Below are 72089 nucleotides of genomic sequence, written 5' to 3' on the forward strand. Positions count from 1 at the left end.
ACTCAGAACTGCTCAACATTGAGCAGTTTTTTTATTATTTTTCTTAGCCTATCTTCACCTATTTGATTCTCCCTTCTTCCCACAGCGTTTTGATACATTGCAGGCAGCAACCTCTCTCCTCTGTCACTTTCTGTAACACACAAATCCATTTACTTGGTGTAAACTGTATTCATTTTAGATAATTTGGCACCTACTTTGTAAATAACCCTTCTGAAGTTCTTTCTTGTCCATAATTCATTTGCTAGAGATGATTCTGAGCAGAACCAAGGGAGAAGAAAAACGGTCAGCACTTACCCTGCCTTATGCATGACTTGTGTTGTTCAGATGGCTGGACTTCTATCAATTGTGTACAGGCAAACTATATAGAGCGGTTCAGCTCTACAACTGTGATTTATTATTTCCTTATTCCCACCCTGAACACTCAACGTGGGCTGCAGAAACTATAAACTTCAGTGATCATGTTTCAATTTATGAAAAATAATTATTGATGCAGCAACTCTTTTCCCTTCTCTCCCTGCTTTCGTTGTGGGTATAGCAAACTATGTAGCTGCTTTGTGTAAATAACCATTCTCTTTCTCACTGGGAATTGGTTGATTCTCTAGGTTGTCAATGGCCCTCTGGCTTTTATAAGAAGTGAAGGACAACAATGTGACTAATATTATTTTAGCCTTCAGGATTGCCAGTTTATTGTGAAGAGCTGCTTATCTTAAAATACTCTGGCAGAACTTCTGATGTAATAGGTAACAATAAACAAAGATGGAACTACTAACTGCTGGCATCATGAAATATATTGCAGCTTCAGCAATTGCCTTCTGAAATATAGATGTTGAATTGTTTCTGGCAGAACTCTTCAAATTAGTTAATTACTAGAGTTCAGAACATGGGCTTTGGTGAGGAAAACAGAGTGAGCTGGAGTGCTAACACTTAACTCTGACCTGTGTTTACACAATCTAAACCACTGCTGATTGGAGAACTCCCAGATTGCAACACATGGGCTGCAATCACACCAGCACTGACAAACTCCTATGGGATTAGTATTTCACCAGGGGCTTTGGTTTGGCTACATGTGACATTTGTAGCAAAATACACCTTTAATGTGTAGCTAACTATAAGCAAGAATTGCCTTATGCAGGCCCAAACAGTATTTTGTGAACATCTAACTGTGCATGCCATTTGCTACCTAACCTAACACTGTGCCTATGTTGTGACATTTGTCTGCTTGTCTTCAAGGGCTATACTTGACTTTCTGCAATGCTTCTGGGTTTACCATCTAAACCTGCTCCAGTTTAATACAGCTGCACAGTCTTCTTCTATTAGGTGACAAAAATGCAATTGAGAGGGCTCTTGAAATAGCCAAACTTTGTGTTAAGGAATTTGATATACGCAAATTTAGCTGCACAAGTTTTTGCAACTCAAAACAGACTCAAAAATAACAGGGAGCATTTGCAATGGATATCAAATACACATAATCTAACCCCAGTGAGCACAACAGTTTAGTATGTAAAAGTCAAGCTCCCTTCTCACACATTAAAATACCTGCCTATACATAGAAAGAACAAAATCTGTATCTAGAACTGTACTAAGAACAAAAAGTATTGTTTGCACAGTTCTTGATCAAATAAATGAAAAACTTGGTAACATGACACACAATTTACTTTCACAGAGGGAGGGGGAGGAGCTTCAACATCTTCATTTTTATCCCATGACTTGTCAAGGGAGCCGCTGCCTCAAAGCATCAACTCTTCTCTCAACACTTTTGAATTTTCAATTTTCTGCAGGTGAAATATGCCTTGATGATATGTATGTATAGACATTTATATATAAAAAACCTCTCTTGAAGGTCAAAGATTTTTTTTTCCTTTTAAATCATTCTTTTCTTACTGAAACCTCCTAAACTTTGTTCTTTTGTTTTGAAAAACAAAGCAAAATATTCCAGGTTTGCTCTGTGAGAAGACTGTATTCCTCAAAGAAAGAGAAAGCTGATTGTGGCATTTGAAGCTAAGAAAACTGACATGTAAATAATGATCTTGAAAGACTGCAACAGCAACACAGTATTTCATCCAAGAGGTGGCTTAAAAGAAATTCCTTCACATACAGGCTGAATTAAAAAAATATTTTTATTTACAAGAGTAAATAATGTAGTGCAAGGCAAGTGGATTTAACCCTCAATAATGCATAGATTGATGCAATTTATAGACTGAGATCTACATCATTTTGCAGAGGTGACTGCACACCTGCTGTAAAGGTTAGACCCTTCCTACAGCTGCTTTACAGAGAACTTTAAATCAGAAGGTATTTGCACTCCATACATGTTATCTGTATGTCCCATCCAACATTTATCAAATACACTGTCACTTAAATGTGTCTTTTAGAGTCATTACAGAACACGAAATAAATCCTTGCCAGTGTTATCTACAGAAGAATACAAAAATAATTTTTGTTCACTTTGTGTCACCTGATCACACTTGAATATTCTTTTATTTATTCATTGGGGAGCTCCTTTCTCTAATCAGTGGCTCTTGGCAGGAAGAGAAACATTTTTGTTGTGTCCACCAGAAAATGTGGATACTTGTAAAACTTTGACTAAAAGTTAGCCATAACTAATATGTTATGAAGATGTTGCAAATATTCCTGGTGTTTTTTCTTTCAAAACAAAACACTTTTCACATTGAAAAATCAGCATGGAATATAAAATGCCAAAAACCACATTTTTACTATTGCACATACTGGAGTCCTGACAGGTTTCCATGGAACTTGGAAAGTATTGGTGACTGGGTTTTGCTTTTATGTAATTTCAGTGATTCAGACTTGGAAAACTTTGCTAATTTCACCAATAAATAAGCTCAAATGCAGTAAAAGCAATTTAATAAGAGATTAGACATGTAAGTAAAACCTCATTAAAACCTGTGGGATGCTTGCTTATGTTTCAATTAGGCACAGACTTTGCAGGCTTCCTTCCAGGTCCTTCCATGACATACAGTATGATCATGTGTTGGGTATAGTGAGATAATCTGCATCATCTGTTTGGAGTTAAATAAATTATAGGGATGGTTTTCCTCTGTAGTGGAGAAGTCAGATCAGTGAACTTCCCTACAACTTCAGCTGTTGGACTGCATTATTAATGCCAGGTACAGGGTTGGTTGCCAGTTCTTAGATTCGTAGTTGTTCATATCCTGTCTTCCCAATGGATGTCAACCTTAAGACAACTGCACTTCAGCTGGTGACTAGAGGACTCTGAGGGTTTGACTCCTGCTGTGATAAATCATTTGAAAGAGTAGGTTCATCTTGCTGTACTGCTCTGGTAGCATCCTCACTGTCATTCCCTAAGGAGGAAGGGACATCATGTGAGAATGGTTCTGATCTTCTTCCAGGAGAATTAAAAGCTTCAGAAGAATTTCAAAAGAAATTATTTAAGAAAACCCCACTGTGTCTAGGAAGTCTATTAGTTAATATTTAAATATTACATGGATGTAAAATTACATATAAAGATAATATTCAAAGTTTTGGAAATACTGAAAGAAGATCTATAACTATATACTTCATAAATTTATTGCATGATTCTAAATTAATAACTAGTAGGAAAAGAAAGCAGGATTTCCCAATTATTATGACAGGTTCTGTAACTCCTGACTGAATGCATTTTCTGATTCTGTTACTGGTGTTAAGAGTCTGAACTGACTCTTACTAAGTTACTCAGATGTACCAGCTCTTGGAACCCCATTTTTTCTCCCACCTTGCGTCTGAAGAGATCCAATCCTATGAAACAGGAAACACACTTTGACTGCATATTGCAGAGACTAGACAGGGAATCAAAGTCATATCATTACTGTAACAGTATTGCATGTTGAGAGATGGGGAATAATCACATGCAGTTAGGGCTTTTATTAAGAATCTCCTTTAGCAAGAGAAGTTCCTTAGTAACCAACAGGGTTTTTTTGCTTTGCTTCATCTACTACTTTTTAATGATCAAAAAAATGACTTATATGCTAAAGAAGTTCAGAGGTACTTCTATAAAATCAAGACTTCTGGTTTCATTTTTGAAGGTTTTTACTGACCTAAAAAGATCACTCCTCTTTCATCAGTTTTAATATGGCACATACTTACCAGACAAGGACTGAAAAGACTGCACTGCAAATGCAACAAGAATTGATAAGAGAAAGGTTCCCATGAAGTAGATCTGTGACAATAATTTAAAAAATATAGTTAGAGCAGTGCAAAGCCAAGCTAAAGTTCCAAATGAGCTGTGCACGTAATAAAGGGGCAATACATACCAGAGTAGAGTGTAAAACATTGTTCCAGAGAACTCTCATGTAAAAATAAAGCAATGCTAATGAACATGGGCTAATTGTTTCTTGGTTACTATTATTCCAGCACCTACAACAAGAAGATAAAAACAACTCATTAGTCCTCCCCCACAGTTTTGTGGCATCAATCATCTGGGCCTCTCAAATGGGTTTGCAGAACCAGTAAATCAGAAAAACAAATGAATATCATCATCACTATCTCACAGATGGTGAAGCAAAAATTCAGAAAGATACCAGCTTAAACCTATTAAGCACAGAATACCTCACCCTAGAAATGTGTCTTTTTATTTTCTTACTAGTCAACAATGGGTCTAAGCATCCAGGCTACACTTTCAAAGCAGTCACAGAACAAGCTCTGAGTAATGTGACTCAACAGCAGAAGGACTTGATTTAAAATTAGATGTACAAAATTTAGTTGCCTACACAGAACACTGGTGCCAAAAGTCCTTTAGAGACAATGCTGTCTAATAGAATGAAGTCAGAGCTTGAAGAGTGTTTTAGGTGACTAGCACAAGGTACCCACCTCCTGTGGGGTGAGCTGAGCAGCTTTCTTATTTCTATCAAGTAGGACTTCACCTACCAGGGGAGTTTAGACAGCTAAATCACAGACATCTATTTTAAGCTTCAATTGATTCTTTTCTACAAAGCTAAGGAAAGAGTGATGATGTGTGTATATATATATATATATATATATATATATATATATATATATATACACATACACCTTTTCTACGTAAATTTTGTTGTAAATATACATATAATTTAAAGTCATAGACTGTGTATATGTATATATATAAAAATATAGAAAAGTATGTGCCCTTTTGGACAAAATTGTATGATGATGGGAAAACCCTTCAGCACTGTCAACTCTGGAATTACTCTCACAGCAAAGCAGGTGATTCAGCCCAAGTGAAGGCAGAATTCAGACTCAAGCTCACAACCCCAGATGGTCCAGAACTCCAATGTATCTCACTAACAGTTTCATGTCTACTGGAAGCAATTTAGGGTACAAGTTCAGTCTAACTGCAGTGAAGAACAATTTCAGCAGATTGTTGGTGAAGAGACAAATGAGCTTTCAACGTTGGTGTCATCTCCACCTTTCTGGGTTCATTGAGTGGCAAAACAGATGATAAAGCACACATTCATCATTCACAGCCTCATGTATTGAGCATTAGCTCCCGCTTCTTCAAATATTTGAAAGGCAATTCCACAAATTCACCAAATATTGTGTAAGCTTCACATTCCCACTGTGCCTTCCAACACCTGTTGCTTTACCTGGGTAAAGGAAACCCAAGTTCTGTACTGGAAGCAGAGGACACTAGGTGGTTTGTCCATGAATAGTGCTGGCACAGGTCATTCAGGCAGCAGACCTGTAACATTCTCAGATATCCAATATTCTGTGCCACCATATTTGGACATATTTGCAGAATCAATAGGGAGGATTGCTGTTATCCCAGTGACATATTTTTAAGTTCTGTATTAAATTATGCTACATTTAAAATTCAGCTATTGGTTTGGACTGCATACAAATCACCAGTGTCTAACTTAGGAAATGAAATATATTGAACTGGAAAAGACCTCCTGGATTATTGAATCCAGTCCCTACTATTTCAGGTAACCACATATAATCAGGTAAAAACTGAAATATAATTAGGGAATTTAAGAATTTTAAGTATGTTGACCGTAACCTGCCTTAAATCACAAAAGTGAACAAAGTTAATAATTACAGGAGGTGCTGTCCTCCAGAGTAAATGTTACTCACGTGGAAAACCAGAAGATGCTGATTAAGGGTAAAAAAGACTCACCTGTAATAGAGCTCCTGAAGAAGTGATGTATTACTAGAATGCAGTGCTTGATCAATTTCCAAGTGATCCAGAATGTAGGAAGGTATGGAGTTGCCCTCTTCCATGACAAGGGCCAAATTGAAGAAACCCTAACAGGGAAAAAATGCACACCTTTGAAACATTAAATTTTCATATCTGTATTTAAGCACCAAGTATCTAAATAATTATAACTATCTTCCCTAAATTTGTTAGTATAATGTGATATTCACTGAATAATTATGAGAGCCTTTTCTCCTAACCATACACTCAGGTAAGTACTGAAAATGCCAAAGAAACATTCAGATGTTGTGACACTCTTTTCTTAGCTCTTATCTTTTTCCAGATGGTTTCTTTCTCATTTTGAATTGCTCTTTAAGTCCATTCACCATACCAAACTGACATTTTTTTCTCCTAGGGAAATACAGAGTGAAGCAGAAATGGATTTCTATTCTGTTACTGTTCCATTCCCCTTCACATAGCTCCACAGATCAACAGAATCTGAGTAGTGAAATTGAGAGCAGAAATTTCCTCAGACAATTGAAGTCCTTAATCTTATGGTTTTGCTTATTTGGGCAAGTCTTAGGCAACCCCGTGTCTCTTCAGAGTCATGAAGATGAACACACATGACACATTTTACAGGATTCCCTATCACTTTGATTTTCATACTTTAAAGTAACTATTTATGCATCTCTTCTTTCCTTTGCTAGTTTAGCAGTAATGTTTTATCCTAATAACCTCAAAACAAAACCCACCCATACCTTTGACAAGTTCATATACAATACCCCATCTGGGGATATTGCCATAGGGACAGGGAGAACAGAATATTGCACCCAGCAGACTCCTGTTCTCTCCTGAGAACAGGAAACTCAGTGGTGAAACACTGCATGTCTTTGGTAATGTGACATGGTGTATTCTTTAATTATAAAGCATTTTAAGATGAAACCTTTATTAGGGAACAAAATTCACCCTTGGATTCACTTGGTATAATATACCAAGGGAAATGGGCTAGTCTTCTTTTTTTATCATAAAATGGGAGATGATAGGACTGGAATACACCTTAGTCTATTCATTCTTCCTCTTGCAATAGCAAAAATACTGAGGTCACAACTAAAACAATTGCATCAAGGTAAGGTAGCACCAAATTAGGCCATTTACCTTTAGCTTACAAAGCAGCCTAATTCTAAGACCATTAATCTATGCTAAGTTTATCTTCTATTATGAAACAGCAACTACTGACTCACGAGGTATTTTGAAATAATTGTAATCTATTCTAGCAGGTTTCTTTGGTGCAGATGAGGCCAAGCAGAAGAACCAGTCCCAGCTCAATTCTCTGATTGTTCCACACTCTGGTGTTCTGCCATGAGTGCAGACCCACCTGTGAATCCCCCTCCAAGGCAGCCTGGGCGTACATCCGCATGGACAGCTCCAGGTCTCTAGACTGGTTCTGGTAGCCATAGTAGTAAAAATCTCCCATCTTCAAATAAGCTGTGGAAGAAATCAGCAGAAGATAATTTAGATTATTTGCAGCAATAGAATTACCCAACTATTAATGTGATGGAGAAATTAACAGTAATTCTGTTTAAAGCACAATACTAAAAGACAAATGTACAATTTCTCTCTGGTTGTCTCTGTGGCCACTTTATATCAGCCTCCCACTGAAAATAATTATTCTTGATGAAATCTCTCTTGTTTCTCTATAAGGAATTTAATAAATGACATTGCTTTTACAAAATCTGAGGCTTGAGAGTCTTTACATTTCATTCCTTCTTCACTTGCTGAATCTGTCTTTGGACAACCTGAAGCCTTATTTAGTCAGATTAGCCCTACTAAACTGATGAAACTTAAAATCATGTCATCTATGTGTTTGGTCTGTACCTGACACTATGGTGGCTGAACCGTTCCCAAAAGTTAGAAAATGTTGCTGCTGATAATTTCATTAGTTTCAAATCCAACTCAACCCAGGACAACAGTAGGGATACAATTCTCCTGATCTAGAAGGGAGCAATGCCTAGCAAACATTTTACAAGCATCTTTCTGTGACATTGCACCATAATGAAATGCATCAAAAGAGAGGGCACTGAGCCAGACAGGAGCAAGCATGATGATCTGTGCTACTGAATTTAAAAACTCCTATGACTGCCTACACTTACCTGACCTAAGCTTTTCTCAAATAATTTGAAACTCTTCTACACTTAGGCTTGTGTGTCTACACAAGAAAATCCCACATGTTTTTACAGCGGGCTGAAATGGAATGACAGTTTTCTCCTATGAGTCTGACCTTCAGAAGTTTTTCTCATGTGAGCTTGTACCAGTGGATCTACCAAAGGGTCAACCAAACTACACCTTGCTAAGGTGTCTACAAACTCCTCAGGAAAGCTAACAGTGTTTGTCAGCTCCTCTGGCTTCAGGCTATATCCACGTGGTATTCAGTTTCCACACTCTTAAATTTCCCACACTGTGTATTTAAATGAATAGCACAAATTGTTTTTACACTCCACTTTTCCACATGCTTGTTACAAATGACTGTAAGACATTCAGATGTGAGACCGTCAGATCAATGTTTTCAAATATTCAGTAAAGTTTTCAGAGACACCAAAATGACTTAGCTATTGAAGCCCTAGATGTAGTAAAATTTAAGGCCTGAGGAATGTAACTGATTTGCAAATAGACCTTAGAGAATCCTTTAGCTCTCCAAGGTAAGCTCTACTGATGTTGATAAACTCTGTACCCTAAGAGGAAAACTAATAATAAATTAGATAAGGACTCCCTTAGCCTTTATTAGCTTCTCATGACTCAATTATGATATGGAAGTATATTTGCTTTTGGATTTTCTCTTTGATAAACCAAACAGCATGAGCTCCTAAAGTCACCTGCTTTTTTTTCTTAAACTTTGAGTCAACTGCTCAGACTCCTAAACATCTAGCCCTTCCTCAGGGCTTATTTTTTTTATTTGATTAAAATTTTACCCATTTAATGTAATAAAAAGGAAATTTTCAAAAAACCTGTGCTGAAATAAACCACTTTAATTACCTTTAATTACCCTGATATTCCTATCAAAACATGAATGATTAGCAGGAATTTATCTTCCCTCCCTCAACCTGCTTACTCACATAGAAGTTGTGACAAATGCAGCCCTTGAAATTTAAAAAAAAAGTAACCTTAAAATTTAGAAAAAATTCCTTATACATACCAAATGATGGAGCATTGACTTGAGAAACTGAGAAATTGTAGTACCTCCAGACACAATCAGTTGCTATGTATTTTCTTGCTAGGTCCTATAAAGAAAATAATTGATTCATTCATATCCCAGGTAAGAGACTAATGGCACACATTATCATTAACAAAGGGTCCTTTCAGGATAATGAGTTGTGCATTCATTTACTCACTGGTCTTTCTTCACAGATGTGTGCTAAATTTGACTGTGACACTTCAATCCCAGTTTCAGCTGCTAAAACGTAATGCAGCAGAGCTTCATGCCTAATATTAGATAAAATAAATTAATGAAAAACCTTACAAAAATAACATGTATTTTACTTACAGTTAAAAAAAACCCAAAAACACTAACCAAATGCATAAAATTGACTACGAGCAAAATGCTGGTACAAAGTTTCAGAGCAAGAGGCTGGGAAACCCATGCAACAGCGACATACACAGGCAATGCTTGGTGTAACCAGCCAGGCTGCATCTCAAAAATTTGCAGCCCTTTTTCCCCTTCATTGAAGCCACTGGCTCCAGTGTGTGTTTACTCTAAGTGCCAGACGGATGGGAAAGAAGAATTGACACTAAGCCCAATTCTATATTTAAATTTTTCAGATAAAACATTCTTAAAAGACTCTACTCAAAGAAAATCTGTAATTAACTTAGCCATGTATATATCTGTCTGTGTATATATGTTAGATATCTTAACTTAGCTGCCTATATATATCTGTATATATACCTGTGTATATATCTGTCTAACATTCACCTGTGTATTTCTTTGGTATGCTTGACCTTTCATTTATGTGACTTGTTTTTGTCTTGTCTTTTAAGACAGAGCTTTTTGAAAAAGAATTTCTCTCTTCATATTTTTGAATGTATGAATAGAAAACAGTCTCTGTCCCTCTAAGGACTTTATGTATCTCACTGACTGTAAAGCAAGTAGTAAAACTTAATATTGTATTTGCAGGATAGCAATTCAGTATTCTGATATAGATGAGAGCATCTCTCACATTCTCTGCCACTCATCTACTCTATACTATGTAGACTATGCATTAAAAATTAAGAAGTCTTTAAAATCATGTGTGTTAGTTTTAAAATCCCAAAACAATAAAAAACCACACTTGGTGTACTTTTTTCCTTCTGAAATTTCCTATTAAAGAGCAGTGCTGCTAATGATTTTATCCAAAACACAAAGGTAAAAACCATGGCAAGTTTCAGGGTTCAATGGCTTGTTTAACTGGAAGATACAGTCAAAATCCACATTTGACTTCAAGAGTAGCTGCTTAAGCCAAACCACTTCAAACCAAATTGTGAAAGCAGTTGCCCGTACAGACCTAGCAGGTGTGACCTCCTGTTATCCAGATACTTCTGCATGATTACAAATTATTCCTTGTACTTGCCCTGTAATAACATCTAGAACAAGAGAGACCTGGGACAACAGAAGGAATTCAAGGGAAAGCTGGGAAATTGAATGATCCTTAAGTGTCCAAGGGCAACTAAGAGAAGAAATTACATTTACAGCCTTTGCCTCAGTCTTTGAAGATCAACCTACCATAACAGACAGATGTGTAAAACATGTGTCTGCAAACAATGACTGAAGAACACAATACTTGGATGGATTGGCAGTGGAACAATTTATACCTATGCAATTTACACCCTGGCATCTCAAGTAGGACTCCAGGACATTTTCCCTCCTAGCTGTTGAGCCCAGACTTTCTGGAATCTTTATGCTCTACCTGTCATCTACTTGTGGACTGCAAATTGAGCTGGGCAGAGTCACAGGCTTGCACAACAGAACATGCTACAAAAATATCAACAGATTTTTCAGTGTTCAGAAGTGAGTTCAAGTCTAAGAAGAAATGTCTATGATGGACTGAGTGAAAAGACACTTCTAGGAATGGGTTATTCCAGAACAGTCCACTGACAGTTTCTTGTAGATCTCCCTAGCCTGAAGCACTAATTCAGTACTTACAGGGGGAAGCTGCAGGACTAAATGAGCCATTGTTTTGATCACATATGACAGTCTGATGTTTGCACACACAATATCTGATGGTCATGCCTACAGAGGCTGCTAAGATGGAGCATTAACCTGGACACTATTTTGAAACCTCTTGACTGGCTCATTGGATATTACAGCCCCCTATTATACTTATACAAAAGACAATACTAACCATACACAGAAAACCCAACAAATCTAATCCAGCAGCTGGACTTCTCATGACACAGAAATATACAGAAGAGAGAAGGTAAAATACAAGATTTGTAATAGAGAGAATAGTAAAAGTGAAAGGTGTTCCTCTGGTTAATCCAGTGCACATTACACAAATATTATGGAATGAGAACCACAGCTGACACAACTATTTCACACTACAAACCCCTTGTTTTTCACTTAATTCTGTCAGAACTGTTGACTTACATTTTGGGTCAACTCCTCCTTCCCTTTATGTCAATGGAGGTTTTGCAACTGATTTTTGTAGTGCTACTGCTTTTTTTTTCTTTGCAGTGATGGCCCATTATTAATTATTTTATCTTGCTATAAAGTAAGTGAAAATAGAAAATATACAGAACAGAAGAAACATACCATGAAAGCTCCAGATAAGCATTGAGAGCTTTTCTGATTACATGACCCAAGTAGCCATTTTTCTCTGCAATGTGTTTTGCCCAGCTGTGGAATAGAACAAACAAAAACTGAATGTTCATGGCTCCAGTAATGTTATCCCAACACATGTAGATTCAAACAACACAAAAGGGTATGAGATCACCATCTAACTTCTTCTGTAAGACAAACTCTGGGATTAAACAGTAATCACTGCATCAATCCTGTGACAATTGACTGAGTACATGTCGGAGTTTCATTTTTCTCTTCTGTTTTATGGTTGATTTATGTTTGCTGGTTGTCGGTTTCTCTTCCCGGCTGTTTTATGTCCGGAGATAGCTCAGGGATGCCACTTGCTCGGTTTCTCGGTTGTTTCAAAGAGTTGGAAAGGCCCAGAGTGGCCTTGGACAGCCCAGCGCTTCAAAGGACGAGGAGAGACTTCTGATCTTGTTTCGGTCTCAGTGTTTATTAATTGTTTATCTAAAAGATTTTCTTTCAGCCCGACAGAGGTCTGCACAGCAGTCAGCCATGGGCACACTCCCCAGCCTCCGGGGCGGTCACCTATCTTTATACTCGAAGTTACGTGTACAATATTTATGATTTTTCTCCAATACCTTCTACTCTTATTAACCGGTGCACTTTTAGTAAAGACCAATCCCAAAGTGCCACCATCACCACAGAAGATGGAGGCCAAGAAGAAGAAGAAGAAGGACAGGACACGCCCCAATTCCTCCATCTTACTTCTCTAGACCCCCCTGTACAGAAATCCTAAACCCTGTGTATTATACTCTAACTAACTTATCCCTTCACCATTCACCCAGTGAAATCCTCCCAGTCCTCATACAGGTGTCATCTCCTGTGTAGGATCAAAGTCCTGTCACCAGACACTTCTGGCAACATTCCAGGACTCCTGAGCCCCCCAAGGGTGGTCTTGGTCGCTCTGCACCCTCATCCTGAGGTGCTGAGATCCCACATCTCCCCCTTCTGTTTGCACCAGGAAAGCTTCTTTTGCTATCCGATTCATAGCGTGTTTTAAACATGCAAATATGCATGGGATAACAAGTATGAGGACTAGTAGAATTATTAAAACATAGAACTCTATTCTTAAAATTCCTCTCCAAATGGGAGAGATGTCAAAGAATTCTACCCTTAAAATTCCTCTCCAAATGGGAGAGATATCAAAGAATTCTACCATACATTTTGCTTTTGCTGACTAATAGGTATATTACCCCCATTGCTTACTGCAATGAATGAAAGAATGATGCAGATAAGCATCATGAAACCCATAATTCCGCTTCTGCGTGAAATCATTTCGCTTTTCATTCAGGACCTTAATAGAGAATTCCCCCAAAGTCCTTAGTTTCTTTTTATTTCTCTTCCAAGTCGTCTTGTGCAGTCTGAGTCTCGACTCCTGTCTGAGTACTCGTCTCTTTGTTACTTGAATCATTGTTTCTCGGATCCGCGTTTTCATGTTCTCGCACTCGAAATAGTTTCACGTGTCGCACCGACACCCACGTCAGACCTCACTCTGTGGAAACACAAGCGAAAGCCTTGCCCCCCTCTAGGTGGCGCTGTCACCGGCCTCCCCAGGTCGGACAACAGCATGAGCTGGACTGCCCCTCGTCCTGTCAACTGCCGTGTTCGTGATCTCGTTTGAGACCGTGTCTGTCTGGCTTTTAATTCAGCTGAAAATGGAGCTTGAACACCAGAACGTCTCCCTTGAAGGGAAGGGACTGGGACTCCGAGGGTTTTCATCCAGAGGTACCAAGTCTGAAGAGGGTGTGGAGCCGCTGGGACATAGGAACCCGAGCACGGCCCCTCCTCGCCCGAGACGTCACGGGCCCGCCCCCGCCCGCGCTCTACTCTGCGCATGCGTGCTTTCCGAGCCTCCCCCCGTCTCTCCTGGGCTGACGTCACTCTCCCCCCCTTGTTCCACCTCCCAGGTCTCCTCCCTCGGTCTGCCCCTGACTCTGTCTCTGTGTCCATTCCTCCCGCCGGTGTGTACGGTCTGCCCCCCGCCGGCACCCGGGCCCGCCCCGCCCCGCCCCGCAATTCGAGCCGAATTTGTCCGCGGGTTTTTGCGAGTTCTGCCCGCCGCGCGCGTCTCCGCTATTCTGCCGGCCGGAGCGGCCGCCACCCCCCGGCGCCGCGCTGACAAAAGCTGCACTGGGACTCGTGTCTCCCGGTATCTCTTCTCCCGCGCTCCCCGTCTGCTCCGCCGCTACCGCGCCGTGCCCCCGCGAGGAAGCGCCCTCCCCCCGATCCCTTCTCTGTCCCCCTTCACCCCCCCCCTCCGATCCTGACTCCCCTGTACTCTCCGGAGTTTCAGGACGCTTTAGGAGTTTCCTGGGGTTTCTGGGTTTTGGGACCGGGGCTTTAATATTTTTTCCTGCTCTCTTTTCTCGAGAGCCCTTTCCCCCTGGCTTCTTAAGGCCAGAAATAATTTTTTTTTTTTTCCGGAGCTTTGCTCCCCCATCCTTCTGCTGAGGATGCAGAGCAACTTTTCGTTGCTCTCCAGTCTTTTCGACTGAACCGGTATGCTTTTCTTTTTTTTTTCTTTTTCCGGGAGCCTTGCTCCCCCACCCTTCTGTTGAGGATGCTCTCCCAGTCTTTTCGACTGAACCGGTATGCTTTTCCAGCAATACCCTTGCCGACGAGAGCAGCTTTAACGCTGTCTCGTCTTTTTTGTCGTTAAGAAATATCAGTGCCTATTGATTTCCTGCCAAAACCCCACTTCGAATAGCAGGCATGTTTCGGCCAGTGGGTAATTAAGCCTTGCCCACAACAATAGCTGTTTTAATACTTTCTTTGGGATCTCTTCTGTGTGTGTTTGAGCCACGCCTTGTAAGGCGGACAAAATTTCCCGTTGTTGTTGGGAGAGTGTGCAATTATGTTCTTATATTTTGACCTTCTCACCGAATCTGTCGTCAGAGCTGTCCGAAGCCTCCCGTCTCTGTCCAGCAGGTCACAGGAGAAGAATCCGGAGGCGCCTTCCGGTTCCGATCCGGGCTGCTCTGCTACGAACTGTCTTCGGTAGAAGCTGAGAGATGTAATTCTCAGTGACTGCTGTTTTTTGCAGACTCTTCTGGCTGTTTTTTTTTTCCTTCTTCTTTTTCTTTTTTCTTCATGCTTCTCTCCTCAGGAGCTATCAGTGCTCTCCTGAGAACTCGTCCTAGATTGGAGTTGCCCTCTTTGCTCTTCAGCTCTTGAGCTTCAGCTCTTCAGGGCTGATCCCCCCCCCGAAAGGGTTGGTGGGGAGTTGCCCAAGCAGGGAACGCCAGATGTCGGATTTTAATTTTTCTCTTCTGTTTTATGGTTGATTTATGTTTGCTGGTTGTCGGTTTCTCTTCCCGGCTGTTTTATGTCCGGAGATAGCTCAGGGATGCCACTTGCTCGGTTTCTCGGTTGTTTCAAAGAGTTGGAAAGGCCCAGAGTGGCCTTGGACAGCCCAGCGCTTCAAAGGACGAGGAGAGACTTCTGATCTTGTTTCGGTCTCAGTGTTTATTAATTGTTTATCTAAAAGATTTTCTTTCAGCCCGACAGAGGTCTGCACAGCAGTCAGCCATGGGCACACTCCCCAGCCTCCGGGGCGGTCACCTATCTTTATACTCGAAGTTACGTGTACAATATTTATGATTTTTCTCCAATACCTTCTACTCTTATTAACCGGTGCACTTTTAGTAAAGACCAATCCCAAAGTGCCACCATCACCACAGAAGATGGAGGCCAAGAAGAAGAAGAAGAAGGACAGGACACGCCCCAATTCCTCCATCTTACTTCTCTAGACCCCCCTGTACAGAAATCCTAAACCCTGTGTATTATACTCTAACTAACTTATCCCTTCACCATTCACCCAGTGAAATCCTCCCAGTCCTCATACAGGTGTCATCTCCTGTGTAGGATCAAAGTCCTGTCACCAGACACTTCTGGCAACATTCCAGGACTCCTGAGCCCCCCAAGGGTGGTCTTGGTCGCTCTGCACCCTCATCCTGAGGTGCTGAGATCCCACAAGTACATGAAGTCCATTCATCTTTAAAAGTGTATTAGAGACATCCTATGTTTTTTTCTCAGCAATGTTTTTTAAGAAAACAAACCAAAGTTAATAGGTGCTATCAAAAATTATCTGCCTATTTTCGATGCAAAATGCCAATTCTACCACATCACAAATATTTCTTGAAATAAAATAGCGAGGCTTTGTTAAATAAAACATTTCAGAATTGTTCAATACAATCTCTCTGAGCTGTTCTGGAAAAAAAAGTAGTAAAAGTACTCAATATCTCTTAAAATCTACTGGTCATCTAAATAATACACATACTCATGCAGATCAAATATTACTGCAGAAGAACCTTTTGCCACAGAGGTAAGCACTGTGAAGTACAAGGTATTCAGGCCATGGACTTAAAAATCACCAATAATCAAAATAATCACATCAGAAATATATTCTCCTTTTATAAATGGTTTCCTTACTTACATTACAGCTTTTTCTGGATCTCTAGGGAAGTCTTCCATATTTCCTGTGATGTAATACAGAGAGCATCGCAGAGTCCCTTCAATGTGTCCTCCTTGGGCAGCTTTATAGAAATAGCGTGCAGCAACTGTCTGTGAAGAAACAAAACACAATTAGCAACTCTGCATTATTAATCTTTATTGAGATTTCTTCCTCAGGACCCTTTTCATCAAAGGAATAAAAATAGGTAGCTAGCTAATGAGGGCAAGATAGTTCAACTACTGTTAGTGTACTTAGATTAACTGAATTCTTCTAAATTTTTAATAGTTTAGGCTAGAGAAAGTTTTGAAAAACATATAGTTAGGTAATATATGGAACATCAAACAGAAAAGTGTCTAAATGTTTAACTAACACTCACTAACACAAAAGTCTTGCATGCACTGACAAAAGTAAAATTGGTTGTTCACTAGTAAGAAGATTATTAAGGCATCCTGGAGAACAGAACTTGTGATGCCAAATAAGGCTGTGGAGCAGCAGCAACTCTCTGTATGTTCAGCAGACCACAACTACAGCGCTCAAATCTTTGAAACTGGTCTATAGAAGATAACACAGATGGAGTAAGCAGGACCAAAGCTACAGAAGTGGGAAGGCTGTGTGGCTCCACATTTTACCCTCAGGAATAGTAATTGGTAAATAAACCAAACCAGCATACAAACAGAAATAATTTATTTCAGGAAATTTTTAACCATCAATGTATGCTTGCTGTTAGTGAGCATGGACTACACATTCCCTCTTGCCACTGGCTTTGATGAACAAAAAAATCTGGGCACTTTAAGTGTACTCTTATAATCAGTCCACTCTGAGATGTGTTTTTTGGTCCCTGGGGAAGGAAAATGTGTTTGCCAGATGCACATGTGGGTGAGCACTGGCAGCTGAAATACCCATTTCTGCTGGCAGCAGAAATACTCATTGTCTGGAGTATATCCAGATCTCAGAACTCAAAGGCCACACTGGAAACATTTTTTAGCTTTAAGTATGAGGTCTGACAACATTTATTACAGTCTACCTCATTACATTTTTGCTGCTGTTCATACACTTATAAGTTAATTAAACCAAATATAAATAAAGTAGACCATTCCTATTAGGGGAAAATTTATTTTGCACATATGTTAATGGGTTCTGTCACAGAAAAATAAAATACTGCTGTCTACCAGGACTGTATCAAAGAGTCACATTTTCAAGTCTGGATTGGAGAGCTCTCACTGCAGCTCTGAGGCTCACAGAAGCTGTGTGAATGCAGCATAGCTGTTCATGGGTTCAGGGACAAGGTTGTGCCTCTTTCAGTTATTGTGGAATCCCCTCCCTAAAAATTTTCCAATCCAAAACTGAGAACCTCAAAGGTCACATGATGTGAGAGCACACACTATCCTTCCTGGCTGCTGTCACTGCAAGGGGTAAAACCTGCACCTGTTTTGTTTCTAAATTAAAAGAATAGAAACACATGCATATAATTTTGACTGAGATATTTGAGCAACATCTCTCTCCCTAAGTAATTTGACTGAATCCCCCAGTAAAATTCTTCCTTGTGATAAAAGGTATCAAAATCTAACTTAGGGTGAACAGAGCAATCTCAAGAATGAGACAAAAACATCTAAATTGGGCCCTAATGTAAGAAATAGTACCATTAAATAATTACTCACTTGATTTCTACCAGGTACTCCAGGGTAAATGCCATCCAAATACAGGACACCAAGGTTGTATGATGCATCTGGATTTCCCAATTCTTCAGCAATTAACCAGTGCTTGGCTGCTTTTTTGTAGTCTCTTTTAAAATTGTGGTAATACCATCCTAATCCATTCACTGCCTGGGGCAAGCCCTTAAGGGAAGGAGAAAAGCAGTCTCAGGTCACACATTTGATTCTGCTTTATGTCACTTATGGGCCTAGGGGTTACAAACCCTTTTTTTCCTCACTACTTTCCTCTGTGGCCTTGTATACAGAGTGAGGAATAAGACTCCAGTGTCATCTTATTCTACAGAGTCTCAGCCATGACTTTCACTTGTTGACAAGAACAAACTGTGACTATTTTCCCCCTGTCTCCTCTTCAAAGCCAAACAGGACACTTGTTCTTGTGAACTCCCAGAAACTGATTGACAAGATTAGCAATCAAAAACCCACTTCTTTTAAACTAGAACATTTCCTTGAGAATAAATAGAAAGCAATGTACACAGAACTTTGTAATGCTGCTTTCAAAATGCATTTCACCAACATCATACAGATCAGCTTAATATATTGCTATCTGCTATTACTAAGTTGCATCTTTGCATCTTGGCTCAAGAGAAAGTCTTCAGACAGTTTTTAATGTTGTTCCAATGAGTCTTCACCTCCTTGTATAAACTGATGATGGTGGATCATATGGGGCTGTAAGTATGCCAGCAGTGTTACGAACTTGCACATTAAAATGCAAGAGCTGTTAAACTTTTCAATAATTATGATGTTGTTTCTGTATAGAAAATGTGCATTGGAGCACAAGAACCCAAGTATTTGAGTTCAAGGAGAGTAAGGAATTGATGTCCCTAGGAGTCTTCCAGGAAGCTGCTCCTCAGATCCTGAATCAAAGGTATTTTGATCACATCATAAAAGCCTCTCAGTTTATTTAAGCCTTTCCCAAACAGGCAGTAGAACAGATAGTCTCTCCTGTTTCAAAGGAATCCCAGAACTGGCACAAATCTTTTCTGATAGTGGTCAGCAGTGAAGTCCTACTGTCATAATCAGTCATTTAACTAATTCTGGTTCTAAGAGCTAGGAATGTATTCAAAGTCTAGCCACTCTCATTTTTATTCTAAGGACCAGATCATGGCCTGGGTAACCTGGCTGTCCTACATCATTAAACGGAGTGAGGCTCCTCTGCTCTGTGGTGCTCAATGTTTCTCCCTGGTATGGAAATAAAACAGGAGACTTTGGGACATCCAGGTCTTCTCCCTTTATGCTTGGGAATATGAGGCAAAAGCATACTCCTGGATCAAATATTCAGTCTGTAAATCACTTAACTAACATCAAGTTCCACAATATGTAAGTAGAGAGAATTTTTTTTCTTTCACAGAAATTTTGGCTGATTTTGAATAGTCTAGTCTCCCAACTTGGCAAATAAGGCTTTCACCATTCATGGTGATAACACTGGAAGAAGCAAGCAGTATGACCCAGAATTATGGTAACAGGCATTTTATATAAATCCGAGTTCATAGCTATTAGCACCTAGTACAGAACTACCACAGTGAAATATTTATTGCATTTTACCTTGGCTGCTGCTTTCTTCATCAATTCCAATGCAAGTTTTATATTCTTTTTCACACCTTGACCCTAGGAAACGCGTATGTGAAACAATCATTGTTTACAAATGCAGGCTGATAAAAATTCACTTATGCACATCCAAACTGCCTTTTAATATTGATACTATTACCTACTAAGTGTCATTCAGCTTTAAACAGTTACAACAAAACAAGCAGCTTTGTGTTCATCCTTTCTTCACAGCTTTAGAAAATCTCAGTGATGCAATCTAGAAACAATTATTTCACCAGTACATTCAAGTGATTTTTATGGGTAAATAATATCACAGATCTTTAAGACTGAGCAACTAAGGAAGAATAAATAGCATTTAAATGGGCATAGGTTGTGCACAGTTTGGCAGTGAGTAAGAGCTCTCAGCTCTCCTGAAAAAGGATGTTAGAGTGTCTCTAGAGGAAATACACAGCTGTTACGCTTCTGATGTCCACATAAAATAATTTTAGACACAGGTGAAACAGATTATGTGCATTCAAAATTAACACAAGTAAAACTTAAGCAAACATTTTCCAGAGAAAATCCTCCACTGTCAAAGGAATGAGGTGAAGACCTAGCAGTTCCTTACCACCTAAGCTTTAGTGCTTGAATGTCTTAGGGGTGACATCACCTAGCTGATACACCTTATTTGATGCAGGTGAAGTCAGGCTTTAGTTTAGCATCTTCTGTCTACTGCGTCTAGCAGGGAAAAACTAACTGCATGCAGGGATAATTTAATTCCAACTGAGGAATTAATTCCAACTAAAAAAATATCCTAATAAAGGGCATTCTAAGAAAGGATCAAACTTTTACCTACACCTCTATACCAAAGCCTATGCCTACTAGCTGGTTGGATTCTTGAGGCGACAAAACATTAGGAAAAATTAGGATCCACAATTTGGGTGGTATTTAGATCCTGAATATGGAGAGCAATAAAGTAAGATTGTTTTTAACTTGCTCTTTTTAAAATTTTTGTGCCTCTTTTTGGTAAAAATCAACATTAGCTTCATACCTATTGATTGATTTTCAGAGTAAATGTAAAAGCACTTGTATACACTCTTACCATGTGTCACTGCAGATAGCTTAAAACATCATGTTAAAGGAATGACTATTTTGAAGTGAAAACATCAAATATAACTTACCTTAAACAACACAATGGCGTAATCATATATCAACACTGGATCTTCTGTTTCTATTGCACCCTTTGCATACCATTCTATTGCAGCTTCAGGATTTTTTGCCACTCCTTGTTGGCCCCAAAACAGCATCTGAGCCAGACGTTGCTAGAAGAAAATAACTTAAGTGGTAATGCTATAAATGCTGGTATTGAAACTGGAATTGCAGGAACAGACTTTTGCAGGCTTAGATGAATTTCAAATATGAGAAGAAACTAGTATACACCCTCAACAGTTTGAAAACAACTGGTTAACAGGAATGTTCAGACAGCTTTTCAGTGGTGGAATGTATTGATGCTAACTCTACAGCAGGCTTATTTTTACAGCTGTCAGCATCATAGAGTCTGGATTGATTGAAGTGCAGGGGTAAGTGACAGATTTGATGCAGGTAAATGGCTCAGTATTACAATATACTGCTACTGGTCTCAGATCAGCAGCAGAATTGCAATGTATCAAATACAAAGCCAGGGAAAAGGATCAGACAAGGAGGTTGCCAAGACTTGAAGACTCTTCCTTTGTGCCTTGCATCATTGTTACAGCTTTTGCATGGTTATTGGATATTATTGAACAGGAACATGAGAAGTAGTCAGGACTTGGAAAAAAGAAGCGATTCTGGGTGGAAGGAGGAAAGTCTGTCTGCTCTCCTCTGCAACTTTCCTACATGGTCTACAGATGGACATTCCTAAGAGTGTCTAAAACCAAGAACGGGAAAAATTATTGCTTTATACCTGTGCAGCTGCATTTCCTCTTGTTGCTTCATGTTTTAACCACATGAAGACATCACCATTTTCTTTTGTTTGAGCTTTTAGCAGTTCATCATCCATCAGTCTTATAGTTTCAACAAATGCCTGAAGAGTAGGTGAACAGAAAAAAAATTAACTTCCACATGAATTTCACAATGGATTTCTACATCTGCAACCAAAATGAAACTTTCGTCCATGTCCTGCTTATCCCTAAAAATCATTAGTTCTGGATTTTAAAATTCTCATCACTCCTCTGTTGGCTAGTGCATTAAGAACTATTCTTACATCCCCTGTAAAAAACATTTACTGCTTTACTGCTTCCAAAACTGTAAGTCCATTCTACACTGCAAAGATATGCCAAGACAGCAACAACTGAAAAAAAAACCCAACCATCTTTTGGTTTCAGAAATGACAAAGAAGTATATTTAAGTCTTTCAAAGCTTTAGTATTTCTACAGAAATTGCTTTCAAAAGATTAAAAAAAGACTGGCAGAAAGCTTGATGAAGACATGACACACAGCACTCTTATCTAGGTAAGTCTGTCAGCTTTTAGTTCTTCAGCAATTAGAATCTCTCTATTTCTGTACAATAATCAGGCTTTATGATAAGCCAGGATTCTAGCACTATTCTTGACTATTCTTTACAAATAAAGTTGTGTTACCTCCTGTTAGCAGCCTATTCTGAAATTATTTTATTGTAACTTTATCAGATAATTATTTAACAACCAAGTAATTACATTTGATTATAGAAAAGGTTAAAGTATGGAGAGGACAATTCATTTTTTGCAGGAACTTCATGATGTCTGTCTATTGAAACAGCAGATCAATTGCTTAATAAGCACATCCAATTATATTAATAATTAAAAGTCTGAGTGAGGACTCAGGGGCCAAGAATAAGGCTTGGACTTTAATAAAAGACAAGCTTGTGGACAATTCTGAGGATTTGAGTCTGATATTGATTTTGATAACCCCTTCTTAAGAAACACAGTAATGATACCTACATATAATTTGGGGAATTTTGTAACAATCATTGGATCACAGAATGATTTGGGCTGGAAGGGACTCTTAAAAACCATTTAGTCCAACACCCCTGCCACAGGCAGGGACACAAATCAGATGAGCCAATATTTGTAAATCAAGACAAAAATCTTCTGGCCACATAATACGAATATGAAAAATAACTTGCACAGAAAAAAATCAGATACACTTGTAATTCTTTTACCTGTTCCCCTTTTATATTGTGTTGATCCAGGGATGTCTTTATTGCAATATTGCTGTAATAAGCATAAGACAGCTCCAAATCAAGTGGATAGTTATTAATCCCTTGGTAATGTTTATAGCCAAGATTCATCACAGAGAGTCTCTCGTTCCCCTGAGCACCAACCAAACTATATAGCAGTCCCTGGCAAAAATCAACAGACATAAACAAGAGTGAATTCACTGCACATCTCACAAGTTAAGCACTTCCCAGGAAATTTCCAGGGAACAGAAGGTTCATTCTGGTAGCTGATATACTAGCTATATTATGTAAACACAGTTACAGAAACAAACACAGCCCATAAAGTAGTCAAAATGTCTTATGTTTGCACAGAAACACTGGAAAGGAAAACTAGGCTCTAAATACTTTTCAAGTATTGCATTTATTCTGTCATCACTAAATGTGCAGCAGTTTTTCAATGTCATTTTACTACAGTGCTGTTTATACTCTGACACTTCTTATACTCAGCAGTGACTTAACCAGTCCCACTGAGGCCAGCTGGAGTTTTCACACTGAATCCTGTGAAACATATGGAAGCTAACAAACAGCATTTCAGAATCTTACCCTAGGGACCTGACAGGACTAGAAGGATGGAATCTATGGCTGATAAGGTTTCAGCACAAATCTCCCTTGAGATACATGTTAATTGGTCTATGCACCACACTTGCCAAAAAAATTTTCAGCACTACTATTATTTTTCACCTGCACAGCAAGAAAACCAATGGTGTCCCATCTGTGCTGGATATTAAATTGTTTCCTACACTACCAGAAGCAGATCCAACGATGAAATTACTCAGCCTCCATAATAAGCACTGTATACTCTATAATTAGGGTATAAAAAGGGTTCCTGTTTAAGGTTTCTTGTTTCTGAAGAACTGCAGGTGAGCTTTGTTTCTGATTGGCCTGTAAGAGGTTCTTCTGGTTTAATGTCCTCTAACTGCAACAGACAGATCTGCTATTCTTTATATTTTACTATTATACCACAATTAAGTATCTGTTGGCAATTTTAGTGTTGCATTCTTCCCCTGACATATAAACACCTTCCCTTTATTTGACCTAGAACACATTGAAACATTTCAGTTATTTGCAAGCTGCCTAAGAGGTCAGGAGTTCTCAAACTCTGCAGTTGCTCAGTTTGAAGCACAGTCACTTTTTTACAAAAGAAAACTGCTCTACTTTGGTTACCCTTGCTCATTTGACCATAATATACTCAGTGTCACATTTTTGCACACTCTAAAATCAGAATTCTTCCCTGACTGTACTATGCAACCTTTCCAATTTAGATTTGCCTGATCTGGGACTTTTTTCCCACCTGTTTTCAAATCACTGCGGGTGACTCAAGGGATCTTACTCATCCTGGCTCCACAGTGACTGGGAAAAGCAGTACTTTCTGTGCTGTTCACTTTACTACCATTTTTAGATCTTTATTATATCACTGATGTCCTTGTTCTCCTTGAGCAGGACAAAGATTCCCACCACCAGGCCTTCATAAAGATATCACTGCTTTTATATTTAAAGATATAAATAAAGGGTATTTATTAGTAGCTTTATTGGAGAATCCCTTCAACCACTTGGATCTGAGGGCCATTTCACTTTTTTTAATTCAATGGCTCATCCCATTTCTTAACTGTCTTTAAAGGTAATTAATTTCACAGACATAACAGCACATGTTAAATATGGTACCTTTATACGATCCACAGGCACCCCAAGGCCTGTTTCAAATATAACTGCAAGGAAATAGGAAGCCTTATGGTATCCACAACAGCTGGAATCCACCAGGAGAGGGACAGAGGAGCCCAAATTGCTGAGGCCATTGGCACTGGACAGACCTTTCACAACCTTCTCAAATATCCTTCGGCCAACTTCTACAACTGTATCACTTCCATCTTCTAACACCAAAAATAAAATATAGAACACACAGTTGTTGTAAGAGTTCAAATTAGGAACCAATTCCCCAGAAACTAACAGACAGAATAATAGATTATGTTATTTCTCAAGCTGAATGGTATTCTCAATGCAGATTAAATTCCTAGAGAAATAAGGTATTACTGAATAAGAAGAGTGAAAAAAATCCAAAAGATCATCTCAAAGTGACCACTAAAAAATAAGGATATTTCTATAATTCTTTCTACCTAGTAAGCCATCCTTCCATCTGCAGCATATTGCAATGTATAACCCACTAAACACTCCTTTATTAAGTTAGCTAATATGAAAAACATGTATAACAAATTAAGCCAAATAATACTAAACTACACAACAAATATTGTTGAGATATTTAAGAACAATTAAAAAAAAGAAACATGATTACCATCTGGACTACTGAAATCCATCTCTTGTAACAGTTTGAACAAAGTGTGGTACTTTTCCCTGAGCTCTTTTCCCCACATGAAAGCATCACATTTGGATTTTTCTCCATATTTGTGAATCAACTCCAAATAATAGTTTTCATAGTAACCTAGAGAAAGCAACATATTTAAGATAGGAAAGCTGACTTTTTGGTCTTCAAAAGAAGTTTCTGACAGAAAAAAAATTTTCTCATAAACTCAAAATTCATGGACAAGATGAATACACCCTTAACACAAAGCTAAAAACTCACCCAGCTAGCACAGGCCACTTACAAATACATTTAGGTTTCTTTTTCCATAATCTAGTCACAACACATTCAATCTAATTCAAATTAGAAACATAAGCTAGTTTTCAGCACACATTTAAGCTATGTCATTCTCCTTTTACCAAAGTGGACACTTTGGTAGAAGCCTGTTGATTACTGAATGTTAGGCAACTGTGGCAGAAACAGTCTAGCAAAATCCACCCATTTTCCTTTAGGGTAATTTTGAAAATGAAATGGAAGAAAGGAAATAGCATAACACACATGAAAGCTTGAGAGTATTTTTTTGTCCCTTTAGGCACCTCTCTTATTAGAGAAGACATATCAAGATAATTGATTTAAGTTTTTATTCCATGACACAAAAGTATTTGCAAGGACAAAACCCCAGTTTTAGCTACCAGTAATAAGACTAAACTCTTCAAATTGTTATGGTGAATTTAATTTTACTTTTGATGATCAATATTCAGATTGTTAAAGGAAAGAAAACAGGTCTCCAAAGATGACAGTTTAAGATTCATGTCATAGATCAACACTTACAACTTCTGTGTGTTTTTTCGCCTTGTCTTACAATATATCTGTAATCATAAACTATTTCTTGAATGTCCATACATCTCTCGTAGTAAAGCTCAATTTGTTCCACTGTGTCTTTGTCATGAAGAGGATTAGAAATCTGTAAAAAGGTAAATGATGGATAAATGGCATCTCCAGCATCTGTTGTTGTGTATGCTCAGCTAGAAAGATGCACTGTACACAAATAACAAAAGGAGACAGATTGTTCACTACAATCAGCTTATCTGGCACACCCTATTAGTGTGTCAGACAGTCTGATGCTGACCCCAGTAGATCACTGCCTATTTAAATGGTCATCATAATCCAAAAATCACAGAAGATTCTGGTCAGTTTCCAAAACTGACCAGACCCATGCAACTTTTACCATCAGTTTCATCAAAACCACAGATTAATCAAATATATCCAACACTGTATCATCAGAAACTCTGGGAACAAAGCAATAGTGAAAATATTAAATATATTAAATATATATTATATTATTATAATTGTACCTATATTATTAAATATAGATCTACAAAAACTCCTTAAGTATTATCTTTTAGCATTTGAAATGGTAACTAATGTTGCTAGATTTGAAAAGAAAATTATCATGTATGACATATGTTCCCAGATGCTATTGTGCTTCATAGCTAGTTTATCACCAGATGAGCACTCCATCTGAAAAAATAAAATATACTCAGTCATAGTTGGCTGCTAATATTTCAGCATTTCCAAGTAGTGCCCTTGCTCACCTGTTCTGTTTCCAGCACATTGAGGCGATAGTATTTCACAGGTCCAAAGAAGGCTTCAATACCATTTACATACCCACTGCCCCCAAGAACAAAGTATCCAGCAGTGTCATCATAATAGAAATCTTCCCTAAAACTTGAGAACATGAAAGAGAAGTAAGCTGACTATCTAGAGGTACTGTGAAAGAAGAAAGAGAAATAAGTATTTCTCAGAATTTCTGCAACTGACGGTCTTAAGCTTATTCCAAGTATCTTCTTCTTTTGTAATTTGTTTATTCTCAAAATTGACTCTGCAATTTAGTGTGACAAATTATGGAGTAAATTTAACAAATTCCTTGTCTACAAACATATTAAACCAACAGGGGTGTTTTATTTTTCTGACCTGTAAGTATCTTTTGATATTTTAGGCATCATTATTTAAGCTCATTTTTTTCAGTTCCACCTTTCCCTTTCACTTTTCTAAAATCAGCATATGAAAATTTAAGCTATTAGTCTCCTAGAGTTATCATCTGCAACTTATCAATTTCTGGATTTAAAGCACAGCAGAGAAGGAACAATCCTGAAGTCTGGCAGTCTGCCATGCAGTTCACTGTTACATAGTTCCCTTATTAACAGTGGCATTTTTGAATTATTTGCACAAGAAAGAGTCCATCTTAAATTACAGTGAAAGAAACCAATTAAAAACCCATTTAAAAATATTCAGTTGCATAGAATACTTCTACATAGAAATTTTTATATTTCTATATTTCTACATAGACAGAGTGTGAATACTTTTGGTAGAAATTTTGCTCTCTAACTAAGCAAAACAAGTAAGAATTTCCCTGCTGAAATACTACCCCTCACAGCAACAGCAAAACTAGACTTCAGTAAGGCCAAAAGTTCATTTGAAGACTGATCTTAATGCCACTGACCTGCCAATCAGTTTTTAGTGAGGGTTATCAGACTCTAGTACTAGATCATACACAACATTAACTCATGGCATTAAAATACTCAGCTCATGCTTAATGTAAGCACAGTAAAGCAAGCTGGTTTTGAAAGGATAGTGTAGAAAAAGACCACAGACATTTTCAAAATCAATTAGAATCTCAGTTATAAACTGTGCTATCCTTCCCCCATTCTCTGCATCTGAACATACACACACCTATTACTCCACAAAGGAGAAAATGCTGCTTACGTAAAAGATTGATGATGATGTCTTTTCAAATTCTTCCCAACACTGCTTACTTCAATCTAAAAGAGCACAAAACATTAATCACAATAAAAGAAATGTTATAGGGTACATTTACTACACTGTCTAGTTGCTCCAGGGGAGGTTTAAATTGGATGTTAGGAAATATTTCTTCACTGAAAGAGTTGTCAAGCACTGGAACAGGCTGCCCATGTTAACTGTGGAGTCACCATCCCTGAAGTGTTCAGGAAACAAGTGGATGTGGCACTCAGCACTGTGGTTTTAACTGATGTGGTGCTATTTGCTCAAAGGTTGGACTTGATAATCTTTGAGGTCTTTTCCAGCCTTAATGATTCAATGATTCTTGTTGATCCACAACCCAAAATCCTTCTCCCCAGGGCTGCTCTCAATCTACTCTCTGCCCAGCCCGTGTTTGTGCGTGGGATTCCCCTGACCCAGGTGCAACACCTCGCACTTGGACTTGTGGAAAATCACAAGGTTCACATGGGCTCACCTCTCCAGCCTGTCCATGTCCATTTGGATGGCATCCATTCCCTCCAGCCTCTCAACTACACCCCACAGCCTGGTGTCATTGGAAAACTTGCTGAGGATGCACCCAATCCAACTCAATCAATCAATCAAAGTTGATTTTCCAAAGCTGGATGGTCTGAACATCCCCTCACAACTTCTAGTTTTAGATTTTTCATTCTTTTGCTATGTGAGCATGTAGAATTTACAGTGTTTGTCTCAGCCTCAGCTATTAAGGAGTTTGTCAGTTTGTAATTCAGTGGCAAGCATACCTGTCCACCCTTAAAGGAGAGATCCAGTCGAAACCACTGCTTCAGAGGAAGGCTGAAGCTAGTTTTCACTGCAAGGTCATCCCCTCTCATGAGATGCATCTGAATATGCACATAACCTGAGAGCAAAAAGGGAAGAAAAAGGAAACAAACACCACAGAAACATTAGCAGCAAGAATGGATTTACTAATGCTTTGTTCACAGTGATTCTGTCCTCTTCACCTTCTTCCTCACCAACAACAGAAATCTGGCACCACCAAGCCATACATCAGCTCTCAGAGCCCCACAGACAGTGCTCCACATTTCAGGTACACAGCTCAGATGCTGATGCCCAGGCTCCCACAGGAAACCACAGGCTGAAAACCAGGGTGAAACAGACTGAACAGACTAAACCTAAGGGAGGCTGTCACAGCTGATCTCAAACATCAGAAAGCAGTTGTGGCTTGCAGTAAACAGCACAAGGGACCAGTAAACAATGGCATCCACTCAGCACTCAACTGGTGGCATGTGACTGCAATGATCAAGCACAAGGAGACTCTACCCTCCACTTCTTGGACCTGGAGAAGCCACACTCATGGTCTGAACTTTTAAGATCAGAACAAGCTACTTTGATAATCTAGGGTAACACTGAGAATAAAACTGGCTCTAAAACCTCACCAGGCAAATCTCATATTAAGCTGGTAACTTCCATTTTTTTTGTTCTTCACACAAAAACATCCAGTTTATAATGGATACATTATTGAAATTGGCTACATGACAGAGAAAATGAAAAATGACAAAAATGACAGTGAGGAAGAGGTCAGTTGTCAAACTCTTAAAGAAGGAGGAAAAAAATGTGTTATGAGAATGCCAGGTGTACCCTTTTAAAACTCTGCATGCTTATTTCTTCTGCGAGCCTGCCAGCCAGCTCCCAGCCCTCTTCTGACAACAACAGGCCCCCACTGCAAGTGTTGCAAGACTAAGATAGTGCTACCTCTTAACTTTCTTCTGGATCAGGGAAACAGACTGGTTCTTGCCTACACATTGCAGTGTAGGCAAGACCTTGAATGACTTTGACTTTTTCTGAGGCTACTTCCAATTATCAAAAATGTTCATGTTGTATATATAGGAATTAAGATCAGGAATTAGGATCTTATTATTACTTCAGTAATAATAAGAAAGCTTGTTCATTGAGGTGAGACTGTTTAATCTCAGTGTATGCTCCTGGCTGAAAGATTCAGGCTATTCTCCTGACAAAGCAGACATTTCTGAAGTTAGTGAAGATTAGATGCTATGCAACTACTACATTTTCTCCTGTTAATTTAGTGGCTACTTTCCTACTGAGATGCTACAGTCAAAAAGAAGCATTTTGCAAGGGATCAATTTCACAAAATAAGTCTGATAATACATTTTTATAAATGTTATTCCTAGGCACAAATCGATAAAGACTGTATTAGACCTCTTCTGAAAGCCATTAGTAATATCCCTTACCTTCCTCATTTAGAAATACAGCAGGAGTACCATACATTTCTTTTGAATCAATAAAATAGAGTATACCACACAGATCCTTTTCACAGTGATGGAGCAGATATAGCCAGATTGAAATGGTGAACCTGTATGAGCAAAAACAAACACAAAATCCACTCCTGATGAGAAAGCTCTCTATATAATTTGAAAAGCATGCATTTCACTTTAATTTAGCAAACCTGTGTCACACATGTAATCTTCAGAATAGAACAGAACACTGTAACATCCTCTACAGTAAAAATCTTCAGAAAAACCACACTTAAAACTTTTGGATCTTTGATCTCTAACCACAGACTTTTGTGGTAACAAACAGGAGAAGAGAGTAAGGAAATGCTATCTGAATCAATTCCAGAATGCCAGGTCAGAGCTACTTCCAGATCCTACACCATCCAGGAACTGAAAACACCACCAAGACAAACTGGAGCCAACCTCCCCCACACAGAGCAGTACCAAGCCCCCAGATGTGTGCTGTTGTCACCTTGATTGTCAAAGCCAGTAAAAACTATTAGCTCTGTCTTCTGTACTAAAAGTGAACCGTGAAAACAGACTTGTGAGAAGCAGTTAAAAATTAGTCCATTCTCTGGACAGTACAGATGGGTATGAACAGCTGTCACAAAAGTATCACAGGATGAATAAAGGTGGAGCCTCTGCAAACTATGGAACAGTGAAAAATAAAAAACCAAACACCAACAGCACTATGTACTTAGAAATTTCTGTTCAAACCTGGCTGAGGCACTAAAAGCAGAATATATACCACAATATCTAATTTTAAGGAGTTCCTCTGTGCCAGACTAAATCTGCTTCTGTGCTCTTAACAGAAATTTGATCACACTTATTTCTGTAACATTGCCACAGCAGTTAGGTCAATGCTGAATGACTTTGAAAATTGTACCTCCAGTGTATAATTCAGCAAAGCACTATAATTATTATCATATCTGATGAAATAGTTCACTTTTCTTAGTGACTTTTAGAAAGAGATAGTAAATTTTTGCATTTCTGTAATTAATAAAAATGGTCAACATTTGTTTATAATACTTTAGGATTGGGTCAGCTTGCCTTGCTTCTCTATCAAAAAATTGCTTAACACAAGTACCTTGTATCTTCTCCTAAACTAAACCACTGTAGGTCTGAAAGCCTAACACCTGCTCTCCTTAAAAAAAAAAAATGCAAGGATGATTAAGTTTTCTCTAATGGAAACTATGCCTTAAACAGCTAATAATACCATTTTCTCCAGAGATGGTATATGGATGTGGCAGAAAGGTTTGTAAATGACAACCACTTGTATATTGATTGCTAGGACCTACAGGCAAACACTGTGCTTCTAGAAATACTGCTCCTGTGTTCATGCTTATATATTGCTCTTTTCAACTTTCATCTCTGCCAATCCAGCAAACTCAAATGCCTCGGTCTCCATTTAATCCTTGATTGCCAGTCTGAGACTGTGTTTGTTCTGGACACATTTCTTGGGACAGAGTTTTGGACAATGCTGACTCATTTCATATCCCCACTGCTGCAGAGTGCCAAACAGCTTGAGCAGTCCCTTACAGTCCCAGCCTGTTCTTGCTGCAGGCTCAAAGAAAAATTATGTATCTCGGACTCCCTTTCTTTACAAATCCCTGACTGAAGCCAAACAAGTATCTCAGTTAGATTCATCTACTTCTGTTACCTTTTTGTACAGTGGGGAACCACTGCTCACATACACAGAACTGAAAAAGAACTGAAGAGAAGAACTCTCTTCCTCTTCCTAACAGAACTACCCCAGGCTGTCACACAACCACAGCACACAGCACACTGAAGACACTGAACTTGAAGGCAAGAACTATGTGGAGCAGACAAAAAGATGCATAAATTTATTCCATATACTCTACACCAGAGCTTAAGTGCCTCTGTACCAGAAGCAGGATGCACTGTGTTGGTGGGCAAAGAGCAGCAGGCTGTCACTCATCCAGAAGAGACCAGGAGCTAAAAATTACTCTGTATTTATGGCTTCAGTTATTGTTTGAGAGCTAGGAATTTGCATGCAACCTGTGCTCTCTGGCAAGCCATCTTGGCACTCTTCTTGAGGCCACAGGCCAAATGCAATCCAGAAGGCAAGTCCCAGCTCCTGTAATTATTTCCTACTTCTGCAATAATGTTGCCAGGGTGAGAGCATCTGGTGGAAGGGAGGTCTATTTATGTATCTCTACTCCCCTGAAGTTGCAAAATATGACTGGAGAGTTGTGACAGTTTTGGGAAGGGGGACCAGAGCAGAGCAAGATGACCTTACAAGAGCGATTCCTCTGTAACTGAATAGTGTGCAGGGGATAAGGAGTTGTACTCCTGTCAAAATAGGAAAGCTTACACAGCAATGGTAGAAGGAAATGGAGTGAGCTCAAGCTGGAAGACTTATCTAGGCACAGGATTCTATCCAGTTGCTTGTCAGGTGCAAAATAAACTAGAGTGGGAATTTATAGTGATAAAGCTGCTTCATGCTGCTTGCCCTTGCAAGAAATCCTACTCTGCTCTTGGTCTGCAAACAATGTTAGAAATGCAGATCTGTTTGTAATGCAGAAAACCCCAGGCTAGTTAGTCATGAGACAGCAGTCTGATCGTGGCAGCAGGTAACAGCTAACTCACCCTCCTAATTGTACCTGTTACACCTTCAGTGGCATCTCTTACACAGCACTGCACTAACAAATACTGCAAGTATCTTCCTGAGCTTCAGCTTAAGCCTGTCCAGAACTGGAATTAGAAGGAACTGCTAACTAGGCTCCTTTTGCATCTTTTATGAAATTAGTAGGCAGTATTCCTTGAATTTGTGGTAAAGCCCAAGAGTTTAAGTACGTTCTATAGCCTTCAAAAACCAAATACAGTCCCATTCACTTAGTTGCCTGTACTTACATGGGATAATCAACCTGGTGTTGTCTGACTGTCTCAAGTTCTCTGTTTTCAAACTGTTCAAATTTCTTCACAATTCCTGTTTTTTCCCCACTGGAAGCATATATAAATTCGAGAACATGGACACCATCTGCAAAATACAGTCTTTTTTAATCTGACAGACAGAAAGCATAAAACTAATTCATTAGCTCACATTCCTACAGTCGAACATTTAAATCACACAACAGATTTAAAGCTAACACAAACTCTCAATAAGTCCTTAGACAAAAATTCACTTGCTGCTGTAAAATACATTACAGTCTTGGACCAAATAACCCACAAAAAGTGAATTTGATCCTGTTTCCAGATAAAATTAGAAGCAGGGAAAGAACAGACTTATTTAAATCTAAGATACTTAAAGAACCAGTTAGTAAACAAGTCCTACTTAATGTTATTCACTTACATCTCAACCTATCTTTGGTTATGCCTAAGTGACATTTCTCCACATCTCTTGGAATTGCTCTCCATTTGTGCCTCTCTATATTATATGTATGCATAGATACCAATTCTATTCTTAACTGATATGGATAATCCTGTAACAAAACTGATAAAGATGCCCCTCCTAAGAAAAAAGAGAAAAATCTTCAAGGCCATGAGATATCATCAGCTTGCCTAGAGAAACCCAAAAACCAGACAAAAAACCACCAAGAAAACAATAAGATAAACCAAACCCTGAGCAAATTGTTACATTATTTTAAGAAACAAAATTTGAATATTATTTCCTTCTATTGTCTATTAAACTGATTTAATCTGTAATAGAAATAGATAATACAGACAATAAGATGTTTCACAGTGTTGTCAGATATCACATGCTGTCTCCAACAAGTATTTTAGAAAGCCCTTAAAGGAAACAAGATGTTTCCAGTTCTTCTTCAGAGCACTTACATGCCAGTGTAGTGAGAATAAATGACACAAATACCATTATGGGATTTTCTGGGAGAGAACCATTTAGAAACAAATGTTCTTTTTCCTTCTAGGTTCTGCTTTGAGCACTCACTGAGAGCAAAAACATTGTCAGCAAGTGTAAAGCTAGAGATAGGCAGGCAGAAAAAAAAGGACTCAAAAATCTAAAAAGCAATGCTGTTTCTGTAATCTGTACTGTTGGCAATACATGATTTTTTATTTAAAACTATTACTTTTTTTTTCTAAAATGCTTGTTCATAATGGTTCTAGGGAAAAAAAAAGAGGGTCTGTAAAGCTTAGCTGACTACAGAGACTTGAAAATATGTTTCTGAGTGTGAGGCCATCACTTTAAACAGAAGGAAAACTACTTATGTGAAAATTATGTGTGCATGAACTGCAGAACTGATTCTGCATTAATGCAGTAAGGGACTGAACAACTCCATCTGAAGATAAAGGAATAATGTTCACAAACTCTGGTGGGTTTTGACTAAAATTGTTTGAAAATGCTTAGAAAAGAGGGGGCCAGGCGGCCACCAACCTCCAGGCTAGCTGTGATGAAACAATCTGAAGAGCAGGATGGCTTCAGCAACTTGCAACTCTAACCTCACAGTTATGGAGATTACATGTTCAACAACGCTTCCCAAGTAAACCACTGTGTGTAATATTTACTATTTACTACCAGTTGGCATTTTTTAACAGCTTACCAGAGATGTTATTTGTTTCCTTGGGGAAAAAAAGTGACATTGCACCTACCAGTTTCATGAGGGCACTGAGGTATCCTATTGGCCTGGAGCATCCACAAATAGTCAGCACCCCACTGAAGACAAACTTTGTGATCCTTATATGGCCGTTCAAAGGGTGGAACTGCCTCTAAAAATGTGTAATTCTTGGCAACTGCAGCCTGGTAGTCTTCATTCTGCTCATCACCATAGCTGCTAGCTGATCTGTGGCTAATCCATGCGTACAGTATCACACTGTGCACTATTATTGAGTTTCTGATGATATAATCATCTCTGTAAACCATGATGCTTGGAAATTTCAAGTGTACTTGTCGAGTTCTGCTAACATAAAGGTTCTTCTCATCCTTCCATCTCCTTCTATACACTGGCACACCAGTCCTGAACTCGGAGGAAGCTACTGCTTCTAAACTGACAATACAAGGTTTAGAACATAAATATTGAACTGAAACCTCAGAATTGTTAAGAACTTTCTTTTCTAAAATGTTTAAATAGATAAAATCTACATAATCCACATTCTTCTGAAACTGTGGAGTAACTGCTGTTGTCTGTAATGTCTCCTTTCCAAAGGACAGCACAAAGTTCTGGAAGAAAACCCAAAACACAGAGATGTTAACCAGAGAATCTATGTGATTATTCACACACTCACAATAATAACAGAACACTGCACAGGCACGTATATACCACACTTTTACTTCAAAAGATGAGGTTTCCTTTACCCAGCAAGTAGACACGGATTACTGGAGAGCCACCATCAAGATTTTAATGGCATCAACGTCCCTACGTCAAGGTCTCAAAGTTACACATGCTTCTACAAACAAACTGTATTTACAGGGTGTATCCTTCAGCCCTGTGCAAGTGGAATCCGGTCTAAGATAGCGACTTAGACGTCACACTATTCAAACATGCTCCTAGGATCAGGCCTGAGGAGTGTGCACAAAAATGTACAGGCATACATTCATTATGTATCATTGTTTGCTAGGATTGCCACAGCCTGATGTTTCTGCTTCTTCTAAAAAAGTTAGCTAATTTTGTTACCTGTCATGCAGGTCCCTGAAGGACAAACTAACAACAAAGGCTTCCTGACAATGAATTAATATTTGTAACGTGTTTCATTTTTGACATGTTCCTATTGTGAAGATGGACTTGGAAATCTGAGCAGCAAGACCAGCAGGCTGAATTTGCTCAGCTGTTGCTCTCCACAGCTAGGTACATTATATATAGTTTGAGAGTGAGTGCCTGGACATACAACAGGATTATCCCCTGTGATTAAGTTCTTGTCTCTAAAACTTCAAACAGCTTATTTTCTTTCTGCCTAGCAGCCAGCATCCAGCTTGATGCACTGCCAAGGATACTGGGGATTACTCAGCTCTGAGGGCAAGCCACCAGCACAGCAGTTCCACCACGTCCCCTGGTCTGTCTAAGATATTCACAATTGTCACATAGGAATACCAGGGAAGATGGTCATTAAGATTGCTAAAAATGAGATCTGTCTTGGGTAACCTTTAACTTTGCTAAGATTAAACAAATTAAAATAAAATTTATCTTGGATACCTATCTTGGATTGATGCCTTTTTCACTGAGTTTTTCAAAACATTTAAAGGGTTTGGCCTAGTCATTAGTACATTTCTAATCATAGAAATTGTGTGTTGTGTACCTGGAGGACTAGACCTTGCCCACAATCCAACATGGAGATCAATAAAAGTCCCTAATGATAAACTACATTGTTTTTTATTTCTTGAGAATATGTTGACACTCCTTGAGAGCTACACTGAAAAAACATCAAGCCAGTATGACCTATGAGGGTGTAAATATTAAGAAAAGTCAGAACTAAGTCCTATACTACCTCCTTGCTCCTACAGATGAAGATTTTTGGATTTTTTTGTCACCTGTGTGATCAAATGGTATTTTTCCCCAGTTCCCTGCCTATTTAGAGGGGCAAAAGAGCTCAAGGTTTGTTGGAGGAACACAACTATGCATAGAGGTGCTGTTCACTTCAAGACCTTGACTTTATTAAGGTCAGACACTGGAAGACGTAACTGAATGAGAGAACTTTTGGACAAAGAAGCTAGATACCATTGTGAGCAGATGGGTAGCTTTAGATCACTTTATTTAGTGTTCCTAGGGAACTTGTCACTTAAACCACTTACCATACTTGCAACCAAATGCTCTTTATCTTCTTGTATCTGACAAGAGACACTGCAAGTGAGATGTGCAGTGATGCTGAACACTGATAAACACATGCAAGCACCAAGATATACACCTTCAACAAATAAAATGCTAAAAACCCACAGAAGACTATGCAACTTTGCCTATTGTAGAAAGCCAAAATACTGTCTCATCAGCCTTCCTCTCTGCCTTATTTCCCACTCCACAAAATGGATATTGGTTACAGTGCTAATAATGCCAATGTTGTGGGTTTGATCCCTTTATGGGCCATTCACTTTAAGAGTTGGCCTCAATGAGCCTTGTGGGTCCCTTCCAACTCAGAATATTCTGATTTTATATTGTAAAAACTATGCAAACTGAAGGGGCTGAAAAAGGAATAGCAATAGGAGCTTGGTGTCCATTGGAACCCATGGCATGGTGTCTACAATATGCTGGAATAACACACATACACAAATACTGAGACAAAAGTTGATGAGAGAGCCTTCATTTTAATACTAATTTGAGTACCTTTCAGAGCTTGACAAAAGATACTATTCTTTTACATTTCCACCACAATTCTTCTTTGGTTTAAAGCAGCAACAAATTATCCCAAACCTCTTATATTTGATGGTTATAATTAATATTTCTTGATCTTACAATAAAGAGTACTTGTAAGTAGCTTAATCTTTGTGATAAGGGCGCTGTGTCATGAGGAAGATGGCAATATACTATGAACACAGTGCCATGTCATCATCACAAGATGCAAAAGTCCACCAGGTAGATACTAAAAAGCACAGGGGTACTAATGTGTGCTTACCACACACACTTACTGTCAAAACACACACAGAGCCAGCTCTCAATTTTCTCAGTGGTTATCCACCACAGAGCAATGGGAACTAGACTCCAGCAAGGACAGCTTGGGTCTGGCACAGTTCATTAACAAAGATGCAGCAGTGTATGAATTTGTCCATGTCATCTCCAGTGAATGGCAGAAATTTTGTGGTGGGGGATCCCAAAGCAGTAAGCTCTCAAACCCAAAGCCAGGTCTTTGCAGAACAATTTCCATGATGTTCCTAGAGCACTTAAGCACAATGCAACACAATTGCTGATGCTAAGTTTTGCTTCAGCTCTGCTGATCTAGTGCCCTTCCTGTAGTGCCTGATCTGCTAAATGGCTCCCCATTTTACTTTGTATTCTTTGGTCCCTGGGTACTACTTGTGGCCTGTGCTGCCAAAATGCATGAACTATATTTGAGTCTTCTGTTACATCCCACCTAACTTACCCTTCTGGAGGCTCATCCAGCAAACAGCATGGAGCAAAGAACCCAGAGCAACCCCACATGATGGAGACCTGGCAGACACCGCAGACCATAAACCTCCAGACCATGGCCAAGTCTCTGTTACCACTACACAGTGCACAGAGTGTGTATCACCTCAATGTTCCCCCTTGGTGAGGGAGCCTCTTCCCTTCCTGTTGTATCAGACAAGGCAGAGTTAAATGTGCATCGCCTCTGAGACAGCACAAGGATGAAAAGATGACACATTGAGTGAGTGTGATTAGGAGACTTAAATATAAAAGTTTTCCAGCGCACTAAAGAAGTCAGTTATGCTGATTCAAAATATTATCATGAAATAGACAAAGTTCAACAAGACAGACACAAAGGTTTTGTTGTGTGGGGCAACTTAAACCTGTGAATGGTTTTGGGTTTGTTTTTTTTTTTTTCTTTTCTTAAATCCTGCTGAATCTGAATGATTTAGCCCAAGTAATCCCATCAGATCTTGGGATAAGAATCAATGTGGGAGGCAAACACTGCAAGCTTTAGGAAACTGAACAATTTTGAGCAGTGTAATAATACAGAAATGATTGAATAAGTATTCTTTCATTTGCTGGAGGTCTCAACAGGACCCTTCATGAGTTCAGCCCTGAGGACATTCCACAAAACCCTATGAAACCTGCACCTGTTTGCACAAAACCTGAAGATAAGTGCAGTTCTTCACCTGTAAAAGCCCAACACGTCATGCTACATTTTATCAAGAGTGAAAAGAAGACATGACGAGAAAGAGTGTTGATCTGCTGCTCTCCATCAGCACCAACATGGCACAGGCACACAAACACTTAGACCAGAGCCTATGCTTAGCAACAAGAGATGAAAAAGTAGTTTAGTAACTGGCCCTAACCCACGGTTGTTTCCATAAGCCAGTGCAGCACTACGTTCAGTCGTGCATCTGTACGCAGATGTCAAAGGCCCCCCCATTTTTCCCACTCTAGAAGTTTATGGTCACCCAGGGCAGAAAGCTTAACACCTGGCTCTGACGGCTCGGCGTCCCCAGCTCGGTAAGCCAGGCCCCAGGAACCGCGGGGCTGGCAGGGGGCGCGGAGCCAGGCCGGACACCGGGGCTGGCTCCGAGGGGCGGCCCCGGCCCGAGCCCCCCGAGCCCCGCCGGACCCGGCTCGGCTCCCTCCGCGCTGCGGGAACGACCCGCGGCCCCGCACGGGCCGGCCCTGCCCGGGCTGGGTCCGCGGAGCAGGTGCGGGGCCGACGGCACTCACCGTGAGCAGGACGAGGAGCAGCGGAGCGGGCCGGCGGGGCTCGGCCGGGGGCCGCATGCTGCTGCGGCGGTGCCCAGCGCGGCAGGGACTGCGCGGCCGGCCCGGCGACAAGGATGCGGCAGATCCGGCTTCCTGGAGGAGGGGCCGCCGCCCGGGCACGGCAGGGCAGGGCAGGGCAGGGCAGGGCCCCGCTCCGCCGCCGCAGGTGCGCAGGGGCTGGGCCAGAAGACGCCGAGCCGCGGCCGTGCTGCGCAGCTCCTTGGGGGCTCCTGGCAGCTCCGTATAGCAGGCGCCGGGCGGCGGCCCTGGAGGGATCCCCGCGCAGGGCCGCGCCCGCCCACTCCCTTGGTGGCTCCGCGGCGGCCCCCGCCCTCCCGGCTCGGCGCTGCGCTACCGGGACAGTCCCGGGCCGGGCCAGCTCCCGCTGTCGGGCGAGGCGCTTTAGGGCGGGGCGGCGGGACTGGGGCGCATCGTCTCGGGCTGCCCGGGCCGGGCTGACGGCGCGGCCGCAGCGGCCCCGTGCCCGCGCTGCGCCCCGCCGGCCGCACGGAGGCGCTCTCCCGGCGGGCCGGGCCGTGCCCCGGAAGGCGCCGCTCCGGCCCCGCTCCGTGTCCGCCCGGCCATGGCCGCGCTGTACCGCACCATCGGCATCTTCGGCGCCTTCGTGGCCATGGTGGGAGCCGCCTTCTACCCCATTTATTTCCGGCCGCTGCTGCTGCCCGAGGAGTACAGTGAGTCCGTGCGCGGGGGGAGCTGGCTGCGCCATGGCCCGGTCTGTGCCCGGGCTTGGGGGAATGCGGGACTGCTGCTCGGCGAGTGACTCCCTAGGGGCTTTCTGCTCGTCTAGGAGATACCTGAAAACGAAAATAATACAGCTCGCTGTTGCTCTTATTTCAGATTATTAGCCAGTACAACATCCTTTAGTTGCTCCTTAGAGGACTGAGACGCTGTTGAAGAAGTTGAGGTCAGAGAGATGGAGCCCCTCTCCCATGCAGAAAGGCTGAGAGAGTTGGGGTTCTTCAGCCTGGAGAAGAGAAGGCTTCAGAAAAACCTTGTAGAACACTTGAAGAGAACTTGTAAGAAAGATGGGACAGGCTTTTTAGTAGGCCCTGTTGCAATAGGACTAGAGGTAATAGTTTCAAACGAAACAGAGTAAATTCAGAGTAAATAGAAGGAATACATTTTTTATGGTGGTGGTGGTGAGCCACTAGAACAGATTGCCCAGATGAGTGGTGGGTTTTCCCATACCTGGAAACATTCAAGATCAGGTTGGACAGGGCTCTAAGCAACTTGATCTAGCTGATGTCCCAGCTCAGTGAGGAGAGGTGGTGTAGATGACCTTTAAAGGTCCCTTCCAGCCCAGACTGTTCAATGATTCTATGAGCTGTTTGAGTTCTGTTTTCCAGCTGCCATTGAGAATCTAACTTAAAACTTGGCAGCCAGTTGTGATGATTTGCTAGAGCTGGTCTCAGTCTGCTGAGTCTGGAACTGACTCCTGAGGAAAATCCCACTTTCCTGCCAGGAAAACCTGCCAAGCCCCGAATGCACCTGCAGCTCCAGGTGTGAAGCCTCAGCAGCTCCAGGCAGGTGCTCTGTAGGGGGAGCACGCATTACTCCTCCTCGCCTTCTGTGAGATAGTGACAAAGGAAATGGGGGAAAAGTGGGGGGTACAAGCAGCCTTGCACCCCACTTTATTTTTTTACGAGACTAAGCAAGCCAAAAATATGAAGATATATGTGATTAATCTGCCACGACAACTGAAGATTTCTAGGAAGGAAAAGAAAAATGGATAGCAAACTTAATGGTCTTATTGGAGGGGCTTTGGCCTTGCATCAAAATTTAACTTGCAAGCAAGTTTTTATTCAGGGATACTATGTAGGAATTGTAGTTTGTGAAACTTCCTACAATTATGTTTCCTACTCTGTGTTCCCTTTGAAAACATTATTACTAAATCTTTTTTGCTTATTCTATATTTTCCAAAAATACTGTATTTGAAATGTGTCTTGGCAGTAAGGAAAGGACAGAACTAGTGGAGCAATGTCCTTCTTTGTACTTGTGAATTATGTGAGTAGATGTTTCCTATCAGTTTAGGGATTTTTAATGTCTATTTAGGACATGGAATGAATTGATGCACAGTTGGCAAGTGCACAAACTTGTGATTTGATACCTGATTCTAAACTTACTGCCTGGTGCTGAATCTCCATCTGATATCACCTTTATTCATTTCCAAGGAGCTTTTCTTGATCATCACTGCAGTATGAGAGGCACAAGCATTTGTTATCACAGTATTTGAGGCGAGACTGTGGACTACCACAGTTGTGGTGTTTGAACCCAAGTGTTTAACCTTTGGAGTACAGAGGATTTTCTGAGTACAGTCAAGTAAGCTGTCTGACAACTTACGTAGAAGCTCCTGCCCTCTGTTGGCCTGAGCTCTGGGAGAATCCTCAGTATTTCTGTTTGGGGATGCTGTGTCCCCAGAGTTGGGTGTTCTGATTAGCATCACAGAATAATCATGTAAAAGGCAAGAATGAATATTAGTTACCTGGAGTGACACTGAACCATGTAAATATGAAGTGCTGTCTTTTCTTTCTTCACTCTTGTTTTTCTTGTGTATCTCCCAAATTCTATAGAAGTGAAGTACATTAGTGTTCTGGAAGAAGACTTTACTGCACGATTCTCTAGGAACTTTCAGAGAAGTTCCTAGCAATTTAACAAACAAGATGAAAGCTACTTGGAAAAATTGTATATAATCAAATTGTTGATATGAACCGTAAATTGTGCACAAAGGAGTTTGACCTAATTTTATATGGAAATGTTATAATTTTGTAGGGTTTTAGTACCTCAGTTGGTGGCTTTGCTGTTTCTAGTATTTTCTTGTCAGTATCTAGCTTATCCAGTTTAGTGGCAATGATGAAACTTTGAGGCTGTCAGCACAGGCCTTTTCCACATGGATTAACTAAAACAAAGAGGGGCTTGACAGCTGCTCTTTGTGACATTTTCACAGATTTCCTGATTTTCTGAATTGTGAGACTGTTTCTTCCCCATCCTGTGAGGTGGCTCTCCTGTCACCAAGACTGAATCTTGTTCTTTTCTGGCTTACCTGTCTTCCAAGTTGTTTGCAGGCCCCACAGCAATCTCCCTATTGACTGTTCTGTGTCCTGTCTCTGCATTTATCATCTCTTATATGTTCAACCCAAGTGTGTCCCCAGAACTCTCAGATTGGTTCCCATTTTTCCTGCCTCTCTTCTTATCCAAGTTTCTACTCAAGACTGAATATCCTTTTCCTTCATGTCCTACAGGAAGTCTCCTTTGCTGCCCTAATCTATTCTGTTCTCCCTTTCTGGGTTTTGTGCCTTTTCCTTTGGAATTAGACAGGTCCCTGAGATTTTGTCTGCTAAAAAGGATGAAATGGAATTACCATGCTCAGTGAACAGAACTGGAGAACCTGGATGTGCCTCTAGTGCCTGACCCCTTGCAAGGAGAATCAATTACTGTGATACACTGCTGTCTCCAGTGGCATTAGGCTTGTACACAGACAGCCTGATAACATGTAGTGCCAGTGCATTCCCATTGGGATAGAATAATGAAAAATACCAGTTTAAAGGTGAGCTTAGTTCTGAGCTTCCTTTGGGAATGTGTACTCTGCAGGTTTTTAAAGGCCTCAGAAGTTCAGTGGTGGGGGCAAAAGGTGAATCCACCTGAGCTTTGACTTCCTGCTTCAGAGTAGCACCGTGGTGGTGAAGTGCATGACTGGAAATAGAAAAAAAGGAGGGGCATTTAGTAAGGGAAATAGTATAGTTTTCTCCATTTCTCTTTGTGGAAGTGGTTGAATCTTTCCAAGAAAAAAGAAAAGCCTGAGACAGGCCCGGTGTATGGGAAAATATCCCTCAGATGCTGAATTTCACAAAGTTTACAAGCAGTAATTTTGTAGGTGCTGTCATGAAATCCGTTTGCAAGATCTTTCAGGGCCTGAAAACGGGAGTTGGCCAAAAGAAAAAAAAAATATTTTGACTCATTTTATGTTGAGCATATTAATGAACTTCTAAAAGTACTAGTCATTCCTTAGGTGTTGACTAAGGAATGACTGGTGTTTTGGCATCTTTATTAAACAGTAGGCATTGTTTGAGGATGATTATCTTATTGTTTGTAATCTCTCAAAACAGACTAGCTATTGATTTCTCAGTGAGGTAGGAATACTATATTTGTATTCTGTAGGTAGATACTCAACAGAACTTTACTATGTAGCATCTCGAATTAAGAAAATTTTCAAGATTATTTTATTAGGTGCAATCAAGATATCTGGTCTTTTCTTTTTTTTTTTTTTTAGTAGTGTCCTTTCTGTTCTGTTTTCCAGAGAATGAGCAGTCAATAAACCGAGCTGGTATTGTTCAAGAGGATATTCAGCCTGCAGGTACACTTGATTTATGTGTTTGCATCAGTTGTTTTAAAGACTCTTGAAGTACGGACTCAGTATTTGTATGGATTTAAATAATACAGTAAAGAATACATTCAGTGAAAACATATTTAATGAACTTGCCATTAAATTATTTTTTCAGGCTAATTCCTCACTGAAAAGCTACAGTTTTAATGAAACTCATCTTAAAGTGACTTAACTGGCCAAATAAGTTGCAGAGTATCTGTTGTCTTCACACTTTGTTAAATAGAGGCCAGTTTCCACTTCTGAACCAGCTCAGAGTGAGCGAGAACCATGGATTGGCTGAGCTGTAGCTATGAAAAGCAATGTTGCACCCTAATTTTGTGGAATACCAAACTGCTGGAACACAGTTCATCAGCACTTTGGCAGTGCCTTCTGGCTTCATGGGTGGATGGGCCATGCAGAAGTCCACTACATGTGAAGGAAAATTTGGAATGCGGTGCTAATAGCTTTTGGATCCTTGCTGCTGACAGTGGAAGGCTTAGAAAAGCATGTGAGGGAAGTAAAATTCAAGTATAGCAGACTATCCTTGGTAGTTCATTTTTTTATAATGTTTAATGGTTTGTCTACTCAAGGCTGGCATTTCTTGATTAAAGATGTGAGAGTGCCTGTCTTGATGAAACATGTAATATATGAATATGTTAAAGGATATTTTTGTTTTTGAGAAAGCCTAACATCAGCAGCAGGTGAAAATCAAATAGGATTAAAGCCATGACCTTATTACATGCATTGGTTAGATCATTACTGCAGGACTTGCTTTCCAGGGAAGTGGGGGAAATGCTGAAGAGAAGTGGGGTGAAATAGAGGTCTTGTAAACCTTTCTTTTTTACTAAACATTCAAGAGGACTAGACTGGCTCATTTATCCAAGATGCAGGTACTTAATGACCAGTTCTTCTTAGTGTAAATTCTCCTTTTCATCTGAATTTAGCTGCTGATGAGTTACAAAATCCATTAGTTGAAAAGGAAACCTGGACAAATTTAAGTGTAAGGTGCAATTCTAAATGATCCAACAATTTTAGAACACCTTACCTATGAATGTCATGGATTTTTCCATTATCTGAAGTTTAAGATCAAGATGAGGTTGTTTTTCTATATATTTTTGTAAGTTTAAGCAGAGGTGCAAATTCAGTGCAGAAATTGTTGGCTTCTTTCATTATTTGTAATACCCAAAGCTGGAGTAGCAGACCTGTTTTGTTTTTTTTTTCTCCAACATTCTAAATTATCAATTGCTGCTATTCTGATGTTTGATTTGTAGGGTTAAAAGTGTGGTCGGATCCATTTGGAAGAAAGTAATTGGCAGCTGGGTGGATTGCAGAACTGAAGATGGACGTCTTCAGCTGCTTCTTCTTTCACTGAAGTGTGTCTTTAGGTGTCACTGGAGCAGAATTCTGAATATGCTGTGTGGGCACATGAGGAGCAACAAAGGCTACTGGTTGGAATCCCAAGAGATGCTAGTTTTAAAACATGCTAGTTTTGAGAGAGAATGCTGCTGCATAGCTCACAGACTGTTAGAAAGCTGAATGATTATTGATTATAGAAATGAAATATTTATTTCCTCGAGAAAAGGAAAAAGGGTTTTCTTCTAATCTGTACACTTAGAATTATGGATAGAGTAAATCATGCAGACTGCTGCAATTTCCTCCCTAGTTTGAAAGTTACAACATGGTGAATATAAATTTGTACATTAAAAAATTTAAACCAATTTGTGCTTTTTTTCATTGTTTTGCAAGTGTGTGTGGAAGGTACCTTGGCTGCCTGCCAAGTGTGTCCCTCTGGTCATTCTTACTCCTGCTCCTCCAGTGGACGAGGGGAGTAAACAGAGTAACAGAGCTCGTGGGTCTGGATAAACACAAGGACATTTCTTACCAGTTACTTTTGTAGGCAAAACAGAGTCAACTTGGAGAAAATTAATGTAGCTAAGTAAGTAGAATTATGACACACAACATTTTAAAGGTCATTGCAGGATGCTGTATGCTTTGAAAAATGTATGGGCAGAGTGTTATTCCTAATGTTAGCAGATGTTTGTCATCTTTTTGGATGTCACACACTTCTGTTGGGACAACAGATGAAAGACTCCATGTTTACAGTGTTACTTTCCAAACTGCATCCTGCTACTTGCTCTTCTATTTCTACCTGTCTTTGTCGTTACTCTCCCACTCAGACACACCTCTCCTCCTATGATTCAGTTTTTATTTAGTCTTCTATTATCACTCTAAGCATTAGGATACTTTCTGTTTGCCCACTGGGAAAATGTGGCCATGTTTGATTCCTTTGGGTTCTCAGGTCATTTTGGATGATGGTTGCAGCCAGAGTGAGTGTACCCATTCAGTGTAGGGATCATAGATTGGTTTGGGTTGGAAGGCACCTTAAAGCTCATCTAGTTCTGGTGCCTTGAGAGGCTGCCTGGAAGAGAGTCTAGACAGAGTTGAAGGAATAAAGTAGCTATTTATTAAAAGGCCTTCAAAGGATACACCTTGGGCAATACAAGAGCCTGGCTGTGGCTCCACCCAAGATGGGTGCCTGGTCTGAGTTTTCACACTTTTATAAGTTTTGGTCAATTTACATATTGGGGTTAATTGTCCAATTATACCTTCAGGTTATGAAGTCCCATCCTCCCAAATTGCTTTCTTCAATTTGCTGTTGTTTATAATTTTTGGGCCTGAAGCTGCAACAGTGTCCTTGGTTCTCAGGCTGGAAAAGGATTGTTTTGTCTAACTAAACTGTGAAGAGAACTTGCTAACACTTTATATGCAGTTCAGAGTTATACTAAATCAGTACAGAATCTGGAAAATATGAAAGCTAAATCTTAGAGCATTGGTTCCAACCCTGCTGCCATGAGCTGGGACACCTTCCATTAGACCAGGCTGTCCAGGGCCCCATCCAGCTTGGCTTAGAACACTTCCAGGCATCCACAGCGTCTCAGAGCTACCTGTTCCAGTGCCTCATCACCCTCACAGTGAAGAACTTCATATCTCATCTACACCTACCCTCTTTCAGTCTGAAATTTCATTATATGGGACAGTGCAACATTGTCACAAAGCTAATTCAGTGTTTACTGTGAAAAGAAAAAAGAGCTGAAAAAGAAGTTTTTATAATTTAAGCCTTTCTTCAGTGAGACTGCAGAAATCAGGGAGCCGTAGGTTTTTTGTTTTCTTGAACAAAACATTCATGAATGAGACCATTTCAGCAAAGTTCTTTCATGTAAAATACCTCCTCAGTGAAAATAAAACATTGCTGAAATGCAGATACTCCATCTATAACTGACAAGCTGCAAACCAAAGGTTTTCCAGCAAATGTGGGAATTTCTCCATTATGCACCTTCTGTCACTTGGTGACACAAATGCTTAAAAATCATATATCATGGTAGTGTGGAACCATCAGTATAAATGATGTGACACAGAATGTGAAATTACTTAGTTTGGGGTTAAGAGATAAGACAATCTCTGCTACTCATTTACTTTGTGAAGTTGAGCAATTTGCTGAGTCTGGATCTTGCCTATGTTGGATGGCTTCTGAGCAGTGGCTGCTGGTGGCAGGTACTGAGCTTTTTGCCTTCATATTACCTAAATTTTGCAAAACATTTGAGTACCTGAAGTCAGTTATTTAGCATTTATGGAACTAAACATGTTTGTTGGTCGTGATCACTAATTTCTTCTGGAGCAGAAAAGCTTGGTAAGTTTTGTAATTGCCAATTTGTACAGAATTTACAGCAGTTTATATCAGTTGAGCACTACTGAAGTGAATCTAAACTCTAAAAATAGTGTACATTGGTATTAATGAGCATCACTTCCCATTCATGTTCCACCTAATGAAGTGGGCTGATGGACCATGGCTTTAAAGCATTGGGATAGTGAATGTCTTGTGAGGGACCATGTCTTTAAAGCATTAGGATAATCAATGTCTTTTTCAGATTTTTGCTATTCTGTCTGCATAAAACTGTGAAGCCAACAAGGTATGTACTCCAACAATTATCCAGAATTTACACTGAAATGTTCTGATTGCTCTGGCATGTGCCAGTTGCTTGGAGACTTGCCCAATTCTCCTATGTTAGGTTCTAGTCCTGCAGCTGCCTTTGAGACAATGCTTTGTTCTGCTCATGGATGCTTGACGTAAGCCCCTTCTTTCAGGAATCAGTGATAAGTGAAGTTCAATGTAGTGAACTCTGCTCTCCAGGACTCTTACCTTGCTCTGGAAGTAAGAGTTCTTTACTACTTTCATAACCTCCAACTACTATTAATTTGGTGATTGGGAGGGAATAGGCCTGCATTCTGCAGAGCAACTGAATTTGGTAGTTTGGGCCAAGTTGTTCTGATTGTTTCGATAAAAATGCCTTCTTAGAATGTTTTTAAAGCAGTTATCTCTACCCTGTTACATGAATGCATTTTGCTTATTTATTATAGCTGGATGGTGAACAGCAAATAAATACACCTTCATCCCTTGAAGGACTGAAGGAAAGTTTTAAACAGTGGTTTAACATCCCAAGAGAAATTGGTTGTACTAGGTTTTGGTCTGTTGCATACTGATGTTTTGAAATTATTAAATCTTGTACCATAAAGAGCAAATCTAGCATTTTAGACTAAACACAGCTTTGTTTTGAAGCACTGCAGATTGTTGACAATGTAATGAAACCCTCAAGTACAAACACATGAGAAGGAGTAAATATGGCAAAAGATATGGGCAAATTGCCAGATTATACACATGTGGGAGAAGGAACAATCTCAGTAAATGAGTATCATATTCAGCAAGAAAAATCCCACGGGATGTTGAAAAAATCAAGCGTGATTTTTCTTGCTGGATATTGTAATTATTGCTTGAGATTATTCCAAATGATGGGAGGGGATTTTTTATCTGTGATACTCAAAGCACATCAAATAGCTTCCAGTTATGAATTTTACTCTATGTATGCCCTCCTATGAAAAAACAGCCCAGAAGACGCAGTTCTCATGTTTTGCTCTTTTCTAAACCAAATTAAAGCATGTGTTTTCCCTTCTTGCAGTCTATCAATAATTAACTACTCATTTTCTTTCTATTGTGTACATTCCTACTGACCTTCATGTTAACATGCAGATGCAGCAGTAAATGAAAAGCTGTATTGGCTTTTTCTGTTGTGCCACACAACCCAAAAAGTATGTTTGCTTGTGGAAGGAAAATATTCTCCAGCTTCTTAGAAAGTGCTGTGGAATATACACTGTTTCTGTGTGTGGACAATTTGCAAGAGGTGAGAGCAAAACACAAAGTTCAGGTCAAAGCTTAGGTCGGACTGTGGTCCGAGGTCTCTCTCTCCATCGTGCAGACTGTGTGGGCCTTGCAGGAAAAATGGTGCAGTGTTTAAGGCACTGCCTTGGAAAATAGGACTGTTGTAGTCAGTTCCATATTCCACCACGCTTTTGTCTGGCAGCAGGTAAGTAATTTGAGCTTCAGTTCCATCTGTAAAATAGCCACAGGTAGCGATCCCCTTCTTTGCAATTAAAGGTAAATACAGAAGTGTGGGGTTTTTTGATGCTCTAGAGAACATTTCTTGTCTGAGAAGTTTTCTTCAAGGTTAGGAAAAGTTGGTCTGAATTTGTGTGAGAATCAGATATTTTGGTTCCAGAAATTTAAAATGTTTTGAAGAATCTTTTCCAAAAGAAAATTACAATGAAATTTCCCAGATCTTCATACTGCTGAAATACTATGTTCTGAGAATAGAAATTTTATATTTTGGGAGGCAAACAGAAAACTCATCTGTTTTTCACAATACTAATATTTTTTGGAAGAACTGCAAATATGAGTGAGTTGAAATTCAACCGAATGTGAGTGTTTTGTACAGATATACAAAAAAAGCAGAAAATTGGTCAGCTTATTTTGGCGGCCCAGCTGCCTCAGCAATTTTTTGAGATTCAGCAATTTTCAATATTTTGAGTTGCTATTTCCCTTGTTTTCTGTAACAATGAGTACTCCCTTCTGACCTTGGCATGCCAAAAAAGCAACTGTAATCCTTCCAAGAGTTACAGGTGCTAAGTGGAGGAGACTGGGGCACAGTGAAAGGAGATGAGAAAAAACTTGAGATACTGCTGGGAAGAGTGTTCCTCCTGTAGCCCCAGAGGAGCTCTTGGAAGTGGAATGGTGGGTATGGAGAGGTGACAGCATTCAGTTGAGGGGGAGCATGAGGAACGCAGGACATAAATCCATTGGCATGTACAGCCATTGTGGGCTCTGCAGCTCACAGAGCAAATTGGGACACTTCTTGACCTCTTTTCTGTTTCCTCCCCAGCAGATTGGAAGTAAACCTTTATAAAGAAAGTTCCTAGGCGAGACAAAGTTATAATGAGAAGAGGGCATCTGAGGAGGAATTGTATAGCTGTCCTTTGCTCTAGGTTACCTTAAGAGGCCAAATATCACAGAATCATTTGTGCTGGAAAGGACCTCATGCTGAAAAGTGTCTTTCAGGCCCAAGGTTGCAGGGAAGGTGCCTCCTCTCAGCTTCTTTCCATAATTCAGGAGGATGAGTATCAGCAATGCCACTCAAGGCTGGAGAATAAGGTATTCCCTTTGCTTCAGAAATTCCTGTGGGAGGAGTTCTCAGCAACCCACAAGTGGATGGCTCAGGTGCAATGTAGGAATGTATTCTTCCACTCTGAATGAAGAGAAACCACTATGGATATAACCAGAAGTATTTGCTCCCTTATCTATTCTATATGAATTTTTGGGTGCCAGTGATTGTGGAAGCCAGCTCTAGACCCATAACTCCTCACATCTACATAAATGAGGAAGGTTCATACAAGAACTGTAACTTGTGCCATTTCTGGATGAACAGTACCATTAGGAGTCCTCTGAAGCCTGGAAAGCAGCTAATCTTAGTATCCTCACTGTCTGCTTCTGTCTTCCTCTGGTTCTTACAGTTATCCTGTGAGTGGCTGATGAGGGCTTGCTGGATGTTCCATATAACAAATTTCTTATGGTTCAATCCAAAAACCCATGTCCCACCTAAAAACTTTTGGGACATTTCTATTCTTTGCATGTTCTGTATGTTTTTAATATGGGTTGTGTGATTTTGTGGCCTGTCTGCCTACTCTCTGTGCTTCTGGATCAAAGCAACAATGCCAGTAACACCACAAAATGAAGGAGCCTGTAAGGAGCTGTGAGGATCTGAGTGACACATTCCCATACATGAAGTCTGGCAATCCTAGCAATATGTCTCAGAGTTCCTCCTGGTTGCTTTCAGTTGGTAAGCTTTTGGTTCATTGCAAAAACTTGCTATTCCTTATTGCACTCAGCAGTTACATTTTGTCCCATAGCTACTATTCCAGCTACTCTTTTGCTCTGACGTTGCCTCTCAAGTTGTTTAATCAGAAAATTTCATTAGTATACTTCGACTTTTGTGCCAAACAGTTGTTAAATTTGTCCTGGGACAGTCTTTTGAGGAATGCCACCAGTAAAATCCATCCATGCCAATGACTTTCTGTTTTTCATTTCTGCTTTTAGCTACTTTCATGTTTGGCTCACAGTTCTTGCAGCTACTAATTGTTTCCCATGCGACATCATTCCAAATGCTTTGCTAAAGTCCAGAGGGAATATATCCCCTGAATTTTTGTCAGGTTGACAAGCTGGTTACCTGATTAGGTAATACAAGTAATACTTTGACATATTCTACTATGGGACTTTTCACTGTCCCCACTTTTCTTTATGTCACAGTTTGCTATGATTCTTGTGTACTTTTCTGGAAAGAAGAACAGGTAGACAGATGTTTTCCAAGGAAGTACCTGGACATTCTCATACTCCATCTGTTTGAATGCATTGTGATGCACATAAAATTAACCATTCTGTTAGAAGTACCTAAACATTGGAGAGTGACCTGCCTCCCCAGTCCAGGCAGGAAGGAGAGATGCTTGCTGCTATCAGTTTATTTCAAAAGCTCAGAAGTTACTAATCATCCTGTCTTTTGTCACTGATTATTGACTCATAAGAACCAGGCTTGGCTAATAGAAAATTGCTGTAAATAGTACAAGAGCACAAGGATGGATTTATTTAGTCAGAAAAACTATCACTCATCAGACTTGAAGAAGAGGAAAGGCAGTGGTCAAGTCCAATTGACAAAATGTGGTTAAGTGAATTGTCACATCTGCATTCATTAGCAAAATTATTTAGGGGGGTGCAAAAGCGTTCACACCCAGTTCTGGCTTCCACAGGTCATTGGGTGCCTGTTGCCTAGAAAGGCTCTGACAAGGCAGGCATGCCAACCAGATAATGACTGCTGTGAAGAACATAAGAAGTTTCCCTTTGCTTCAATTCTTTGGAATCACAGAAGAGACACAGATAAAGGTAAAAATATAATTTTTCAATTGTGCCACTGGTTTTAGTTGAGTGATGCAGATGGCACTTTGTGATTCATTTGTGAAGTGTCACTTCCTTTGGGAGCTACTTGGATTATGATCTGTATGCCCTGTTGGATCCTAGAAACTCTAAAGATGTCTTTATCCCATTTCATGCCCTATTTACCATCAGTCACTCTGCCCAGCCTTTTTCAGGAATATTCCTGTGATGGTATGATCTAGCTAAAATTCAGAAGAGCAAAAGATGTTTTGTTTGTGTTATTTTCTGTCTTCCAAGATAAAATAAGTTGGTATGCAACTTTCTGTTGAAACTACCATGAATCTTCACAACCAAGTTCTAATTCCGGCCCTAAATCTATGGAAAGTTTCTCATCTTCTAGATGATTTTTTCCACCTATGTTTGCAGGCAGACAGTTCCAATACCAGAAGTGTCCGTGTTAAGTGGTCTGCTGGTAGTACAGAAATGCATAACCACAAACCAGTTTCATTCCAAAGAGGCATTTAGGACTGCCTTGCTTAGGAACATGGCTCTTAGGGCCAATATCTACAACACATAGGAGGCTTCAACCACTTAATTCTTTCAGGAGTCAGCAATTTTGTCTCCTCTGCAGTTTTTGAGATTAATCAAGGAAAAAATTGTAGTTCCTATTTACAGTATAGCAATCTTCTTCACTCTGTCCTGAAACAGATCCTAAGCAGGGCTATCAGATCCCAACTATCTGAAAATAACTTCTGGAATTTTCAGGACTGTGTTCTGGGTAAATAGCATCCTTTGAAATGAAGAACTTATGAAATTGTACCTCTAATGTACAAGAGGTATGATAATATTTATGTCTGCTTTGTTAATTTTACCTGGATGGACATAGGAGTCTTACCCTCTGCTCTCTAATGTTAGTTGATGTGTTGACTATCCTGTTACCATTAAACTTTTCTTCCTGAAACACAGCAGGGGACAGCCCTTAAAATCATCTGCATATTCCAAGTATGTATTCTTTATGGACAGCTTCTTATGAATATTTCTGTGTTGAATGCTAGCTGTGATGTTCAAAGTCTTCCTCTTCATTCTCATGGCTTTACCATCTTGTATCATTGTAGAAAACATCACAGGGATACTTCATATACAATAAGGAATACATACACTTATATTTGCAGATTCTGGATATCTGGGGAAATATTATGTTTAGTACAATAGTTGCTCTATATTTGGTGTTGTAGAAAATGACAGGGAGCTTCTGAAGAGGAATTATGCACAGGAAAGGATATCCTTGCCTAAAACAAAGTGAAAGCGCAATCCCACAAGTCTTCTCTGAATGTTAGGCATCTGTCCAGTGTTTTTCCACTGTGTTTGCATTGCATTGATCACAAGAGTCATCAAAAATCTTTGCCAGGATTTTATTAATTCTAATTGAACCCCCAGTCCAAAATCTGAGGTCTTTCCATTGTTTCTTCACAGATGTGCTGTCTCAAAAGCAGTCATATCACAAAATCACAGACTATCCACTGGAAATTACACTTGGAGATCATCTAATCCAATTGCCTGCTCAAAGCAGGGCTAACTCCAGAGTCAGATCAAGGTGCCAAGGATTATTTGGTGTGAAGGTGTCTCAGGATTATGTGCTGTCTTGTAGCTAGTTCCTCAAGTTGGAGCACTGCAGAATCAGTACCTACTTGTCTGAAGTGTAGGTGGAACTATCATCATGTGTGTTGGTGCAAAGCTTGTTAGAATATACCAGGGACTATGGTATTGATATCTGTGGACTTAACATGCCTGGAGAAAAAACATCCTTACAGTGATTCAAGAATTCACCCTTGTCCCTTTTCTGTGCAGTATTTAGATGCCATAATAAAAAGTGCTAGAGTAAGTCTCCCTTCTCTCTTGCGGGCACCAACACTGGGGTCTGCATGCCAGTGCTGGATTCATCTGTCTTGCCAGGAGGCTCCATTCAGCCTGCAGTGTTTTTAAGGAAGTGGAAGGTCATGGTGAAGTCTCAGGGCCTGTTCAAAGAAAATTCTCGTTCAAAGCAATAAAATCTTGAGAGTTCTATTTGCTTTTCCCACTGCGGATGAAGGAATGGGCTCCTAGTGAAAGTATGGATGGAACAGGCTTTCAAAGAGGTGTTTAGAGAGGGGAAGTGAGGAGCTATTTCTGGGTGAACTGGTCAGCCATACTCCCTTTTGAAGGCTCACACTGACAGAAGGGCTTTGGCAGTGGGAAGGCAGCCATGCAGTGGGGCATGAGTGGGAGTCACATGTCTCTGCACCCAGCAGAGCAAGAGCCACATGGTTGTGCAAGCTCACCAGCAAAGAAGGGGGGCTGCTCAGCCCAGCCCAGTGCCCAATAAGAGAATTATCCCTCCAGTACACCTCAAACAGTCCACACCATCTATTGCTCTTCAGCCTAGTCAGTACTTCTAGTTCTCTAAAGGAGGGCTACTAACATTTGGAAAGTCTCTGCACACAAGGTCTTTCCAAACACTCCTCTCTCATTTCCCTTGGGCTGGAAATCATTTCAGATGTGCCAGCTGGTGCTCAGCCCCTGGGCTGATTCCAGCACCTGTGCCTAGTTTTATGTCCAAGTGAGCTGGCTGAGCCCGTGGGACATTACAGTGTGGCCTGATGCAGGTGGTGCTTGGAAAGTGCTGCCTGACTTCTGCCAGGAGGAGCAAAGCAACAGCGTCTGACCTGAGTGGTGGCAAAGCAGTGATTTCCAGTCCCTTCTGATGTTTGTTTCTTGGTGAGTGAGTGACATTTTTAAGAATATTTTTAATGCTTGTAGTAGTAGCAAGAAGTTGCTTTGCATGTTTCTTTTGTCTTGAATGTTAGTATATCTGCTGCTAAAGATATAGTTACCCTGCACTCCAGAAGAACCCCCAAAACAGGGACTAGTCAGCTGGATAATTGCCTACTCCCAAGGCTCTAGATGTAGAGTGAAACTTCTCATTTGGTATTTTCTGGACTGCTTATTTTCCAGTGAAACAAATTTTCTTTTTATATAAAATACGTGGTTCAGTCTCTAGAGAGCCCTGTCTTTGTCTTCTTCTTGTGCATTATTCTTATTACTAAATAAAAAAAATGAAACAAAACCCCCAAAACAGAGCAGTAACCTAAGTTCACAGCTGAGGAATGTAGACTTTCTTCCCAGGAAAAAGTTAATAGGAAACACAAATTGAATTTAGTTCTGTTAAGTAACTAAGAAAATTCTTTTAGAGAGCAGTGCTATGTTTTGCTCCTCAAAGGTATTGTATGTAATTAGCATAATTAGTTATGAAGTTATTCACAATGAGGAACAAGTATGTTTCATTCACCTTGTTTTGCAAAAAGAAAAAATAAAGGGTCCTCAATTTGCCAAGTGCAACATAAATAAGAATTGAGGATTGTTTCCGAGCACTGAAAATGGGCAGAGATGGGAAGTTGTGGGATAAGGATTGTCTGTCTCATGTACAGTGATGGCAACAGTGAAAGAAAGCATAAATGGTTTATTTGCAGTCATCATTGTAGCTTTCAGTTAGAGCCTGGTTTATATTCAAAGCTCTTGCCAGACATTTGCTTTTGCAGTTTCAAGATTATTTATCAGCTTGGATTGACAAAATAAGCTTGGGGCCCATGATGTAAGTCAGATGTCTAAATCTGGTTTTGCATAGGGAACAGAGTGGGTTTTTCCCAGCCTAATAAGCCAGGACTTGGTCTGTCAAAGGTGTCTGCCATGAGGACTAGAGAATTAATGAAGTCTGACCCTTGTCTGTTGAGGTTGTTTTTGAGAGCAGCACTACTCTGTGGCCATTAAAAATGGGCCAGCACCCTTTCAGTGTCTTTCTTCAGCAGGGCTGCCTCTTTGACAGCTGTCTGCTATGGCTCCTTTTCCAGCAGCTTCCACATGGCCAGCTGCTCTCAGGGGGTCCTCCCAGCACAACAGGATTGAAGCTCAGGGAGCTAAATGTTGTGCATCCTCTCAGGAGAGAGGAATCCTGAGCTGTTAGGAGTTATATTTCTCTGGGTGGGTCTTCATGCACAGAGAGTTGCGCATGAATTCACAAGCCCGGGCAGAGTTGGCACCTGTTTACTCATGAGTAAATACTGGTCTTTCTTCTACTACTTAGTATCTTATAGGCTGAAGAATTGAAGTAATCTTAGGTGGTGCTACTTGTACCTTGCAGATGGAGGAATTATTGAGGAAGTCAGATGAGCTTAGATACAGAACTCCAAAACTCCTGCTCTTGAGGAAACCAGCTTGCACTGCAGGCAGTTCTGGGCACTGCCTGTAACCCTCACCTGTGTGCACTGTCCCAGGTGACACCTCAGCTGCCGGCTGATTGCTTCCCCTGATGTCTAGTGTGGAATAGAAGTATGCCAAGTGGCTGTGTGCCTGTGAGGAACCTCTCAGCAGGCTTGTGATGCTCAGAGAACTCAGAGAGGCTCAGAGGGCCCTCAGGACCTGTCTTCAGTGGGTTTTCCTTGCAGATACTTCTGGATACTGACAGTATTTCTTTTACCTCAGTCACTGGATAACTGGGATGTTAGAATATACATGCTTCAGCTGAAAAAACCTCTTGGCCCTTTTTTGTGACCTCTAGGAATGTCATCTAGAAATGGATCTCAGCTTACACTGCAATTGTGAGCTTGTGCAAACATTTGCACCAAGGCACTGTCGTCTGTTTTTTTTGCATTATACAGTTTGGACTTGAGTGATTTCTGAAACATTTGACCATCCCCTCAAGGCAAAATTCATCAGAAATATACTTCTGGAAGGGGGCTAAGCAAACCTTTTGTGATGATCCTCAGAGTAGTGCACGTGCTTTATGAAATTTCATGTACAACCCATCATTTGGTTTACCACCAGGTCTAAATCTACTGCCAATGATTTCTTTCCCTATCTGGTATAGAAATGATATATTTAAATGTAGTTATAATTGCTTCTCAGATTTATCCCCTGAGTTGAATGAGCCTCAGTGGGGATGGCATGTTGTTCCTCCTTTACAGTGTATTGTTGTATTCTTGTTGTATTCATATTTCTCAAGTCCCATACCTTCTCTCAATGTTTGGCTGCGTGTTCGTCCTCACACAGGGTCACCAGTTGTTGTATTCATATTTCTCAAGTCACATACTGTACCAAACTGTTCTTCTCTGCAGCACAGCTCTTCATGTGTCTTCTCAGGAGCTCCTTCTGGGCTCTTGACCCACCCTTTTTTATTCCAGTTACCTTCACGAGCTACAGCTGCTGCCCAACTAAGGACTTTGCAGCTGTAGCTCGTTCAGAGTAACTAGGACCCACACAGATCTTACAGTACATAGATCTTAACAGGGACTCTCTCCATAACAATACATATATTCAGGCCCCCACAGTGTATTCCCTGCCGTGGCCAGTTTATTCTTACAGAGTTTCCTGGGTAGGTGGGGTCATAGCTCCTCAAAAGAGAAGGTTGCACCTGTACTTCCTCAAGACAATGCTGAGCTCTGCTTGCTGAAGAACGTGGTTCATCATTCTCTGTTGTGGTGTGACAATAACTCCTCTCTGAGCCCTCATGCCTGGGCCTAGATAGACATGCTGACAGTCCTGTTTCTGCTTAGAATCTACAAGACCCACAAGTCCTTTGAGCTTGTGTGCCTTGCAGGAAATATAGTTGCATACTGAGGATCTGCCTAAGCAGACTGTCAGAGGCTCTCTGGGGTCACATGGAGAGAGGATGGGTGTGTAAGGTCTCATGGTGAGTCAGCTTGCAGGTATATTGGGTTACCTGGTGGGGAGCTTGCTGCCAGGGTATTTGATGGTCATTTTCTGGCTGCAGCTTTTCTCTAGGTACATCTGATTACACCGGCAACCAGCAGGGGCGGTCGTGGAGCAGAGGGATGCTACAGTACCAGCACAGGCACTGCCCTTGAAGAACATGATGAGAGTGAGGCATGTGCTGAAATAGAGAGATCCAGCAAGTGGTCCTCCTAGGATAGGGTAAAAGGTCTCATCAAGTCAAGCCAAACTTTATGTTTTCCCTTTAGACATCAGCCTGTTCCTCAAAGGAATAGACCCACTTCAGAAGGATGGATTCACTGCATGCAGAGAAGAAAAATATGTCAACAGGCCTTTAGGGAACCTAACTTGCTATCTAACTATTTGTTAAACTAATGCTTATTTTAAAAATCCGTAAGATGGCATGGTAACCTTGTGATGACCTCACTAAGCTGCAGTATGTATGGCTGCTTTGTGACAAAAGTTCTGCAGGCTGCTGTCTTATAGCATTAATTTACCTTGGCCTACTTCAGAACAAAAGAAGGCATATTTATTTAATTTTTCAAGGTGAACAAATTAGTGTTACTGAATAGACTGCCCTAGTATTTCCTTTGAAAATAATATATTTTTCTCTTTGTTTGTTATTTCTATTTCTGTCATGCTAAATAATTGGCCTCGGGCTCCAGTTTGGTAGAGCCCTTCTGTGTTTAGCACCTTCAGTAGCACTTATGCATGTGTTTAAATTTAGAATTGATAACCTGAGAATTGACTGAATTGTGGCCTCGGTGGTAATGCTTTTAATTGCAGTGTAAATCCAGTCTTCCCAGTGGCCAGTAGATGGGGCAAGTAGGCCTCTTTATAGTTATGGTTAATTTTTTTTGGGGGGGTTTTTTTTTGAATGCAGGGTTAAAATGTAGCTGTCTTTGGCTCTCAGTTCAACAATCTAGTTTGAAGGCTCTTTACCTTTGCACTGTAAGGGTAAATGACGACCTTTGACGTAACTGCACTATTTTCTTTACAAACATGTGTCGTAAACAATCGTTCTGTTCCTTGAAATTCTGAGATTTAAAATTATGTTCCTTTCTTTACACAGGGATGAAAACAAATCTTTTGAAGGTTTTGTTGTGCAAAGATATGGAAATGTGCGTTCCCTCCCCAAAACTAGCCAATCGTGAGGTGTTTACAGCACTTGTGGGGATGCAAAGGATCCAAGTTTCAGTCCCTGGGTAGTCTCCCATGTGCCTGTAGAGTGTACCAATGGCAAGATCACCTTACTTGCCTTTGGGTAATCAATCCTCTCCTGCTAAAGCTTCTGCCTCTTGGACACATTTATTGGTGCACCAGACTTGTACAGACTACATGAGTGGCCATGGTTGCTGGCCACATTAGCTCTCTGCCCACAGTTCTTGCTTCCTGTTAATACTTCGTGTTACATACTTATCTAAAGAGAGGGTGATCCTCAAGTCAGTCACTGAATAGTGCCTGTTAAAAGGAGTAAGAGCTTTTTCCTGAACACATAGGTACACATAGGGATAGAGAGTGCTCAGTTTCCCTCTAGCCACAATCACACTTCTGCTTGTTGTTCATCACATCAGCTCCTTAAGTGTGCTCTGCTTTGTCCCCACTTCTTGGAGCTCAGCTTGGCTGTGTGAGTCCTGGAGCAGGCTGTGTTCTTACAGGCAGTGTGATGCAGGTGCAAGAGCTGTTTTCTGCATTGCACTGAGGCAAACAACTCCTCAGGTGCAGAGCCCAGGGACAGTGTCTATGTGTCACGTAGAGCAGGTATGGTTTGCCTATTGGAGTGTATCTTGCCCTTGTGGAAGAAGCTCCTACTGTTCAGCCTTGAGTAAAAGGTAGTGATATTTCTATTCTGTTTTGTTTTAGAGTGGGGCAAGCTGGCTGAGATAGTTCAGTGGCAGGAGTGGGTGGAGAAGCCTGTATCTATACTAAACTGGCCAAGCAAATACAGCGTGTTAAAATAAAAGAAAACAGTTTGGCTAAAGATTAAAAAACCAAAGAGTCATCAACCCCTAGCTCTTTCTTCTTGAACCTTTGAAAGCTGAAATGGAGGAGTATATGTGAGCCCACCTTCTCAGATATATAGGGAGACCCTCAGCTGCTGAGCTTTAGTTTAGCACAGGGGTCTCTGTGTGTCACCATCTGTCATTATCTGTTTGTGATATCCAAAACTTCTCTGAGTGGGACAGAGCACAGAAGAATTCCTGTCTGGATTGGCATGACTTTCTCCTCTTTCTTGATGCTGTGGTTAAATCTAAGACGGGTAATACTGAGTGCAGAGGAGGGGTACAAGGGTTAAGCTGGTGTAAACTGAGAGCAGCTCTTTTGTAGACAATGAAAGTAACCAAACTCCACAGATGTCTAAACCAGTAAGAGTCTGGCTTATCTTCTCCAAAAATACATTATACAGAATCTAGACATTGCATTAACCTATTCCATATTTTGGAGGAGCAATGTGTGTTGTCTATTTCAAAGGTTGCTTTGGCTTCTCTCTCTTTTGCAGCTTCACGATGTTCTCAGACCTCATCTCTAACAGTGCCCCCTATGTGGTGAGCAGCATGATTCACACAGGACTTCTTGCGGCCAAACTCCTGCAGCCTGCAGCACTCCTGCTTTCTGTACTTTCCATTCAGTCCTCTGACAGCAAAAATTCCTTTGGCTCCTGCCATATCTACTTCTGCCTTTGAATATTTTTATTGGCTTACTGTGTTTTGAATGAAATGTAAATTCCTCAGTGCTTTTCCAGCCAGTGTTTGCATTTTGTTCCTTGTGTATGTCTTGACTGTCCAGCACCCTTTGACTTCCTTGTGGTCTTCTTCTATTTATAATTTTCTTCACATCCTTCCCTGTTCCCAAAGAGATGTTCTCCTCATAAGATAAGCAGTGTTACAAACTCTCAGAGCCTCTGCTTCCACCCTACTTTGGGCCTTCCCTGAAAAGCTGGTCATTTCTCTCTAAACTTTCTGGTTTGTGATATGGAAAGAACTGCTTTAAAAGTAACATATTGCTTCTGGGGTAGGTATGAAACATGGCTCAGATGGCACAGGCTCCTCAGAACATGGGTTTTGACACAAATACCTCATGAGGCAGCTGGAAGCACCTACAGCATGCAGTATTTTAGAGTAAACCAACTGTTCAGTGACATGCTGGCCTCTGAGGAGAGCTGTGCATGCTGTTAGCCAGAGGTATCTCAGGAGGACTGAGAGTCTGTCTGCTGTTTGGCTCCTTGCAGCCAGCAGCTGTTCCACAAGAAGGTGAAACGGGCCATAAATGACTGCATTTTCTTGAAGCAAATCAGAGCTCAAACAAAGGCAGTGGTCCAGCCAAGTATGTTTACTGCTCTGGGAATGCTTTTGTGCTGAAGCAGCATCTTTCACCCAAAAATCTCTGAACATTTTGAAAACATTAAGAAGGATAGGCTAATGCCTGTGTTTGCAGATGTGTTTGAGCCAGGTTTTGGATGCTGCTGTCCATATAGCCTACACTGAGTTTGGTACTGCCGTGGCTGCTTGGCCAGCCATTTCCTTCACTGCAGAGATGGTTTCTGCAGCTGGTGCCAAGCTGATGCTCATGCAGTTATGGTGGTAACTGGACCTGAGCAGGCCACTGTGTGGCTAGCTCAGGTAGGTACACAGGAGCTGTGGTCACTTGAGTAGAAAAAATACATTTGTCTTATTTTTAGGAGGCAAGAAGATCTGTGACCTGGACTGAAGACAGAAGATCAGTCCCAAAGATACATTTCTCTTTTCTACTGCTGTTTTTGAGGGGAGAAAAATGGGAAAAGTGAAATATTGTGTAGATTGTCACTAATGAGAATAGGTTCAGGCTAGGTTGTGCCATGTCCAGCTGCTGAGTGAATGCTCAGATAATGTCTGATACAGGAAAATGTCCAGTGACCCAGCAGGGAGAGAAGCAGTCTCTTCATGTGTGTGCATATTTTCCTCGTGCACCTCACGGATACATCTTTGGATGCTTCTTTAGGGACACAGAGGTCACCTGTTAATCTGCAAGGGCACACAGAAGAGGCTCTATCTTTGGCCAACAGGAGGGTGTTCATGCCAGGATTCCATGTTGTTTTTCTAGAAAAGAACGTGCTGCCAAATAAATATCACCTGCTTCTGAGTATGTGCCAGAGGTTTGGCAATGAGTTAAGAGCCAACAGAACTGAACAGCCCTGAACTATTTCCTGCAGATCTCTGGAGGCTGATAGCTCCAGAATGAGAGCAGACAACTGGGGTGAGTGGCTTCTCCCTGATGGTCTGGTGGTCCTCTACTCATTTTTTCTTGACATACAAAAGGGGCCAATATGAAAATTCTTGGAATAGACAACCAGTTCCTTCCCACATTTTACTGAGAAGCTTGTTGTTGCCTTCTCATTTGCTGAGCTCACTCCTGGTGGCTTGCTGCAGACATTTCCTCAGATGACTTTGCTCGAACCACAGTGAAACTGAAGGCACTACCCATGTCCTACTCTGAGTCCCTTAACTACAATTGTTTTCAGTCTGTGGAGAGAGTTTTTTCCTCTCTCTTTCATTCTCTCTGCTCCTTGGCTTCCCACAGTGACAGCCATATCTGTTTGATTTGAGAGAAGCTTTGCATGTGCTTTGAGTGGCTCCTTCTGCTAACAATTTGTCCTTTGGAGCCTGTTGCTGCACAGTATAAATAAATTTCACTCTTTAGTACATTCCCATTCTGTTCCTGTGCTGCTGGCAGTGAGTTGACCTACCCTGTTTTGTTTTTCAAATTTATCTTTCTTTGCCCTTCTTATATGAGACAAAGTCACAAGATTAAATTAACAGGGATGCATTTTTGATGCATACTTTTTTGTTGTTGTTTTGTGCTGCACTAAAAGTTCTGCATAAAATGGGAAATAAAATGCAGATTACACTCTGGAATAGTATTCAATTTGGGCTTAGGATGAGAAATAAGACTTTTTCCCTCCTCAGAAAGTCTAATGGTGTGTGCTGATTAGATACCATGCACATATAAAAGGCAGTTTTCAGTCATCCTGCCACATAAACTCAGTGTTTTTATAAACAGTCTTCATTTGGCCCATTCCATGCATGTGTGCTGCTAGCATGACCAGGATGTTTAGCACAGCAGACCTTGCTTTGCAGTGGTGAATGCAGGTACTGGAAGTTCTCCAAGTGTAGTAATATGCATGCCCCTGCAGCCTCCTGCTCAGAATATGGTAAATATTTAGAGTGGCTGAGCCCAATTTGGGCTCTGTGCTGTTTTAACTAGATTGTTCCTGCCTGCTTTAAAGCTGGCTTAGGCATTTATCCACCACACCAGAATCACTGTGGATTACATGTACCCCTAATTGGGTATGATGAAGGCCACAGTCATGTTTTCCATGGTTCCAAGCCTGGAGCTTAGAGCACTTGAGGTTGTTTTTACTGCGTGAATGTGACTGCATGTGGATTTTAACACAGAGAAAAACACACTGGGACCAGCTAATGAAGTCAGGAAAGTGGTTACATTTGCCTACTTTCTCGGAATTTATCATAATTCCTGTCTTTCTTGGGATGAATAAAGAGAAATCTATCAATCTAGACAATATTATTTTTGTCTATTTTTGTATATTATTATAGCAAAAATAGGTTTTGAATAATACAAATCAAGTGGTTTTTGTTTTCCACTGACTGCTAAGCGAAGAAGGACGACACCATGCACAGGGTAAAAAAGGCAAAGAGAAGCTAACTCGTTAGAATTTGCATTTTATAAACCAGATCTTAAAAAAAAAATACTTGAAGGAGGGGAAATTTGTCACCTTAACATTGCAAATTATGTGAAACCAGTATGTCCTCCCACTACAGCATATGTTTGTGGTGGGTGGGCGGGGGAGATGCAGGGAAGAGGTGATGGTATAAAAATACCTTGTAAAAACAAATGTTTGGCTAGGGGAGAGAGTTTGTCACTTCAGCTAGACTAGAGGGGGAAACCAGACAGACAGGGGGCGGATGGGGGCGTGGGGGGAGGAACTTAACTCACTTCAGCGAGGTAAATAACTTGACGGTGTCTCAGAAATAGCAGTCAACTAATTTGCTGGAAAAGATCAGATATTAAACAAGAAGGTAGCCTGGAAAGTTAAAGAGTAAAAGCTATTGAAATGAAAAATTAAGACCTTAGGGGAGTTAAGCATGTGACAATTACCGAGTAGGAGGGTGACAGGTAGAAACCCCAAGGTAAAGGGCACAGTCCTGCTGGCAGCCAATCTTCCTGCACTTTCAAGAACAGAGAAATAGGATTTTTTTCATCTATCCTTCTAATAGGCATGCTAAGACAAATACAGTCCAGGGGCTCTATATGGTAACATAAATGCAGCTTTGTAATGCACTGCTAGCATGGCTCTCTCCCTCCACGAGCCATATGGAACAGTTTGTACACTCCTCAGCATCCAGTACCGTGCAAATGCGAGCAGACACCAACATGACCGCCCACAGTGGCAGCCAGGGTGGAAAATGACACTTGCCTTGTCGTGCTTGTGGGCAGTTTGTGTGCTGTGGAGGGAGATGACATCCCCACATCGTGGCACCTGGAGGATGCAGGAGCTGGCAGGAGGGAGGGACAGCACTCAGCGCCCCTGCGCAGTTCCAGCTGGAAGTAGTAGCTGTCTGAGTCTCCTTCCTATCTGAGATAATTGTAGTTTAAATTTGGTTTTAATTGACTTGCCTCAGTGGACAAGCAGGTGCCCAGCCCAAGGAAGAGTGGGTGAGTGTGTGAGAGAAAGAGACATGAGGAGAGAGCAGGCTGCTGAGGTGCCCTTACATCTGCTGATCTGTTACCCACCCGTATCCTGTTTTATGGACAGCTTCAGATGCTGCTTTCCTTTCTACTTATTCCCTGTTGCTTCAATCTAGGGAAGTTTAAAAGTGATTTGAATGCACATCTCCGAGAAAAGAAGGTGTTTTGCTAAATCAGACAAAACCTTCTCACCTTCTCTCTCTCTTCTTTCACTTGGAAGTGTGTTTTTCTCCTGCCTTGGTGGGTGACTTCTGAGGGTAGGTCCCAACCTCCTCCCCCGTGGTGTGGGACCTGCAGGGTATTTTAGCTGAGTAAGCAAGGCTCTGTTGCTGTAGGGGCTTATGTCAACCAGCTCTGTGCTGACAGACTGGCTGGTGGGGCTTCTGAGAGACAGGCATGGCACTGTTATAAGTGCAGGACAGGTTTTGAGGTTGGCAAATGCTGTGGAAGCTCCTTGGTTCTCAATTTGCAGTCAAGGACAGAAGAAGATTCAGCTCGCCACTCCTCCCCTGACCTAAAACATATTGCTGAGATCTGTTCTGCTGGGTGAAACTTTCCACTAGTAGGTGTTCACACAAATTTGGCTGTATCTGGCTATCTTCATATGTTGGTATACAGTCATTTCATACTTACGTTCCTCTGAAAAACAATGTGTATTTTCCCCCTTCAACCAATTTCAAAGAAAATACGCCAACAGAACATTGATAGAGAAATTTTGCATACTTCTGTCAGGAAACTGAAACCTAGAATACCTCTCTGTGCAGCTGTGTTGCTGCTTTGTCCTTCAGGGCTGACTTAGAGTAGCTGTGGGGATTAGTAGTCTGAGTTCCCTGACTTACATGCATGTAATATTAATGAAATATTTTGGTGGAAATCTAGCTTTTACATTTCAGATTTGTTTCGTTGCACCAGTTGGTGGATTAAAACTGCCATCACAGCAGCTGCCTGAATATCACGTAACACAACATGCCTTGATGCCTTGTCATATTTCAGTGTTTGCTCACAGCACAAACAGTCCCAAGCATTGTGTTGGTTTTTTACAAAGGTCCAGAGTTAGTGAAATAGAGAGGATCTTTTTTCCTTCACTTTCTCACAACCCCCAAGCTCTCATGCCTTTCTGCTATCCCTTTCACTGATTTAGTGGTCCACCCTTTACTGTGCCAGTAAAGGGTGGATCTTGGGGGCACTGTGATAAGCAATGCGGTACAGAAAGCCTTTGCAGATGCTCCTGCGTGTGGCTTCCTGAATATACTGAGGTCTGCCTGCATATGGGGAGCAGGTAAAACTACAATAGCTGAAGAGTGGATAGTATAACACTCACAGCTATGAGGTTTACAATTAGTCAAGGACTTTTTTTGCTGGGGATCTTAACACTAAACCCTAAAACTTTTCATGGAAATTCAGTACTTGTGATGCAACTCTTTGGGGAGTTTCTTATGTGTAGAATGCAATTTCTGATGAAAAGGAGAGAAAGATGGTGTTCAATATTGTAGGGTGTTCAATAACCTGATCATTGGATGATCATTGAAATGTACAAGACCAAGTTGTAATTTCTCTGGATGAATAAGAAGAAACAGCAATATCAGTTAATCTTTCCAGTACTGTAGATAAGTGTCTTAACCGTCTAGCTTTTGAGGAGGATATAGGAGTCTGATTTCTGTGGCTTCTTTGTGTGAAAACTCTCAGAGTCGTTATCCAGTTCTCAAATTCCTCTTTTTCTTTTTTGCTGGTACTACAAATTTATGGTTTTACAAAATGAAAACCTTGTTATCCATCCAGATAGAATAATAAAAGTTGTAGGTGTTTTGTGAACGTGAAGCAAGGAGGAAGAATATGTGTTAATTTATTGGCTCTCTGTGAGAGGAAAGTCTGGGCTTCATTTAAAAGTCAAATGTGATTTCTTTTTTCTTTTTTCTAACTTTGGCTTGTGACAGATCAAGATTTGACATATTCTCATTTTTCCTAGCAAGCTGCTAAGGATTCAGACCAACTTGATGGAAATATACCTTTGACAGATGACAGCAGGATTTCATGAGTGATTTCTGTCTCAAGGCGACTGCCCCTCTCCACAGCCAGCAAGTAGCTCTAGCATTTTAAAAGAACGATGTCAGAGAGCAGCTTGGTTTTCTCAGTTGTCATCATTATTTGTTTCTCTCCTGGCCAAACCACCAGAAGCAGGTTAAGGATGACACAAGCTAGCAACAAATCACGGGGTGGAGGACAGAGCATGTGACAATGCCCTGGCTATGGTGCAAACATTTGAGCTACGTTTCGAAAGCCTGGATTTGTGTTCAGCAGAGTTCATGAGTGAAAAATAAAAGTCTCTGACGATAACAATCAACAACCTCAATCTCATTAGTGTCTGCTCTTCAGAGAAGAGGCTGGAGTGGATCCCATCAAGCTGTGATTTGGTTCAGTGCACTGGGGAAGGTTCCTAGAAGCATTACCCCAGCTTCTTTACACTGTGCACTGAAGGGGAAAAAAACAACATTTGGCAATTTGTTGTCAATATTTGTATAACTCCTGATGCCACTAAAACTGCATATGTAGGCTTTAAACTAACAAAAACAAAGCCATGGCCAAGCTGGAGAGCTGGATTTGTTTCCATGCACAATTAGGTTTATTTGTTTAGGTCTCATTTTATTTGCTTTCAGATGACTCAGATAGGAGTATTGCAATCCTTTCAAAGTGAAGTAGTGTTCTGTGTATTTTGGGCATTGGGCTTAGCCAAATGTGGAAAGAATTGGCTGCTCAATAGTATTTTCCTATCCAGAGGTTTTTTTCAAACTTTAGAGAGGAACTGAAGGAATGTCCCTTCCATGCCAGGCTTTCCCCTCCTTCCCCTTCACAGCGTCTCTCCACATTATTGTTAAAGAGCACAGGAATTCTAAAACACTCCTCTGTTTTGCAACTGTTAGCAACTGCTCTACTGCTCTTATTAATTGCTTTACCATTATGCTGCATATTTAAATCCTCACTGGTGTCATCCATACCATGCTGCTGTGAGTGTCTTTTAACCCATTCCAATAGAATGTATCAGTGGGGCCTTGCACAGAATCTCCCATCTTGCTTGGCCAGCTCTGGGTTTGTTGAAAATTATTTCCTGCATACATGACGGGGTATGTACATTTTGGCAAGTAGCCAAGTTTTCTGTTGGGAATTAGTCACTAAGGGCAGATTATTTTCCAGTGGACATGCTGGCTTGCTATCAGTGTTAAGAGAATTGTCTTAAATCTCAACACCATGGTATTTCTTTTATCCCCCAGCCCACCAAAAAACAAAAGAAAACAAAAATGCTGGGATTTTTTTGTATCTTCTATGTGTAGGAGGCAATGGCTTTTAATTAGTGCTTTAGGCACCACTGTATTTTGGGGGGATTTTTTTTCCTTTGATTTCTTCTGATAATTTTGCTTCTAGAAATGCTACCTCGGGTGATGTTTAAAATGTAGACAATATGAATAGATCCACATTTATTTCTATTTCTATGAAACATAAAGGATTTCCTGCACTCACCAGAAGTATGCATTTGATTTATAGCCTTCCTTAATGCTCTTCCCACTCAACTCACAAAGGAAATATTGTTACAAAGGCTATTAGATAATCTATTTTAAAGTTTGCCCTGATAAAACCAAACTGGAACTTTATTCAGTCTTAAATGTCAATTCTAAACTTTGGGATGTTTTTCTAATCAAGAGCAATAAATGTGGAAAGTGTCTCTGTGGAACAGAGCCATGGCTCAGCACGCTGCTGGCTCGCTGCTGCACGCACACTTCAGGGGCAGGTGGGGTTTGCTCATCACAGACTCCTCCCCATGCAATAGCTTGCTCTGTGAGACTGCTTGACCCTGGGAGGGGCTCAACAATGCTTATGATATGGGATTTGTTGGGGTTTTTTGCTTTTTAGAGGATAGGAACCCAAAATATATCTATGACAAATGACCCCATTGAGGAGGAATGTACATCTTCAACTATGACAAAGAAGAACGAAATAATATAAGTTTCCAAGCCTGTTTTAAAAAACCAAAAACTAGGAGAAGTAATAAGGTGGACAAGCTGGATGGTGCCTGGAAATCTGTCCATATGACACTTTGTTTCCCTCCCTCTAGCTGTGGACAACTGAGGCTGTCAGAATAGATGAAACCCATTCAGTGTCCTTACTTAGCATGGGATCACTTTCTAACACCTTCAGGGCATTTCAACATTGTGCCTGGAAAGCTGTCAGACAACACAGCCCTGTGTGCTGGCTGCAGCTCTCCTGCCCTTTCCCCACACAAACCATTTTGCTGTGTGAAGTTCTTCAAGTTTTATCCAGGGCTGAATGAGACTCTGGATTTCACTGGAAGCTGAGGAGGCTGGATCAGGAGCTGTCAGAGCTTATATTCTATGGGCTAGTGTTAAATATGTAATTTGGTTATCAAAGCATGGTTTCGATGCAGCATGCAGGAATTAGTTTGACTTCTATTGACTAATAAATATAGAGTTTGTTTTTATAAGCTGAAAATGTGTAACCATTCCAGATGCATATTCTTTGAGAGCATAGGAAAATATAAAGACAGTACACTGTATTACAGGTCCCTCATCACATAAGACAATTCCTATACTTCCTATATTAGATTGATTTTTACAGTGTTTGGGCTCCCTTAGTTGCCATGTACAATTAAGTGGTAAGACAGAGACTTTTTTTTGGCAAGTTATATGTATCTTTTGCATTTTTACTTACAAGGCACTGTGAGCTACAGCCAGGCAGGTTGATTTGTGATTTCAATCTAAGGTGGTTTCACCCCTTCCTTCCTGCAGATGTGTAGTTGTGTGTAGGCAGATACTTGCTGATGCCTGGCTAGTAATTCAAGCATTGAGACTTGTGGTCTTACCACCACTTCCTGATGTGCTTTGCAGGTAAGCCTGAAAGAGGAAAGAGACTCTGGGGAGGAAAATTAGGAGCAAAGAAGTTAAAGATTTAAAGCATCAGCCTTGAAGCTACAAGGCAGTCAGGACATGGAAGGAATCACAGAAAGCAGCACTGTGCTTCCTCTTCTGTGTGATGAGGGACCTGAAGAGTTTGAGAATAGTAAAAACTTATGGCAGTGCCAAGCACAAGTAAGATAATGCACATGTTAATCCTGTGTTATCCTGTCCCTCTCTTCCCTAAGACAGAATGAAGTAAGTCTGTATCTAAATGCCTGCTCCTGTTTAACTTCAGGGTAAAGTAAAATACCTCACCGTGAAACATCTCTGGGGGGTGTAAGTAAATCTTTGCCCAGACAAGACATACATGCTTTCCATCTGCTGAGAAGTATTACATCTTAGCTGAGGGTGGAAAGGAGGTGGCTATCAGCCTGAAAGAGTAATTTAAGTCACCTGAACATTAAACATATCCTAATCACTAATGACAGCACCAAATGCTGGGAAGCATGAGGGGAAAGAAGGGTGAGTAAGATGAACCACCAATGAACCTTTGAGATATAAGCATGGCAGAATCCAGGAAGGCTCCAGAGGCTCACAGGAAACTTTCCCTGTTATCCTCTGAAAATGGACTTTTTTCTCCACATCTGAGGCTTGGTACACATAGTCTGATTTAATCTAATAAAAGAGAGGGTAAACTGCAGTCTGCTTTAGTGTACAGGTGCTGCCTGTCAAAAACCACTTTTCTTCCCCACTAATGAAGATCAAGCTGTCATGTAAAAAATCAGTTATTTTGATAACCCAACTTTTTTTGTGATGTTTCACTTTCACTGATAGTCTTTATTACCTTGTCCTGCTCATTTTAAAGAGGACATTCAGTCTTCCATGATTAATAACCTTATCACAGTGATACCTGTTTATTTCCTCACTGCTGGATTTCATAAAGTTGAATTTCCCATCTCTGAACTTTATCAAAGTGGAACATACCAGGTATCTTCATTCCAGCAAATTTCTGTATGTTGCTTTTCTTATTGCTACTTCCTCATACTGTATCTATGGCTGTGTGGTCACTCACCAGCAGATAGGAGCTTCCTCTGCATGTGCTCTCAGCTGTGCCTGTAATTAGCAGGTTGCAAAGCCCAACTCATAAACTTGCAGCTGTGGCATAACACTTCTCTAAAATGGCCATGTAGCTTCCAGTTGGCCCTGAGTGCCAAAACATCTGTCTGCAATGGACCTTATAATAAACCCTGTGAGTCAGTGTATTGGCTTCCTGGAGAGAGGAGTGCTGGTGTGCAGTTTAGCAGCCTGTTTGTGCCAGGGTGGCACAGGCTGGAGCTGGAAGAGCAGTGGAGATAAATGTCATGTAGGCAGGTCAAGTGAACAAGGGAGTGAATGCAGTGCTGGACAGTAAGGCACAAGTAAAGGTAAAACTGCAGGTTGTGAGATCAAAGGATTGCAACTTGGGACAAACCTACAGATATGAATGAGGAGAAAATGGCACTCTGTAGGAGAGGAAATCCTTTTCTCACTTTTCTGAACTTACACGCAAAGCAGAATTGCTGGAGAATATGCTGATTCATCGTATCTGCCCTTTCTTCTCTCTGCTATCACTCAGAAAAGTGTGGGTAGGAGCCTAAAGCACTGTGGAAGTACCCATGCCATTATGGTACCTGCCAGCCATGTGGAGAGAAGCCAGTCTGCAGAGAGCAGCACAGGTCTGTGGTACAGAACATGCTTGTAAGAGTGGGTGAGTCTGGGGGATATGAAACTCCATGACAATATTTCACCATGCATGGCCAAGCTCTCACTTCCACTTGAAAGGAAGAAACCTCTGTGCTTGTACATCAGGACAAAAATCCATCTTTTCACCCTGCTTTCATTCACCCCCTGCTAAGCTTTCTGACTAAGAGTCTGTTATGTCTCCTTCTCTTTGTCTCATGCTTTGTTTCTTCCTCCCAAGCCCCCCAAGCACTGAGGAGCTGTGCAGGGTCTGCACAGAAGGTGCTGCCAGAAGCTCCTTGGGAGTGGGTGCTGTGCCTCTTGCTTGCCCTGTGCCAACACTGGCTAAGCCCAATCTTGCACCTTGTTTAAATGCCTATGTGCCTGTTAAGGGCCCAAATTCCCAGTGGACCATGTGTGACAGCTTTGTGTTGCTCTTGGGAGTCAGACATTCTCTCACCGTGCTTCAAGGAGACAGGCATCCCAAGGAGTGTTATTCCCAAACTGACACTTTGCTGCAGGGTTTCCACTGGGATGACATCTGCTGATTTCCTGCAGGGGTGCTGGCCCAGGCACCATGGAGCATGACCACTGGAATGGCCATTTTCAGCCAACCCTGGTTAACCAGACCCTCTGACATATCCAAGAAGTTTCCAGCTAGAGCAGAAACTGAGCTGTTTGCAATGAAATGTACCCCTTGCATAGTAATGGCTGCATGCAAGGACATTCTCAGAAATAAAT

The 72089-nt window shown here is 40.7% G+C and overlaps 2 protein-coding genes across 3 annotated transcripts; one reads left to right on the forward strand and one right to left on the reverse strand.

Moving 5' to 3' along the window:
* Window positions 1-2099: 2099 nt before the first annotated feature.
* SEL1L3 (SEL1L family member 3) lies at window positions 2100-39557 on the reverse strand. Of its 2 annotated transcripts, none has more exons than XM_063157746.1 (24): window positions 39491-39557; window positions 34809-35376; window positions 33117-33243; window positions 30201-30322; window positions 28734-28849; window positions 27940-27995; window positions 26769-26901; window positions 26005-26137; window positions 25168-25314; window positions 24543-24745; window positions 22824-23003; window positions 21589-21708; window positions 20828-20968; window positions 19665-19727; window positions 18069-18245; window positions 16393-16520; window positions 11907-11990; window positions 9514-9604; window positions 9318-9402; window positions 7503-7612; window positions 6110-6237; window positions 4272-4374; window positions 4105-4177; window positions 2100-3323 (listed from the first exon to the last, which is right to left on the reverse strand). In XM_063157746.1, the coding sequence occupies exons 1-24, from the start codon at window positions 39545-39547 to the stop codon at window positions 3214-3216; spliced, it is 3255 nt and encodes a 1084-aa protein (XP_063013816.1). In that variant the 5' UTR covers window positions 39548-39557; the 3' UTR covers window positions 2100-3213. The 2 variants fall into 2 exon arrangements, with proteins under 2 accessions (XP_063013816.1, XP_063013814.1); XM_063157744.1 differs by having other exon boundaries at window positions 24543-24748; window positions 39491-39555.
* A 519-nt stretch (window positions 39558-40076) lies between these two features.
* Window positions 40077-45628, forward strand: SMIM20 (small integral membrane protein 20). Its single transcript, XM_063157747.1, has 3 exons — window positions 40077-40221; window positions 43845-43901; window positions 45182-45628. Exons 1-3 carry the CDS (start codon window positions 40113-40115, stop codon window positions 45217-45219), a joined length of 204 nt encoding a protein of 67 aa, XP_063013817.1. The 5' UTR covers window positions 40077-40112; the 3' UTR covers window positions 45220-45628.
* The last annotated feature ends 26461 nt before the right edge of the window (window positions 45629-72089 follow it).

This window comes from Melospiza melodia, chromosome 5 (assembly GCF_035770615.1).
Source record: "Melospiza melodia melodia isolate bMelMel2 chromosome 5, bMelMel2.pri, whole genome shotgun sequence".
Lineage (NCBI taxonomy): Eukaryota > Metazoa > Chordata > Aves > Passeriformes > Passerellidae > Melospiza > Melospiza melodia.

What these genes read in the sequence shown, in the direction of transcription:
- SEL1L3 (XM_063157744.1), bottom strand. Translation starts at nt 39,547, where the DNA reads ATGCGGCCCCCGGCCGAGCCCCGCCGGCCCGCTCCGCTGCTCCTCGTC. An exon ending in TCAGTGCCCTCATGAAACTG is followed by an intron (nt 33,244 to 34,808) that starts GTAGGTGCAATG and finishes TGTATTTTGCAG; the next exon opens with ATGGTGTCCATGTTCTCGAA. An exon ending in AGTCAATGCTCCATCATTTG is followed by an intron (nt 7,613 to 9,317) that starts GTATGTATAAGG and finishes TTTCTTCCACAG; the next exon opens with CTTATTTGAAGATGGGAGAT.
- SMIM20 (XM_063157747.1), top strand. Translation starts at nt 40,113, where the DNA reads ATGGCCGCGCTGTACCGCACCATCGGCATCTTCGGCGCCTTCGTGGCC. An exon ending in GCTGCTGCCCGAGGAGTACA is followed by an intron (nt 40,222 to 43,844) that starts GTGAGTCCGTGC and finishes TCTGTTTTCCAG; the next exon opens with AGAATGAGCAGTCAATAAAC. An exon ending in AGAGGATATTCAGCCTGCAG is followed by an intron (nt 43,902 to 45,181) that starts GTACACTTGATT and finishes TTTGATTTGTAG; the next exon opens with GGTTAAAAGTGTGGTCGGAT.